Source organism: Aulostomus chinensis, chromosome 21, assembly GCF_037954235.1.
Source record: "Aulostomus chinensis isolate RoL2024-O1b breed Wild chromosome 21, RoL_Achi_v1.0, whole genome shotgun sequence".
Lineage (NCBI taxonomy): Eukaryota > Metazoa > Chordata > Actinopteri > Syngnathiformes > Aulostomidae > Aulostomus > Aulostomus chinensis.
In genome coordinates this window covers 20764625-20824624 of record NC_141340.1, presented here as the reverse complement: position 1 = coordinate 20824624, position 60000 = coordinate 20764625, and the positions used below count along the sequence as shown (strand labels likewise).

At 50.5% G+C, this 60000-nt stretch overlaps 1 protein-coding gene across 6 annotated transcripts; it reads right to left on the bottom strand.

The window, feature by feature from the left end:
• Positions 1 to 973: 973 nt before the first annotated feature.
• svila (supervillin a) lies at positions 974 to 43108 on the bottom strand. Of its 6 annotated transcripts, XM_086190859.1 has the most exons (40): positions 42752 to 43108; positions 37458 to 37521; positions 36254 to 36351; positions 33941 to 34004; positions 33723 to 33865; positions 32908 to 33625; positions 29522 to 29605; positions 27221 to 28024; positions 26009 to 26043; positions 23327 to 23391; positions 22711 to 22847; positions 21056 to 21151; positions 20394 to 20694; positions 18372 to 18861; positions 17394 to 17529; positions 15403 to 15535; positions 13578 to 13637; positions 12661 to 12729; positions 12223 to 12279; positions 11701 to 11866; positions 11131 to 11214; positions 10678 to 10764; positions 9712 to 9889; positions 9463 to 9635; positions 8797 to 8952; positions 7388 to 7524; positions 6936 to 7083; positions 6698 to 6843; positions 6428 to 6603; positions 5849 to 6002; positions 5497 to 5773; positions 5077 to 5231; positions 4869 to 4974; positions 4585 to 4792; positions 4375 to 4508; positions 4068 to 4223; positions 3566 to 3709; positions 2822 to 2943; positions 2576 to 2731; positions 974 to 1708 (listed from the first exon to the last, which is right to left on the bottom strand). In XM_086190859.1, exons 1-40 carry the CDS (start codon positions 42807 to 42809, stop codon positions 1622 to 1624), a joined length of 6762 nt encoding a protein of 2253 aa, XP_086046985.1. In that variant the 5' UTR covers positions 42810 to 43108; the 3' UTR covers positions 974 to 1621. The 6 variants fall into 6 exon arrangements, with proteins under 6 accessions (XP_086046985.1, XP_086046979.1, XP_086046981.1 ...); XM_086190853.1 differs by lacking the exons at positions 12223 to 12279; positions 21056 to 21151; XM_086190855.1 differs by lacking the exons at positions 21056 to 21151; positions 29522 to 29605.
• Between the last annotated feature and the right edge of the window lie 16892 nt (positions 43109 to 60000).

Sequence of the window (60000 nt, the reverse complement as noted above, 5' to 3'; positions counted from 1 at the left end):
GGTTTTTAAAATTCAGCAAACAGAAACCGTAAAGCTTCCGCAGCCGAGGTGATTTCTTGGTTTCCTGGACCCTCAGGAGACTCTGGTGTCCTCCCTACACTCCAGAGATTTCCAGACTTCCGTTTCTGGTACTGAAGAGGAACATCAGCTCCTCCTTCAAGCAGGTTCGAGATGAACAGCAACATCCCCCATCAGAGGCAGAACACGTGAACATGCTTGTCCCATCATACACGTTTAGCTGAACTTCTTCCTTCGTCTTCTTCACGAACCGTGACTTTACATCACAACAGGAAAATGCGACACTTGAAGCAGCTTCCGTTTCTCTGCATTGATCTTGGTAGTTTAGCGCTTGAGCTGCTCCGACTAAAACACGTCACAGTTCTTCTGAATTAGATCAATGGAACGTTTGCTCTGCTTCCTTCCTGCCGGCTACAGGAGCTGTGTGCCCCCCCGACGGTTGTCTGGAAAATAAAAGCTCCACATCCACCTGGATCACGAGATATCGGCCTTTAATTGCAGTTTAGGGTTTGTGTTTGCAGGGAGGCTGGCGCGTGGGCCGCGGAGCAACTGCTAACATTTGGGGGCAGATGTGGATATTTTTAAATTGTTAGGGAACATCACATGGAGCTGCAGGTCTGAGAGCAGCTCCACTTTGATCTTGTTCTGTTTAAATAGTAATTAGAGCTAAAAATACTGCAGTCTACATGTGGCCCACACCTGGATCCCTGTTAGTGATGAAGCTCTCAAAGGTCCTGTGACAGCACCCAGGTGGGAATTCTATTAGTAGTCAGTGCAGCCTTTACTCCTTTAATTCTATAAAATCAACATCCAGCAGTGACACATAAAGTCTACACCGTAGCCGTAGTTGGGGATTCTGCCGGAGCACCAGATCAGAGCTCGGTGCTCTACCGCCCTCTGCTGGAGGATCAGGGGAAGTGCAGAACTTTGACACTCGACATCAAACGTGTTGACATCATCTTCCAAGGTTTATTTCTCTATTAGTTCTTGATATCACAAAGAGTCTTTTAAAATGCAGACTAGGATCTGTATAGAAACTGTACACAGAAGCAAGGCACTATACACTGGAGCGTTCAGGAATCAAACACATGGCCGCCGCCGCCCGACAGTAGCAACACTCGAGGCATCACGTGGAGCAGCTGCGCCTGTACAGCAGGTTATTTCAACATATGACACAAGAACATTCATCCTACAACTCCTCACTGCGCTCAGTGATACTCTGGAACGGTCTTTTACAAAAGGCCCTACATGGATTTGATATAAATATAAATTATTTTTAATGCACAAACATACAAGAATAGCAACGTTTCTGATGTGGAGCAAGCTGGCCGGCGTGCTCCGCTCCGACCGAAAGCGGGAAGGCGTCTGCGGTTTGGTTCATGTGTACATGCACGTGTGTGGGTGTGGAGAAGCGCCGCCGCCGCACGGACCTGCACCAACACTGGCACGGAGGAGAACAGAGGACAAGAAGCTGGCCCGCCTCTCAACCCCGCCCCCTCCCTCCAGCCGCTGCCGCTGCCGCGTCAGGACATGAACACAAAAGAGGAGACTGCAGACTCCGGAGCTGCTCCCTGAAGTCCTCGGTGTCGCTCTGATCCCAACATTAGAAGAGGCCTTTGGCCTTCTTCAGGTTGACCTGCTTCCAGCCGGGCATGGCGCCGTACTCCTCTCTGCTCATCTCCAGGGCTTTCTGGGAGGTAAACAACAACAATGCCACAATTAGAACGACAACAACAACACTGCATGTGTGTGGTGGTGGGGAGAACTCTCGTGCATCAGTGAGGTTCATTCTTCAGTTCACACACTTCCTGTCTGAGGACGTGGGAGGAGTCAGTACGAGTCAGTGCGACATGCTGAGACCACGCAGACAAGTAAGACAGAGTGATAAACCGAGGGATGGTGGATGGAGGTGAAGAGTGAGACTGGAGTGCAACAGCAGCCTGGGCCGTCCATGCCAGTGAACTCACCTTCCCAGAAGCCTCAACGCTCTGTGGGGGGGGGGGCAAGACAAGAGGGACGAGGCGGGACGACAAAGGAACGCAAAAGACAGGAAGAAAAAAACAAGTGGAATTAAAGAAGGATGAATAATCAATACACACACATAAATGCACACATACACACACACACACACACACACAAACAAAACACTGGAATTGGAGTTGATGTACTTGTACTTGCTAAAACTGCAGTACTGGGCTGGCTCAGGAGTCTTCTGAGCCTCATTTAAGGTAAAATTATGTTTGTGACTCAATTTAGGTTCCAGTCTTCAGCAGGAAGCGGCCGGCTCAGGGGGGGCAAGTACAGTACTGGAGCACACTCATTTACTCCAGGTACCAGTATGAGGCCCCGCTGTCAGCACTGATACACACACACACACACACACACACACACACACACACACACACACACACACACACACACACACACACACACGTTTGTTGTTACACGTGTATTCAGGTCCTCAGTGAGTCTCAGGTGCATTTACACCTGAAAGGTCATGTGATCACGTAGTGTCTGGATTTGAATTCCAGGTGTAAAGTAGATGACAGCGTCTTACCTGGAAGTCCTCGTCTGACAGGTAGACCTCCAGGCGGAGAGGGTCGACGCCCTCGGGCAGCGGCCGCGCCACGAGCTCCTCCAGAGGGTAGGTGGTCTTACACAACCTGGCCAGCACATCCTCCACCAGGATTATCTGGTTACACACCTCTGCTTCCTGCCAACACACACACGCCCAATTGGACAGCTGATACCGGTGATCGTGGCACTGCCAGTGCTGCGGTCATGTGATGTCACGCCCACCCACCCTCTCGGTGATCTCAGCGATGTCCTCCCGGTGCTCCCAGCTGGGGAACATGTTGGTGAAGGTGAGCGGTTCCAGGCCCGCGTGGATCAGGTACGCTTTAGGAGGCTTCTTCTGGTTCTTCTCTGGAACCGAGACAGAGGCGGTCAGCAGGGCGTCAGGCCGGTGATTCTGTTCTCTAGCAGGTCGCGTTTCGTCCGTGAGCCGCGGAAACACTGAGGAATCGTTTCACTACAACACCTGAACACAAGTACTGACCCACGTCACAGTACCAGGATCACGTACTAAGTACTTTATACACGGTCAAAGGGCGGCAACGTTCAAGTTCCTTATTTCCAATCAGTTTGAAGCAAAGATTAAATACTCTCCGTTAGGGATGAGTGAGAACACCAGTATCTTATCTGTACTGGAGGGGGCGGGGTTTAATCTGGAAGTGGGTGGGGCTTGAGCCAGAATGTGGGGCTTGACATGGAAATGTGTATTATTTGCTGAATTGGTTTCACAAACTAAAAGGGATTGATCAGAAGTTGCTGCACTTCTTATTTATCAGGAAGAAAATCCTGATGCTGGTCCAGAGTCAGACTCGTGACTCTCACCGCTGGTGAGGAACACTCAGCCGCGCCTCAGCGCCGGGCCAGCTGACCTGCTGCTCCCTGCTCATTTGTTACTGTCAGACAGGAGCAGGTTGATGGAGGAACAAAACCTGAACAGTGAACCAGCAGCAACGGCAGGAGTGAAGCAGAGTACCTGAGCAGTACTGCAGTACCGTCTCCATAGCGCACTTCCTGTCTGAGTCCCAGCGGATGCGGGCCGAGCCGGTGCTCTCACTGTCCTGAGGCCACCAGCCCTGCCACAGGTACACCTCATGATGGTTGTCCACCAGGAACAGAGCTGGACACACAACCGCAGCACACTGTCATGAGTCATCACACACACGTGTGTGTGTGTGTGTCCTTGTACTTGCTTCATATTGAGGACAAGAATGAGTATTTAACCAACAGAGTGAGGACATTTTTGGAAAGGGAGGACATTTTAGCCGGTCCTCACATCTTCAGAGGGTCATTTGAAGGTCAAGTCTTGGTTTTAGGGTCAAGGTTAGGATCAGGTTCTGGTTAGGTTTAGGGTCAAGGTTAGGATCAGGCAGTCAGCTGAGATGGTTAGGGTTAGGGGGAGGGGCTAGGGAATGTAGTGCGTCAGTTGAAAGTCCTCACAAAGATTTAAGTACAAGGATGTGTGTGTGTGTGTATACCTGGTTGGGAGGCTGAATACAAGTCCTCCTGCAGGAAAGGCATGGAATTAACCCTCCTGGGGTCTCTGGCTGGGTAGAGAAACTCCACAGCGACAAACTCCCCCGAGCTGCTGCTCAGTTGGTACAGTCGAGGTGTGAAGTTGAACCTGCCAGGGTCTGAGGGTCAAAGGTCAACACAGATGACACATTAACAGGCGCTCCACAACACCCACAGCCTCCAACGGAACATGGCGGGCACTATTGCTGCTGATAAATACTCTAAGTTAGGTGTGTGTGTGTGTGTGTGTGTGTCCCCTGTTCCTCCCACCCTGCAGCATGCAGTCGTAGGCCTTCCTGTCCCTCCTGCCCAGAGCCTCCCAGAAGCTGGCAGGCTCAGCTCCTTCGTCACACTCTTGGATGGTGACGTTGCTGCTGCTGTGGAGGCCGGCCTCCAGGGGACAGCTGGACACAAACAGAAGGGTCACACTGATGATGATGAGGATGATGATGTCACTCGTGTGGGATCGGTTCCACTCACTGTTCTCGGATCTTGCTGGCGGCGGTGTGCGCGACGTTCCGTGTGTGAGTCTGAGCCTTGCAGCCGTGCCACAGGTATATGAGCGCCTGGCTGACGCTCAGCAGCACCATGGACACCCTGGAGCGCAGGCTGCTGCAGTGACACGCCACCTCCAGCAGGTGGCTCTCCACCTCCACCTCCCCGCGCACGCAGTACAGGCGCCAATCATCTGGGAGGAAGAGAAGCAGAGGTGAGTGGCAGGGACAGGAGAACCAGGTGTGTGTCAAAGCTGTCGGGAGTCCTACTCTGGGAGGTCTCCTCTTCCTCCTCCCTCTTCCCTGAGTGGATGATCATCCCTCCACGGAAGCATTGCAGGAAGCTGGGAGGCTCTTTACCCTGCTGGACCTGCACCTGGACCACCAGCAGGGGACCAGACCAAGAGATGAGAAACTTTAGAGGGGAGCTGAACATGGACACGTGAAGAGAAGAGCGTGCGCGTGTGTGACTGTGTACCTGCGCCCCTCTCTCCTCGTCCAGCTCAACTGTCATCAGTGCCGACGTTCCCTTCTCACTGACGGTGGAGTTGCGTCCCTGCCAGAAGAAGTAGCAGCACTTCTCTTTCCCGGCGCCGGCCGTCTTCAGCTGCTCCGGGTTCTGTCTCTTCCCCACTGACGGACCCGGATCAGAGGAGAGACACGTTAGTGAGATGCTCGGCGGACTGAGCGCTGGCACCCAGAGACATCGGAGTAGACTGCTTGTTTACTGTCTCCGATCCCGAGGGATTCAGAGGAGTTACACAGCATGCTAGGATCCAACCTCATCACATGATACGAGACTGTTAATACGACTTTGATGATTAGAAAGACACACTCAGGTGTGTGTGAGTGTGCTTGTGGTGTTCAGGCGATGGAGCACCTGTGTGAACACACTCACCTGCCGTGCTGACCATGTACTTCCACTTCACCACGTACGTATCGCCGTCATGGAACTGGCCGATGCTCTGCCGTGGCAGGCGGCTGTAGTCAAACTCCAGGATGTGCCACACCTCCACCACCTGTGTGCTGATGTCGTAGCTCCTCCAGTCCTCACCCTCCACCAGCCCGTAGCCTCGGCCCACGTTGAAGCCCTCCAGGACGGTGCAGACGGGCACCTGATGGAGAGGCATCATCAGGGAGGCGTCGTAGGCCCGGGGCTGGTCAGCCGACTGCTCCTGAGAGGAGAGGAGTGAAGATGTGAGCCTTCAGCGTGACACACCCACGGCGCCGGCAGCGGAGCGCCGCTCTACCTTTGGATCACTGGTGGGGTTCCTGCTGGGTCCCGTGGGGCTGGGGGTCTTCCTGGAGTCGCTCCAGTCCAAGAACTTCTCCTTGAACAGGGTGGTTTCATTGTGATGGGTCAGTCGGCCGAACACAGCCCAGTCAGGGCGGCCCTGGCCCATCCTGCAGCGGACAGGAACCACAGGGTTAAGACGGAGAGGTTTGAATCTGTTGATGAAGCTAATAAAAGCTCTACAGTCCTGCAGAGAAACCCTGAAACCCAGACTGATGACGTTTTGCCGGCAGCTGATCTAACAGCAGGATGAACTTAAAAGCTGATCGACAGAAAACATCCAAGCTGACAATTTGCTACCCAGGCTGATCCACGGCGGCACCACCGCGTCCCCTTCATTCACTCCAGCATTACTGAGCACTTCTTTCATCAGTTTCATCCGTTCTTTCCTGCTTTGACAAAGATCTGCAGGACTAACAGGTTGATGCTGCCGCCTGGTTTAATGGTGTGTGTGCTTTTGTGAAAGGCTGAGAACGTCTCCTCTGAAGGACTCAGAAAAAGACGGGACTCGTCTCTACGCGTTTGTGCCCCGTACTTAGGAATGAGCGGGTTGCACTCTCCCGGGTCCAGTGGGTTGATGTCACAGTTGGTGTAGTCGAAGGTTCCGTTCCACAGGTGCTTGGCCAGCTGGAAGGCCACCTTCCTCTGGGCCAGCGTCACCTCCTTCCCGTGCCAGATGTACATCTCACTGCCAAAGTCAAAAACCAGAACCTGCGCCGGAAACAAACACTTGTTTTCAATCCAGAACGATGAACTTCTGTGTGAAAGGTCAAAATAGTTCAGGTAGTGACTTGTGCTGTCGGACCTCCTTCGGGTTGAGGAGGCAACATCGGGGCATCTTGGCCCAAAAATCATCATCTGGGACCAACTTGTTCTCCATCAGACGGTAAATACAGTTGGTCTCCACGATGGCGCCCTCGTACAGCTCGTCCTCGTCGGGCGTTCCAGCAGCTATGAAGAGAGAGAGAGAGGGAGGAGGAGGGACAGCAGGAGTAAGAAGATGACGGCCTCCACTGTTACACTGTTTAGATATGAAGTCATACACTGGTAGGTGGTCTGGCCTCCCAGGATCTTCCAGAACTCCTTGGTGGCGTGGCTGTTTGCACCCCCCGCCTCCTCAATGATCTGGACCTGGTTAGCGCGACAGCCCAGGTCCCTCTTGCTCTGGATGAAGTTGGCCAACTCTGATGCCTGGAAGGAAATGAAAGGCTTTGTTTTGTGTTCTTTCACTCGTGCGGACAAGAAAGCTGGAAACCGACTGCTGCTTCAAATCTGCCTCCAAAAGCCACTACAGAGTCAAATCAAGAGTGTGTTCACTTTGTCAAACGAGACAGGAAACAACGAGCCGTGTGTCTGAGTCAGATGAGGTCAGCGTGGCGTCCCGCCAGGCAAACCTCAGCAGACCTGCCCAACAGTGGCCCCCCACTTCCTGAACACCCCCTTGACACACATTCTCACTTCCTGTGTCACTGCTGCTTCCAAAGGTGAGACTTACCTTGTTCTTCTCAATGATGTTGGCGAACTCTCCAGTCCAGATGAAGCAGTGATGAGGAGTGATGAGCAGGAAACAGTCGCCGCTGTTCAGGGAGGACGCTCTGGGCTCCACCAGCCTGGTCTGGACGTGCCGCCGACCTAGTCACACACACACACACACACACACACACACACACACACACACACACACACACACACCACCCCCTCATCAATTACAGGCGATGAGGGTGACTGTTAAGGCCACCAGGCCGATGGTTGTCATGGAGACAATATGCCAGCCTGTATACAAACATTCAGCTGTTCTCTTAATTCTTAAAACCACTTTAAAACACTTGTCTGGAAATAATCTCTAGGCTGTTCAGGGCCTCGGAGGCTGTGATTGACAAGTCAAAGGAGCCAATCAGAGCCCAGCAGAAGCTCCTCTGCAGCAGGTTTGACAGCAGTAACCCAGTCCGGTGGACTTGGTCTGGATTCGTCACGGTGGGGTCTGGAGGCGCGTGAGGTGACCTGGGGATGAGGATTTAGAGCCGCAGCCGTCAGCAGCAGACGTGCGGAGGAGGAGCCACCGCACCAAAAGAGAGCATCTCTTATTTTAGATATCCCCTGGAGAGAGCAACCCTGGAGCAGCCTCCTCCGGCGGGCCGCCAGACGCAGCCATCCATTTTTCCAGTGATTGAATGTGGCAGCAGCTAAAGACTCACTAGCAGAAGATATGATATGATATCCAGATATGACACGTTTTCGCCAAACCAGCTTGATTAGATAAGAAAACGGTGAGACACGTATCAGAGGGCACATCTTGATGGAGGCGTAATTGTTGACTGCTCTCGTACTGGCTCATCGGCGCCACGAGAGGAGCTTCCATCCCCACATGACCATCAGCTGCTGCTTCACTCTTTTGTTAGGCACAAAACGCGGCTGAACAACTGAAATGACCACCAAAATAAAAACACCAGTCAGGTGCCTCATTGTGTGTGTGCGTGTGTGTGATTTAAATTTGACTGACAGCTGGCAACACAAGCACCCTGGACCTCACAGCTGTCGTCACATTGTGATTTAAAGATCATCGAATCCTGACCAGCATCGCGTCGAGGTGCTAGATGTGACATCACCTTTTCCAGCTGAGTTCATGTTGACCAGCTGCCAGAATCCACAAGGACACCCTTTCAGCTCCAGGAAGCAGTGCAGTCGAGGAGCAGGGAAACAAGAGCTCACGTTGTGTCAGTTCGTCCGTGCCAACTTCAACAGTACAAAAATATACTGGGGAAAACAAAACACTATTTGCTCTTTTTAGGAATGAAATCCTTCTGTCGGCTGTTAAACTGGAAACCACGACCTTGGCAACCCTGCTGGGGGTCCGGCACCTGTCTGTGTACAGCTGGGCGACAGCGACCTGTCCGCGCTACTGACCTTTGACCTGCAGGAGCATGAGCTTCTTGTACGGCACGGCGCTGTTGTTGGACATTTGCTCTGAGATGTTGACGCTGCGCAGGTTGACGTTACTGAAGTTCTCCTTGCTGGCGAGCCCAGCTAGAGCCACCTCGGAGAACCCGGAGTTCTTACTCACTGCAGCCAACAGAAGAGAACAGAGAGGAAAATGAGGCAGAGGGCAGGGACACGCGTCATCTGAGCCTGACAGGAGACCATCTACATGATGAGGGGGCGGGCAGGAGTGCCTGTGGGCTCCCTGAGGTCTCAACATGAGCTGAAAAACACGTGAGATGCTAACAAACAAAGCTGAGCTCTGACCCGCTCAGGACAATGAGAGGAACCCGGGCTCAGATCCAGGTAGGGTGCCTGCAGGCCCCAGAGGAGCTCATCAGGGTGGATCCTCATCTGAGACTCAGAGATTGAGACGCGTGTTCTGACGGTTCCTCTTGCAGCGAATGAACACCAATACGTATTAATTCCACCAGGTATTGACAGAGGAGTCTGACATGAAGCTGACAGACTCATGAATCTGCTCCTAAACCGCCGCAACTCGCCATCTTCAGAAATTTAATGATTCTGAATACACGCTAAGCCCCCGGTCACATGATGTGTCCCCGTGTGTTGGTGCTCATCATCCTCGCTCACTCTTCTCAGCCTTCATCCTTCTGCTCTCCAGCAGGCCGATGTTGAGTCTCTGCTCTGTGTACTCGTGTCGGATGTCCTCTCTGGCGGCGAGCATCTTCAGAGGGTTCCTAGACGCCTGGACGTTACGGGTCGGCCGCACCGCTCGCTTGTGCTGCACCATCGCTGATGTCAGCCTGAGGAGAGGTCACAGGTTAAAGGTCATTGATTCCAGGAGTTCACAACAGTTGACTCCTGGCAGTGAGAACTTACTTTGGCGCCTGGGTGCCGAAGATGGCGTCAAAGTCGTCGTCTATCTCCACCTTGTTGGTGGCGGCGGGCAGCTCCTCCACCTGGCGGTAAAACTTGGTGAAGGTTTCATCCTCCAGGCTCATTACTTCCTTCACCTTCTTCTCCGTTACTGTGACGGTGACATCAGGAAGTCCAGACACTGACGGGACGAGACACAGTCACAGCACGCAACGTTTATTACTTGGCTCATGTTGCCATGGAAACAGTGAGACTGGCAAATGAAAGTGAAACATTTTATTTTTGTCTGTGATTCATGATTTTATTGATCAGGAATCAATTAATTAGCCGGGAGCCAGTTGTTCATTACGGCGACTTTCCCGGGATTCAGACAATCAATAGAAACCTGGTGTCAATCAGAACCCTGGACCGTTGCCGGGCTGTCCCGACGACGCCACAGCGCTCTGACAAGGTTTTACTGACTGTTACCGCAACACAAAGTCCTGCACGCTCACGGCTGGATGCAGACACAAAAACTGTAAAAGATGTTCATGTTCACATCCTCCAGCTCAGCCACATTCTAGTCATGTGACTGGGGATCAGCTGATCAATCATGGCTGCCCACTTATGATGAAGAGAGCCCAGGTTGATGTTTTCACAGGATCTGGTTCATGCTCTCCATTAGGATGGAGTTATGTTGTTCAAACACTCTTTGCACAGGATTCTGAAGTTATTTCTCAAGTTGTCACAGTTCCTAGCGATGACTAAAGGCATCTGGAGCTCGGGGGGTTAATCCAGACCGACGTGCTGCTGCGAGGACTTGGAGCTTAAAGATGAGAAGATGAAGGGTCTTTTCTGTTCTTTCAGACTAATTAATTCACGGAAGAAGGCAACCTTCAGAGAGCCACAGTAGCCACACCTGTGTGGGCGTCACGGAGGCGGGGCTACACTCACACGTCACTCTAGTGAACACAAGTGAATGCAACGGACCTTTACTGTTGATCTTCCCCAGGAAGGACTCCAGTTTATCCAGCTTCCTGTCTGACTCCAGGTTCAGGTCCGGTACAGCCTTGATCTCTACACACACACACACACACACACACACACACGCACACACGCATGCACGCACGCACACACACACACACCCTTGTTAGAGCCACATGTTTACGGTGTGTCTGATGGTAGCACACACATCATCTGCATCTCACACTGCTGAGCCTGCTGTTGAACCATGAAAGGGCAACAAAGTGCTGCTATTTCTTGTGAACTCTTTGAGGGCATCTGGAGCCCCGAGGACACCTCCTCTCCTGCCTTCCTTTCAAGTTTCAAGCCACTAATCATCTGAATCCTCTACAGACACGCGGTCCACTGGTCTGTGATACACACGGTTCCACACTTTCCAAACCCAGAGAACACACACCAGCGGACCGGGTCAGGACTGACCTTCGTATGGTTTGGAGATGGCCGGGCTACTGTTCTTGGGTTTGGACGCTGCTGGTGACTGCAGGGCGGCGGGGGAGGCCAAACCTGATCACACAAAAACAAGCACGACGTCATCACACCGCTGGGCGTCCGCTGGAACAGTTACAACTCCACAGACATCCACTCAGGGGATCCGTTGTTCTCTGTCTCATTATTTCACATTCTTGCGTATAAATACTTACTTCTGCGAAGAAAATGTACGCGTTATTAATCGTACAGAGTAGCGCTACCTCTGAGTGTTGAGGGCCTGCAGACCAAGACTGGGACTCGCGTGATGAGCAGCAGCACTGCTGCACGTAGACACAACAACAGGAGACAGACCATCCAGACCACACACTTGTGATGCTAGAGTGACTCATCACCGTCCTCAGACCCCTGCCACTTCTGAGACCAAATCAAGAGCTGAGCGCTAGAGAGAGGAAAAGAGTGGGGGAGAGAGGGAGCGGGGGAGAGGGAGAGGGGGAGAAGGAGTGGGGGAGAGAGGGAGAGGGAGAGGGAGTGGGGGAGAGAGGGAGACGGCTGGCCACTGACCTTTCTTGACCATGCGTGCAGCCACGGTGAACTGAGTGGAGTCGTTGGCGGCGCCGTGACCTCTGGTCTTCCAGGCCTCCTCCTGAGCTACGATCTGCTGCTTCCTCTCATGGATGGACATGTGAGCCTCCACCTTCTGGGGCTCCGTCTGGGCCTCCGTCACCCTCTGGAACAACACAGACGCTCAGCTGAACTCATCAGCAGTTACTGTTGTCAGTGGATTTTCCCAGCCGCTGATGTTACTAAACACATGGAAGCAAAGCAAAAGAGGCTGGGGTGGGGGTGGGGTGAGGCTGGGGTGGGGGGGCTGACACACAGGGAGCCTCTCTTTGAACACACACCCTTTACACGCTCCTCCTCCGGGTGCACATGCAACCGGAGGCACTAGAATGAAACAAGTGTCACTCAACAAGTGGAACCCAGCAGTTCTGTGGGGGGCCTGGTGAGGTCTGAACACACAGGCTGCTGGGGGGTGGGGGTGGGGGGCAGCCAGAGCACTGTACACAGTTTTGTCAAGGTCACCTTCCGTCTCCAGGGGTGTCTGTCATCCACCTGCAGGGGTCTGGGAGATCTGGTGGGCTTCACAGCCGGAAGGAGGGATGAAGTAAGAAAGACAGGCAGAGGATGAAGAGATGAGGATGAAATGATAAAATGACCAGACAGCAGTGAACGTCTGAACTCTCCACGTGCCAGAAGCTGCAGCGGCCGCCATGCTTCGTCTTTGCGAAGCTTTGCGAAAGTGGCGTGAAACACTCGAAGCACGACCGCCGATATTAATGAGCCGCTGCCAGCAGAGGAAGCAGAAACCCTTTCAGGGTCAAAGGTCGTTTAATGTGACAGTGTGCGGTGTCAAGTAAACGCCAGCTGAGCCGGGCCGCATCATTAACGATGGGGCTGTTGTTGTTTGCAGATGAAAAACAGAGATTAGTGGGGGGGCGGGGATGTGATGCAGCCTCCTACCTGATTGACTGACTCCTCAGGGAAAGGAGGCTCAGGAGGAGAGCAGGCAGAGGAGGCCAAGACTGGCTCCTACAGAGGCCACAGAAACAAAGATGGAGGGTGAGTGAGAGCCTCGCAGCCGCAGGCTTCTACTCCAGCAGAAGTTCTCTCATGTTTCATCAGAATGTTGACCCGAGTCACAACTCCCTTCCAGTTTTGATGTTTATCACTCCCTGATCAAACTAAAACAGAAGGGGAGCGTCTCTGCGCCCTGGCCCGGTGACCTCAGCAGACAGAGAGGCGGAGAAACCTGGTCAGAGGAGGAGGAGCAGACTGGTGCTGCTCTGTGGTCAAATGTTACTTCCACTAGGTGGCGCTGGGGGACACAAACTTCCTGTAGGTGTTGTAGCTGGAGCTCGGGTGAAGGCAACACAGTGTCATGTGATGTGTGTTCCACCAGTTTACTTCCTGTACCTGCTAGATGGCGCTATGACTCAACCGACCAACATTTAACGAACTCCTCTTTGAGCCAGGCTCCGCCCCTCCAGCCAGTTTGGTGAAACTCAGCTGCTGCCACCAGACCAATGAGCTGCCGGGTCATGGCCGCTCAACCAGGAACGCCCAGCTGGTGCACAACCACACCGGAGGCGTGGCTGAGGGTATGAGGTCACTCTGTCAATATGAGACCCTACAAAAGGCACAGCAACTGAACACTGTCATCATGTGTGTCCTGATGGTAACACACACACACGCACATGGGTGTATTCATCAGGAGAGCATGCTAACAGCCAGGAAATACTGTGAATGACATCATTTTAGATTAATCCAATTTGTATGCACTTGATGAGGGAGAGCGTGTGTGTGTGTGCGTGCGAGAGAGAGAGAGAGAGAGAGAGAGAGAGAGAGAGAGAGATTCTGTCCTCCCACACCAGCCTTACCCATATCTGGTCGGACACAGCGAACTCATCCATCATCATCATCATCAGTTCTTCGTCGCCCTACAGACAAGCAGCCGCAGAAAGAAGGGACAGGTTTGTGAGGTTGCCTGGTGGACGCGTGCATCACGGCCGCATCGTCAGGCACAACAATCACAGTCTTGATACGATTCGTTTTCTATCTGCCTGATTCTTCGGGGTCGTTGATCTCACGCAGGACACGGACCCGGTCGAGTCCACGAGCTCAGATGAGGCTGGCAGCGCCTCTGACCTCACAGAGCTCCGCTTCTTTAGTTTCCTCAGTCGAGTTTTAGAGAGAAACAGTCAGAGAGTCCAGTCTAGGCGGATCCGGCCAGTGACACTGACTACAGAGTCTCCTCTCACCGAGCGGCGCCTCAGGGAGAAGAAGGGGCCAAACCCTTACCCTTGGTGGGCCACCCCTGACCTTGGGGGGCCGCCGGCCCGAAGTTAACCCATGTTGTTCTCTTGCTTCCCTCGCATCAAACTGACGGCCTGAACCGAGTGTCATTCTGCTGCCTGACTTACATTTGAGAAATATTTAAGACAGAGAGTGACTGCCAATCGCACAGGACGGACAGCTGGGGTTTAGCACCGTGGTTAATACTCCCTGAATTCAGCTTCCTTGACCTTAGTGAGGCGCAACCTCCTAAGTGATTCTGTCTCTCTGATAGTGATGACATCACTGCACTGATGGACAAACGCACTTTTTCCAGTCGAAACCAAAATGGCGTCATAGCAAAAAAAGCAAAGAGCTGAGCTGAGCCGATGACCACAACCACGTGCTGACGTGCAGCTGAAAAAACTCTGATAGGGAGGTGAGCACATCGACAGCTGGAGCCCCCGCCCGTGCCCCCCACCCCACCCGCCGATGCCAACAGAGACACACGCCACATGCAGAGGAACAAGAGGTTTATTTTCAAAAGGATGAAGGACATGCAGACAGAGAGAAAGACAAACAGAAGAATGAACTGATACAGGAAACATGCAGCTGACAGGAAGCTGGAACACACAACACTCGGCCATAGCTGACCCTCGACCTCTGACCTCACATGTCTGCGTGTGTGTGAGTGAGTGTGTGAGAGGGTGATTCAACCACAAATGAAGTGAAATGATGAAATGAAGTGTGACTCAAATATTTATTCTCCCAGATTAAAGCAACCAACATTTTGTTTAGGCAGTATTCCAGAGACAAAAAGCTGTTACGTACGGAGGTCACGTTTCCTCACCGGGGATGAAAACACACACGAGAGAGAATGAAACCCTGCCAACCGGTAATTAGGGTTGCTTCGTGGTCGTCACACGCCACACATCTGCTCGCACCTGAGAGTCAACTGCGTTTTTGAAAAAATAATCAACTTCATATGTAGTACTACCTTTGTGGTACTCCCTCCCTCCCTCATCCCTCATTCATTCATGCCAGGTGGTCACCAGCTCATCAGGTGCTGCGTGGCAACAGACGGCAGGTTGTACATGTTCAAGACACACGTGTAGTTATTTTCTCTGAACGTGTATATTAAGACCTTGATGTACCCCAGTAGAACCAGTAGAAGCCCCAACAGCAGACTGGATCTCTTCCAGCCAAGAGTACACATCAATCAGTGATACAAACGATACAGATGTGAGAGAGAACAGAGAAAAGAGACCAAAGAACACAGAGCCTCTCTGATCGCTGCAGGACCCAAAGTCTTGGCGCTCTTCATCAATCAGATGATCAGAACGCAGCACGCAGTCGCCGACATGCACGGGCGAGTCCTAGCGAGTCAGGGGAGGCGACTGTGTCAGGTGAGTGTGCAGGTCAGGTGGTTACCTTCCTCTTGAAGCTCTGCTCCAGCTCCCACAGCTGAGCGTGCTCATCGCCCACGGCAACCTTCACCACATCCTGCTTCTTATTGATCCGGTTCCTCCAGTCCTCCTCGCCGCTCTTCTTCAGCAAAGCCACTCTGAGCAAAGACAAAGTTCGACTTAAGTTGTGCTGAATACACGAGTCACATGACCAAAACATCCTCACAGAAAAAGAGTCCACCAGCAGAATTACTCAGCACCGACGAACAGTGGCTGTAATTTCTCTGGTGAAAAAGGGATCAGCGAGATTTCAGGTCAGAGCCGATGAATGTCTGGCGAATCGGCTGCATGCCGTCATCTTCACACAATGCAGCGTTTGCGCTCAGGTGGCGACTGCGTTCTAGGCGAGCCACCATGTTGTTACTGAAGTTAACAGAGCGACATCCCAGACGTCAACTGGCTCATCCGTTCATCCGAGGAAATCAACCGCCATTTTTATGAGTTTTTCCTCTTAGTTGTTAATCACTCCAGCTGATTAAGAGCCTCGACAGCTGATGTTGCTATGGGAACAGGCAGGGTGGCTTTAGAGACCACATGTGTCACATGTTCTGACACAAACCTGCAGCAAGTATTGCTCACATGTTACTGGACTGTTGTGTCATCCATGAACACATCAAACTGTGGACAAACTAACACAGTTAGGTGACGCGTACAGAGAGGTGCGTCCTCCTCGTGTTTGTTGAGAGGTTGCCGAGCAACCAGCAGAGACTTTAGATCCTGCTGAAGCACTGGTGTGCCTCTGTGACTCCAAAGAACGTTGATTTGATGAGAAATAAACAAGCGCTCACATCGTTGAGTCAGCGCGGCATCACTGAGGAGCCACCCTATCAGAGCAGAGGTTCCCTCAACAACAAAATCAACAACTTCCACAGGTGTGGAATGTTGGTTGGTGTTACGGATGGCGCCCTGTGACGTCCATGCGCTGTCACCTCCTTCTCCCTCGCCTGCCTCCACCGGCCCCCGGAGCCAACCCTGCGCTCTGACTGGCCTCCTCCCCAGCCAATCCAGTCAGCCAGTGGCACGTGGGAGGAGTCAAAAGGAGAGCGGGGCCAGACACCGGTGGCGACTTTGCACAGTGGCGGACGTCGTCCCCCGCGTGGCTCCATTAAGCAATAAAGCAGCAGCTTAGCGTGATCCTGAGATCGGGTTCGTGTGGTGTGGCAGTGAGGCGAGGCTGGTGAGTCCCTCCCATTCGTGTTGGTTTGGTTTACACTTTTGTTTCCTTTCTGTGTTGCCCTGCGTGGCTGGTCGCTCCGGAGGAGTTGTGTGTATTTTCTTGTGGTTAGCGCCGGGTTTTGGCCCTGCGTGGCCGCAGGTCCTTTCATTTTCTTTTGCTCTGACATCACACGTGAACGCACACGACATCCGGAAGTAAAACTGCCCAGCTATAACAGCACCGGATATTGTTATGTCTCCTTGTCCCTAACCGAGCTGAGTCGTAACATTTGGTGGGATCACACTCGTGACCTGGAGCTGTTGAGGAGGAGTCAGAACCGTACGGAGGAGGAGCTCGTTTTAGCTTTGCTGCACTCAGACAGTCGGACCAGCAGGACGGAACCATCATGAGGAGTGTAGCAACAAGAACAGAGGTTCCATTATGAAGCTCTCATGTCTGAGAGGACTGGGAGCACTAGGGGAGGTCAGTGCCCTCTGACCCAGTACAACCGCCCCTCTATGACCCAGTGAGGGGACGTCCTGTTCTGCCTCGGGGCTCCGCAGCACCGCCAACAACAGGATGGAGCTTACAGTGAATAGACGCTGCCGGCTGCATCCGCCACACCGACCCAGGACGGACGCCAGAGTGCCACCAGTTCACATGTGGTTCTATTATGTCATCAGTCAATAAAGGTCGTGGTCACTGGTTTACCCGCCACACCAGCACACTGCTGCTCAAATGTGACATAACTGCACTTACGTAAGTCTTCACGTGTTGTCGTGCGTCCGGCAGTGGCTCACCTCTCTTTGATGGACATGTGTTTGGCCGTCATCACGTCGCCCAGCTTGTCCATCTCCACGGGCTGGACCGGGCCGCCCGCGGGTCCGCTCTCGTTAGTCTCCCTCCCAGATGGCACCATGGTGGCCTCCGGCAGCTCTGCAGCGACCGGGAAACACAATCAATAAGAGCAGCTCATAAAGCAGCAGGCGTTCCCGGGCCGACCCCCCGTGACCTTCTCCTGCCGTGAAACCTGCTAAGCAAGACATTTCTGTCAGGTTCCTGGTCAGGGAAAGGACAGAGGATCAAGCGTAGTCATTGTTCCCAAAGCGCAGTCTAGGCAGCACAACCAGCGTGGGAGGGAGCATCTTTCATGTCGGGGGGGGCATGTTTCACAGCTTCAACCTCGCTGCTGTAACCAAATAACCCACGCTGCTCGCTAAAAACACACTCTGGTCGCAGTGCTGCTTCCTGTTCTTTGTTCATCCGTCCAGCGCCGACGGCGACTGGTTTCAATGATCTCAGAGTCTAAGCAGAGATGATCCAGGTCCCTGCAGCTCCCACTGACGCTGCAAGAGACCTGATGGCGGTTTAGGAAACTGAAGAAACGCTTGATTACAGTCGAATCATCTGCAGCGAAGTGTGGATGAAACTCAAGAGCAGCTACATGCTAACGTAGCTGAAGTGAGAACGACGAGCGATGGTGCTGAGCAGGCATGACGTTCACGATGTCATACAGAGAGCAAAAGTTCAGCATCTCTACACTGAGAGCCAGTAACCAGTGACGGTTTCTTCCAGACTCGTTGTTCACGTAGTTTAAGATGTTGATTCCAAGCCAACATGCAGATATCAGGTTCAAATGATGGAATTTGCTACATTTTCAATAAAATTTCAAATTCAATAAAAGATGAGGGAGCTTTGAGATTGAGAAGAAGCATTAACCTCCGACACAGGGGGGAGTCCTCCGTGACATAAAGCTGCGCCCCGCCACCCCTTCTCACCTCCACTGACCGCCCGGCTCCTCAGGCTGGCGGGGGAGTGCACCTCCTCCCTCAGATGGCCCCTCTGCTCCTGTCTCTCCTGCAACGTGTGGCTCTCTGAGCTCTGCACAGCTCCATCCCCCCTCCCTCTGGGCAGCCGCTCCTCTTCCCCCTCCTCTTCCTCCCTCCTCTGTTTCCCACTCAGCGGCTGTGGCAGCAGCGCTTGTCTGACACCCCCATCAGGAGAAGGCAGCCTCCTCTTCCCTCCTCCCAGATCTGCTCCTTCCTGTCCATGGGCTACGGCCCAGGACGGCTGACTCTGGTGGACCACAGCGTCTCGGGACGTCCAGGCTGGGCCACCATCAGAGCAGACGGGGGTGGCCTCCCCCCGAGGTGCTGCTCCGGTTATGTGGATGTCTCCTGCATGGTCGCTGGACACTGTGGCTCCTGCTCTCAGAGCAGAGGAGGACGAAGACGGGAGCTCGAACCGTGAGGCTGAACCATTCTGAAGCTATTGAAGAGGCAAAGACACAGACAGACGTGGGTCAGTTGGCCACGGAGGATGAGAAACAACACACACACACACACACACACACACACACACACACACACACAGCAGAGAATCATGCTGACTAATCAGCGCCTGCCTGACTCACTGCACTTCCTGAGCATCAAAAGGACAGCATTTCTGGCTGGTCAGACTCCGCCCACATCCCAAAGCCATGCCAACTAACACACGCACACACACACACACTTCTCATGTCATTCTTGAGGGAACTAACCTGACACTTTTGTTGTGTAATGAATGACAAGCAACAGTTTCCATTCAAAGTCCCAACAAATCTCATCTCCTCTCTTTGCCTCCAGCCAGTCGATGACACGCCACCTCTCTCGTCCGTGCGGTGGCGAGCAGAGCTGAACTGCTTCTGCCTTCTGCTCCTCCACTCACACTGGCAGCTCTCGAGCGCTGAGCCGTGCTGAAGTGCAGCTGCATCATCACCAGCCCTCGCCATGACGGCGACCTCACTGACTCACCCCTCACCCAGAAGCCCAGCCATGCACTGCACATTCACAGTGAAGTCACACCACACGCGGAGGCCCCCCCCCCCAACAGCGACGCCATACACACGGCACGTGATGTTCTCAGAAACACAAGGTCATTTCTGAGAAGTGCTCCGGCCGCGTCAGCCTCGGTGTGTGATGGCGGGACGGGAAGCTTACTGGTGGGAGCACTGGTGGACTCTCACATCGCTGCAGTTCATCATGGCTGCCTACGTCTGACAGCTCCTGGAGCACAAACACGCACAGGCTACAACACGCGCTTCATGGATACTCTGCTCTAAAACTCTCCCGTTACACCTCCATTTGCTCCAAACTGCCACCCAACGCATGACGAAGCATCCTGGGGAGCTGCTGGGGTCTGAGTCAACATCTACAGGACCGTCAGTCCTGCCCCGGGAGTCTTTGGACTAAAGGAACCTGAGCTACATTCATGAATGTGAGGGTTCTAACAGCTCGCCAACACTCAGCAAACATGCCTGGCTGCTGCTGTGGTTGACTGGGCGGAGCCACAAACGCCTCCGATAAGCCCAGAATTTCTATGACAGCCAAAGTTCATTAAACCTGGTTCTGAAGCTTCAGAACTGTTCTGCCCTCACAAACGAGTAGGAGGGAGGGAGGAGAGGGAGAGGGAGGAGAGGGAGAGACAGAGACAGAGGGAGGGAGAGAGAGAGAGACAGAGGGAGAGAGAGAGAGACAGGGGGAGAGAGAGAGACAGAGAGAGAGAGAGAGAGGGAGAGACACAGAGAGAGCGAGAGAGGGAGGAGAGGGAGAGACAGAGAGAGGAAGAGAGAGAGGGAGGAGGGAGAGACAGAGACAGAGAGAGGAACAGAGAGAGAGGAGGAGAGAGACAGAGGGAGAGAGAGAGACACAGAGGGAGAGTCCATCCTTGACAGAGGCCTGGGACCAGTTCCAAGTTCCAAGTTTTATGCAGGATGAATGTTTTTATCGCACCACAACCCGAGCGATGACCTCCCCTCCTACCTGCTCCATGTCTCCCAGTGTGATTGGCTGGGTCTGGTAGCGAGTGTTGTTCCTGCGCTGGCGTGTCTCCCCTCTGGTGCGAGTCACCCTGGTGGGCGGCTGAGCCAGCCGGTTGAACAGCGCCATCTTCTCGGCCAGGCTGAGTGTGCACAGGTCCGGCTCCTCCTGAACCTGGTGCTGGTCTTTCCCCTCCATAGCGGACTCTCGCTGGGATTCCTGGACCTCCTGGATGTCCCGTGGGTGCCGGGCCTCCTGCGCCTGCTCTCGGGCAGCACCGCTGTGGTGAAGGGACGCCTGCAAACTGAGGACGACACCCAAGAAACGAAGACATGGAAGAGCTGCAGACTCGTGGGAAGCTCATGCGAGCAGCATGCTGAGGCCGAGCTGTGCTCAAATAATCATGCCACTTAAAACCAGATGTTACACATGCAAGGTGAGTCGGCCACGCACACAATTCTGACATCAGGTGAGGTCATGTGGTCCTGCCAGTGAGCAGGGCATGTAGTTTCCTACACAGCCCACAGGAGGGCACCAAAGCCTCACAGAACTGTGTACTAGGATGTCAATCGTTTGATGGAAAACCCTGTCACACATCAGCCGTGAGCAAATCACTCATGTTAGTCCCACTCTGACTGGCCGGGGCCAACGTTGGTGCAGTGTACCTGAATGGAGGGAGGGAGCTGGGAACTAGGGTGGGGCTAGAGAGGCGTGCTACAGCAGTATGAACTGTCACAGCCTGTGGCACGTGAGTGGGAACACTACAGTCATCGAGAAAGAACAGACACACACAGAGAAATGAAACAGACACAGTGAAGGATGGCTGGGCCGGCACGGCGAGGCACGACTGATGCAGCAGAGTTTGTCAATAGAAGTTCAGCCAGATTTGTAAAACCTCAGAGCGGTGCAGTTGCATTTAGAACAACATCACGAGCCGTCCATGTCCCTCCTGCTCAGGATAATCTGGATGTCGGTCTTCTAACCGGACTCGTGAACTGTAGTCTTGTGTGTGAACTGACCCTTTACAGCGCATTCAGCGTTGTTGACGACAAGAAAAACTTTGTAGAAACAATTTCAAAAAAACAACATTACGAAATCTTTTTATCCTGTAAGTAACATGTTAACACACGTGGGGGCGCTCGACAGTGTGTCAGGAGCGACTGTTGCTAGGAGGAAATACAACAGCTCCAGCTCCGTGATTGGTTGGCCAGCAATGAAATTTAATATAATTTATTGATTCATTAATTAATTGCTAACGTCCTGACAAGTTGCTCAGTACTCTTAGCAGTACCACTAACTAGCTGGTTAACAGCTGATCCGCTGGTTCACAGGGGCTCCTGCCGGCAAAACTGACTTTCCTGCCAGGTGAACGTTGTCACTTCTGTCAGCGAGGATGAACTTTGTCTTCAAACGGATTTAAATCATTCAGGAACGAGCAGCTAGTAATTCATTCCGACCCAGGGAGGAGGAGCTTGTCCAGAGGCTGTGTTGGTTTTCAGGGAGGCAGTTGCTTCTGTTTTGGTGATAACTACCCCCCCCTTAGCCAGTGTTATTGCTCCTTCAGAGCTGGAGGAGTGCAGGTGTGTTGATGGGCTGGAGGGGTCTCGCTTTACTACAGATATTTGGAAATCAGCTTCCTGACCAGCGGGAGTTCAGCCTGGAACCAGCAGCCCAGCTGGCACCTCGAACCCATGACCTCAGGTGTTCTACACACAGCAAGTCATTCAGCTCCTACAGGATAAAACTGACACATGAGCGCCATGTTGGGGTTTTGGTGCCGCATCTAACGTCTTCAGCCACAAACACTGCTGCTTTCACATCACAGCTTCCTAGACAAGAGACATTTGTCATCCTACGCTACACAGATGATACTACCCTGAAGAAGCCTGCATCTTTGTCACTCTTTCAAAGAAATCCCGTTAGAGCTTTGAGAAAGAACTCAAACACCTAAAACAAACACTTCACATCTTTGACAGGTCTGCAAACCTCAGTGCTGATGTTTCACAAGAACATTCTGCTGATGAAAACCTCTCTACCACGACTTGATTGTAAAAACTTTAATAAAATTATCTTATTTTCACTCTGTGGTAAAAGTACTTTAACTTTGACAAAAATGTTCCACCTCTGCACTGTAATCTCTTCATGGACAGTGAGTTCCACAGTCCTCCAGCTTTGCCGCTAAGCTAAGCTAAGCTAAACTAAGCTAAGCCCTCCTGGCTCCAGGTGCTATTCAGCTCCTTGTCTCACCCACTGCATCGATGCAGCTCTACTTCCAGCATCGTTGGCTTCAGTATTAAAGGAAGCAGGTTCTAAGACTCACGTGGCAGCGATGACAACCTCCTCAGTGGTGACTGGCTGAGTTCTGGACCGGTCCTGTGTCCGCCTCAACCTCCTGTCCACCGCAGCGTTCCTCGACCGTGGTTTTGGAGCCCCCGCACCAATGCTTCGCTCCAGCTCCTGGACAATCATGATAAATCACTGCAATATTTCAGCTGCACAGTAGAAGAAGAGTTGTTGGGTCAAGAGTCAGAGAGGTGAATCATTCTGGCAAACTTGTTCAAGCAAATATTTACGTTCAAAGTGGCAGTGGACTGGTGACTGAAGTAGATTGTCTCACAAATTAGCATCACAACAGACAAATGAACGAGATTGTTGAAACAATACTTCACCCAAAAAGTGTACTTTGCCTTCCAAGTACTCACTAAAAGGAGTCTGGAGCTCACAAACAACGTCTGGGGTGCATTTCACACGGAGAGGAATGTGTGAGGCTCGTTTTATCAGCAGCATCACGGTGAGCAGAGGACAGACTAGAAGAGCAGATCGAGTCCTCGACCAGCACGTTACGTCTAGAATGTTTCCAGTTGGCGGACATATGTGGAGTGTGTATGCATGCGCGTGAAAGAAAAGCATTCACAGGGACTCAGAGTGAAGCTCACCCTAAAGAGAGACCGCTTGGCTGCTACGCTCAGCTTGGCCCGTTCATCCAGCTTCTCTTCATCAGCTACAGAGAGGAAGAGGAGGAAGAACAGCGTGAATTCTGGAGCATGGAGGCATCTCTCAGGAGACATCAGAGTTCTGAAGACGTTCCAGCCAGGATGTGTTGGAGAAACAACTTGAACAGTAAATATGAGAAGTTTCTTCTCCACACTTGTGTTAAAAAGTGTGAGGGGCACATTATTAATTCAGAACATGAGCCCCACTTCATTCATTTTCCATTTGATGCGGTCATCAAATTCACCACTACTGCGCATCTCATCCCTGGACATCAGAATCAAGTAGACATCATCATCATCATCCTCATATTTGTTACTGCAGAATTTTCCATCTGCTTTGAATAACTTTTGTCCTCTGAGCAACAGTTGAAAAGTGTTGTTTAAATAGAATAAACACTGAGAATTATTATTAGTTTAGCAACATCAAACGCCTCCAGTCCTCCGTCCCTCGTTTGCCATTCACTCTATTTGATGAAATAAATTTCAATTGTGTGTCTACGCAGCTGGCGACGTTCTCTGAAACACAAAATCTAATCTTGGACAAAAGCAATAAGATGTTCCGTCACAGGCAGCAGTTGCGCCGCGACTCAACAACCTCCCTCCAGCATAACTGCTGTGGCTGAACAGGAGCGTCAACAAGCAGGCACAACCAAAATGCACTTAACTGTTCTTGTGGTTATGAAAAGTCAACTTGGTCAGTACTTTGTGATGGTGTTGTTTTGTTTTGCACATCCACTTCCTGTCTGGGTGCCGGGAGATGAACCCCGAGGCCTCAACTAGCTTCCCCGGTGAGAAGCATTTTAAAGGAAAAGTTCACCCAAAGAGGGAGCTTAAGTCACACATCTTTTCACCACCGAGCCTACAGAAGGACAGGTGAAGCTTTTGAGTCCTCAAAGCACTGCTAGAGTTCACAGGAAGGAAACGCAGCAATTTTTAAACCTGCAAAATATACAAACAAAACCACAACATTGCTCCTCGCTGCTGGTCTGAAGTCATGCTAGCGTCCTGAAGCCTCCATGTGCCAGGCTGTCCACTGCTTCCACGCTTTCAGCCAAATTCAAATGTCTGATTTTTGCCTTTATGAATAGAATTTGGGCTGCACGGTGGTGCAGTGGTCAGCACTGTGGCCTCACAGCAAGATGGTTCCGGGTTCGAGTCCCGGCTCGGGCGTGGGATCTTTCTGTGTGAGTCTCCATGTTCTCCCTGTGTCTGTGTGGGTTCTCTCTGGTACTCCAGCTTCCTCCACAGTCCAAAGACATCAAGAGGGGACCAGGCTGATTGATACTCTAAATTGACTGTAGGTGTGAATGTGAGTGTGAATGGTTGTTCGTCTCTCTATGTTGGCCCTGTGATGGACTGGTGACCTGTCCAGGGTGAACCTGCCTCTCGCCCATTGATGCTGGGATAGGCTCCACCCCCCGCGACCCTTACTAGTAAGGAATAAGCGGAAGATGACGATGGAATAAAATTTGATTGACTGATTGATTGATTGAATGCTGCAAATGATGCATGTGCTGCTTAGCTTATTAATGATGTCATCATGTAGCTACATGATGACATCATTAATAAAAAGGTCCCTCTTTGTCCAGGAACGTAATAAACAAGTCTAAAGTCACCAGTAAAAGTTCCAGTTAGACTTCAAAACCCTCTGATCCTCTTTGTGGAGTTCATGTCATTATTACCCCCCCCCCCCCCCCCCCCAAGCTCTGATCAAACCCTCCGGGAAGTCACACTACATTCATTTGTGACCAGCTGTAACAATAAAGCTCACAACCACAGCAGCTGATACATTGGTTTTTTTCCCCCTTGCAGTTAAATTGTGCTGCATATGAATTCACTGTGAGAAGGGCAGAAACAAACACAGGAACATTAATCCTCAGCTACACAACCAACCAGCTCATTACCACGGAGGGAGGGGGGAGAGAGCGAGACACACTACACAATAAACACAACAACAACACAAGCATGGAGACGGGCAGCAGAGGCTCATCTCCGGTCCCCTGCCCTTCATCTACTTCTGTTTTCACTGGCAGGCTCACCCTCAACTTGTGTTCAGCACATTCCAGCTTCAATGAGCCTCACAGACTCGCAACGATTCAGAGCTGATTCACTTCAAATGAAACTAACTCAAGTGAACATTTCTACCATCTCATTCGCTCCGTCAGCGAGGACGAGCAGCAGCGGTGAAACCGTGGCGTTCTGATCTTTTAAAGGGTCTAAATACAGATCTTTATTAGCGTGAGCTCATGAGTCACGGCGACATCACCAAACCAAAAACACGCTTGATTCTGCAGTCACACAAACTCCACAACTGCAGCGCGTTCCTGCCTGCGCAAGTACCAGCAACACTGCGAAGGTTCGGTCAGATCCATGGTGCTAATAACAGCCTGACGCTAACTGTGGTTCAACTACTGCACCACCGTGTGTGGAGAGGAAAACTTTACTTTTAGCTGCCATGCGTGTATCACAACCTGGAGAAAAAGCAGAGCCTCACATTTCTTCAACCACTTACTTTGATTCTGCCTGTTCATGTCAATAGATTCTTTTTTTTCCACCAACTGTAAAATATTTCCAACCTAAAATGTCTTTTACAAGATAAGTTGCAGTAAATTAAAACTTACTTACCTTCAGTGGAAGCAAACTCTGAACTCATGCAGGACCTTCAGAAAGTGTAAAAAGAAAAAATACATCAGTAACAAAGCCAGTACCAAATGTGCATGTAGGGGTGAATGGGTGATGACCACAGGACGGAGGTGAGGGGTGACGGGACGGCGCTCAGTCAGAAGCAGTCGCTTGTGTGTGCTGGAAATGAGACAGTGAGTGTTGGGGGGAGAAATGGAAAAAAGGCAGGAGTAAATCAGAATAAGCTGGAGAATTAGACGGCATTAGAGACGTGCCGCGGTCTCGGCGAGCAACTAGCAACAAAGAACAATTCATGCTCTTTTAGTGCGGTCACGTGACGACCACAGCCGAGGCCCAATCAGACGGACCTTTGGCCTTCAAGCTTCCGTGTTCCTTAATGTCATTAAAGTGAGCAGCATGAGTGTGTGTCCCCATATGTGTGCAGGTGTGTGTGTGCATGTGTGTGTGTGCGTGCTATGACCCGCCTCATGGTATTAATGTGATTATGGAAAAACCTGGTTAATAAATCTGAATGTGGAATGAGAGCGTTAGGAGTCCTACATGCACGGTAAGGTGTTTCACAGCGGCTCAGCCATGCCGTCTCACGGCCACACCGGTACCTAGCGGTCTCCTGGTGCTCAGCAGACGTGATGGGCTGCGTCCTAAACCTCTCTGAGGTCGTTCTACACTCCCCTGGATAGATATACTGCCGGGGCCTGCACCCCCTGTCTCTCTCCCCTCTCCACGGGGCCTTGTAGCCTGCTAGTGCCATGTCCCCCTCCACCTCACTGGAGCGGGAGCAACCAAAAACGCACCCAAGGAAAGAAAAAATACAGCGTGAGAGGGAGAGACAGAGAGGGAGAGTAGCAACAATGGAACCGTTAAAAACCCGAGGCCTGAATTTCAGGCAGACCTCTGGCTTTCATGACTGCAACACCATGCAACTGTATTAGCATGCTTAGCATTGATAGCACCAGCATGTTCACTGAGCAGCCAGACGAGACACAGCACTGACAAACAGACGTTACAGGAAGGTTAGTTGCAGCTGGTTAATGCATTAGTCACTGCAGATGAGCAACTCTGCCATAGAATCACTGCGCGTTGATGTGAGCTTAGCACTGGACCTAGGAGCTTGTTAGTCTGTCAGTAGGGGCTAACAAGCAGGTTTGTAGCAGCTAGCAGGTGAGCAGCGACCACGCATTCTTCTCCACCTACAGCTCAGCTCTGCGGCTGGTCGGAGGGGTGGCGGCGCTCTCCATGTAGGAATGTCTGAGCTGGGCCACAGACACCCGGCTGTCCTGATGGCCCTCGCTCTCCCTGACCTCCAGGGGATCCTGAATCTGGTGGTGGAGGTTCCTCTGACTGGGCCCGTGTGGATCCCCAAGATCGGATGCAGTGAGGGAGCTTCCTTGGCCTGCGTGTGCAGCTCTGGGTTGGATATGTGAGGCGGACACACCTTTGTGGACATAAATGGCATTTTCCCGTTCTCTGGGCCTGCCCTCAGCTTCTAGAGGATGTGTGGGGGGCTCCTTGTGTCTGGGGGTCTCAGATGGTTCTTCCCACCTGGATCTGCCTCTCTGTCGTCCGCTTGAAAACTCGACTGTGTCAGCCTGCACCCTGAGGGTCCCCAGCTCCTCTTCCCCCCATCCCCTCCTGGGGTCCTCTGTGCTCCTCTCCCTGCGGCGGATCTCTGAGGGGAGCACTGCCTTCCTACTCCTCAGGAGGCCCTCTGTCTTCACGCCCTCTGACTCCCCACTTTCTTCCTGCTGGAGCTGCTGCTGGGTCCCGGGTCTGGATGGAGCACCAGAGGCCAGGGAGAGATAACCGGGGTAGCTGTTGCCATCTTGCCCCCCTGGTGGCCCGGATCGAGTGAGCTGAGCGTGAGGGTGGACCTGCTGGGGAACTGGTGGGTGCTGGTGGGGAAGTGGTCTGCGGTTCAGAGGAGATTCGTTGGCGTTTCCCAGCTCCGGACTCCTCTGGTGACCTTCCTCCCTCGCAAGTCTCTCCCTAACTCGGATTCTTGAGGAGGACAAAGAGCTGGTTAGCATTTACACCATGTGACCATCATGTGACCATGACACAGCCAACTGGCACAGTAGTATTATGATACTGTCACAGTTGTAGTAGTATCATCCTGTCACAGTAGTTGTGGTATCATCCTGTCACAGTAGTAGCAGTATCATCCTATCACAGTAGTAGTAGTATCATCCAATCACCATCAAAGATGACAAACTAGCTCAACACCAATGGGCAGGAGAGGTCCAACATGCGGCTGTCGTCCCCGTGTGAGCCCCTGTTAGCATGAAGGGAAGTGGATTACTGTTTGTTAGGTGTTGGGTTTCAAACCTCATCAACGAAACCTTGTCCCTAAAACCATCTGGTCGATGTAATTCTAGCTTTAAGGAGCCCAAACGCTGCAGGAGCAAGTACTTTCAGAGGTAATCGTTGAAGTATTTTGAACCTTAACGGTAGCTTTGCTAAGTTCTACCTGTTCTTGCTGCCAGGTTGTGATGACAGTCAGTCTCATGTTTTTCACTGCAGCCCCATTTGATCACAAGTAGGCAAAAAAAGTCATGCGGAATTTTCTGTTAGCATTCATCTACAGACAGCCTCCCACAGTGGCCAGCAGGTGGTGCTGTGCTGTGAGTGAACCTGTGTGTGTTAGCAGGTGGAGTAAAATATGGGTGCAGCTGCAATGATACAGGGTAACTCCTTCAAGTGGGTGGATGTGCTGTTCATACAGGTTAGCATCAGCCCACTGTGGATTCGGAGGGGTGGGATTGCTAGGGATCAACTGTGATCTGTTGCACCACTAGTGGGCGGGGCTGACGTAACAACACGGGATACATGGAGGTCGAGACCCGGTGGACATGAGCTGCCGCTGACCGCCAATGTCTCTCAGGACAAAGACCAATGTGGAAATGCTGATACAGCAGAATAAGAACCGCGGAAGCTGAAAGGGATTTTAGTCTGAAGCAAGAAGCTCGGCTCCTTCTGTCAATGTAGTCCATCAGTTTATCATGTTGCCTGGCAGGGAACGAGGTAAACCGGCTTGGAATGAGAGTTCACCTGATGCTTGGCAGTTAAACGTTGAGTGACGGAGAAAGAAGAGAGAAGTGACTTGAAGCTGCTCGGTTCAGCTTCGTTTCCAAGTTTGTAGTCACTGACATGAAAACCTGCTACAAGCAGCCGACCTGCAGCCTGAGGTTTGACCCTGAAACATGTGGCCCTCAAACAAGGGTTAAACTCACCAAACACCAAACTACATGAAAAATGGAGTTATGACAAGAAGCAAGGGGATGATGATGATGATGATGATGATGATGATGATGAGCAGCATTTCTTAAAGATCCAATCAGCTCAGGACACCTCCAACCACAGTTTCACCACTCAAGATGAGATGGAGAGTTCTGGGTCCTGGTCTGCTGTTTAAGAGGCACTGCTCGGGGGGTTAAGTGGGCTGAATGGGAACAATGGTGGTCACTTTGGGGTGAGACACAACCAGCCTGATTGTACCTCGACGGCCAGTTGATTAGAGAGTGGGTGTCGCCCTCAGCATCAGTCTGGAGGAACCAATCAGAGCACAGTTTCGCCCTCGCACTGTACCAACGGAGTGAGTGGACAACAGTTTAGATTCAGCCTTTATTATCGTCTCTCGCTCTCTCACACACACACACACACACACACACACACACACACACACACACACAAACACACGTGACGAGTCTCGCCCGTAAAGCTTCTCGACAGCTACACCTCTGTAGTTCCATCAGTTCAAAGTCAGACACCAACGAAACAAAGACAAATAATTGTATCCAATTAACGACAAGCAAAAAACGATGCGCACAAGAAACTTAAATGCTCGACACATTCAGTCTCGTCATTGCCTTTCAGATATGCAGACCATCATAAACCCTCTTCATGGAACTTCCCTGCTGGCACACAAACCTACCGACACTCCGACTGAGCGGCCATAGAGCCGGTGCTGCTGCAGAGCTTCCTGAAAGGGAAGTCTGGGGCCACCGGGCACCAGAGAGCTCCACAACCAGGTCTGGGGAGTTCTGAGGCTGCCCCATCCCCACACCGCCCCTTACATTTTGTCAACCTTATACCTTAGTGGACACAACTGTGTGTGTCTATATGCGAGTGTCTGGATGTACACGAGAGCGTGCACTGTATACAAGATCTGATGTTCTGATCCTGAACCGTCCAGAGTCGATGTCACACGTGACCTTTACGTGATCCTGCATCAGCTGCTTGCGTCACACTGCAGCATTTTTGTGAATTGTGAATGACAGGAGTCATCGTTCTGTTCGAGGACAGTTCACGTGTACCACACTTTAACTGACCCTTTGTTAAGCCACGCCCCTGAAACACAGACTGGCCAACACAGCACAACCAAAGTCCTTCAAGCATGTTGACTGCTGACTCTGATGCAAAAGCTTCAGATTTTCCTCCTTTTCAAGCTGGTTTTGTGGACTTACAGCAAGTTCTGGCTGAACTTTGGCTTAATAAAGGTGAAACTGTTGCAGAAAAAACTGGGAGATACTTATTTTGTAACGTGTAAATCAAGTAGCGTCTGTGATAAGGAGAAGAGCTTATAATAAACGTAAACATTACGAGTAAATAATCCATAATGAGAGACAAAAAGACATAAAATGACAACAAGCGTTTCTCTAAAAGTCAGTCTCCCTGACGAGGATGCGCTCAGCAGGCAAACCCTGAGAACCGTCATCATCATAAGTGCTGCCCTGCAGCCACAAACAGAAAATTAGAGATTAACAGCTCGGAGAGCTTCAGCAGCTTTGGAGAGGTCAAAGTGCTTCTCATCCTTAATAGGCTAAGCTGGCTAACTAGCATTAGCACGGGATTCATTTGATAGCCTAGCCGCTGGTGGACCTAGCACCACCTGTGGAGGTAGAGGGGTGTGGCTATTTCAGGGGAACTGCTGTTGTAGAGCAGCTTGTAGCTCAGCTCATCAGTGTACAGTGTTCATTCATTGTCATGCATTCATCACTCACTTCCCCATTGTTTGTTGGATCTTATGATATAAAAATAAACCACCAGCACTTCCCACCACCTCTGCCTGGCTAAAGTGCTCCTAAGTCGGCTCTTTGCTCACTTGTTTTTGGACCTGGAGGAGCAGCGTTTCTTCACAAGGTGTGCAAGGGCGCCCTCTACTGTATTGAAGCAATAACAGAAAAACACCAGAAAATCTCGTCAGTGTTTAGGAAAGAGTTCACGAGGGCCAGCAGCAGCGTTAAGGTGCTGCATCACGTGAAATGAATACATGATAGTTTGATATTACAGCTGCAGCTCCAGGTGACGCAGCAGGACCAACACAAACACTGGAGAAAATAATGCAGAACGACCTGAGAATATTCTCGCTAAATAAACACATTTGGTATCTCGGAAACAAAAGACGGAGACAAAGAGGGCAGACTGTGCAGAGCCCTCACCTCTCTCTCTCAGCAGCCACGCTTGGTTAACAGCAGCTTCAACTTCGGACACACGGAACAAAAAAACTGCGTTGTAGGAGACTGTACAAGACTGCTCGGCCCTGAGCTGTGAGCATCAGTGTCTTGGTGGGGATGGAACTCAGGGAGCTTCCTTGCATGTTGTGTTGCTGTTTAATTACAGTTGTGTTAATATAAGCGTGTCAGACAGTCAGGCTCAGACGGGGCAACTCCCCTCGGCCTCCCGGCCTCCATCATGACCAGCTGTGGGTCAGAGATGTGACCCGGGAGACACACTGATCCCAGTAAAACAACACTGACACACACCAGCTAAGTTTTGCAATCCGAGAGGTTTAGGGAAGGTGTGGGGTGGCGGGCGAGGGGGTGACATGGACGGGCAGGAAACAGCCTGGTCGGGATGAAACTGCAGCTCTCAGTAATGGAGCAAAAACCTCCACCTCCTGTTAGATAACTTAAGACACAGGGTGAAAAAGCCTGTCTCCCCACACAGAGGATAAAAGTGTATCATGCACAAACTGAAGGACAGTTAGCTTCTGTCTGCTGCAGCTGAGCTGGGACACTGGGTCACAGCCCACTGAGGACACGCCTGGTGTTGGTTCCAGCAGAATCAGAACCTGGTTTCTCTCTGGCTACAGTCTATTTGTGTAGCCCTGCACATACCAACTGGACACGACAAAAAAAACTCACCCAGACTCTTTAGAGGACGCGGCCTCTGCTGGGTTGCAGACAACTTTCGGAGAGGTTAATTTGAGGTAAGAATGTTGTCCAACTTCAACCTGACCCGACGACAATATCTACTCTGGGAGCTCAACGGCTCCAGGACCAGAGAACCACGTGTGTTGAACTAATATGTGACGGCTCTGAGGCTGTTCTACCAATCACAGATGAGCAAGTCAAGGTTCCACCTGAGCTGGAAACATTTCCTTGATATCATGTGACTTTAATAGATAGATGCTCCACCAAACCAGACCAAAGGGGAGCAGTTCTGTAACTGAGAGCCCAGCACCTCGGGTACAGATCCTAACACAATTGAAGCCACAGGGCCAAGAGGTCCTTCCACTCGAGCCCAAACGTAGGTGCCAGCATGACTTGGTCGGACTCAAATATAGTCTCAGAACCGGCTCAGGTTGCCTGACCTGACCTGGTACGAAACAGTAGCCCTGCCAACGGGACGACCTTGGACATGAGCGAGAGCTGGGAGGGTTGATGCTGTCCTAGCAATCAGACCCTGCTCTGTATACACTGTATGGATGAGAGGGGAGGCAGGGTCATGACCCTGGAGCAGAGGGTCCGTGTCCAGAACAGACAACAGGACCGACTGTTCTCCTCGAGAGACAGACAGTTCCTGCAGAGAGAGGGACGACCAGAGGGGAGGTGAAGGATTAAAACACCAATCAACAAGTACAAAAGCTTGAATCCACTCACCCCTGTCTGCTGAGGATGTGGTGGGCCTGCTGCTCAATGAAAAGATCCCCAGGAGACACTCCGTGTTTAGGGGAGGAGAGGGAAGTGTGCCGGCTCATCTTGGGCGAGCTGGGTGGCACCCCTGACACCGGGTTGTCCCGAGCAGGCGCCATGGCGGTGGCGGACAATGATGTCACATCCATGTATGAGGAAGACGGCTCAGGAGCAGCCGCCCTGCGTTGATTCTCCAGATTCATCAGCCTCTCCCTCTCTGAGAATGAGTCCACTCTGGTTCGACCCATATCGTAGCCTGGGTCCGGATGGCTGTGCTGGGGCACAGTGCGCCCTGCTCGTGGACTAGTGGCAGAGGTGTACAAATTCCCGGTGATGTCTCTCCCTTCATCCGGCGCCATCTCCCCTCTCTTATGCCGCTCTGAGCCCTCTGAATCTTTACGGCTGCAAGTGTAGCGGGAGGGATAGTCCAAGTCTGGTTCCTGATCCAAAGAGATACCGTAACGCTCAGCCAGCTGCCGGCGCCGCTCCGCTTTGTAGCGGGCGATGCGGTCGGCTTTGGACTCCAGCTCTGGGGCGTTGGTGGTGGAACCTGAACTGTAGCCTGGCTCTGTGTTGATGGGGGGCTGAGGGTCGGGCCTGCAACGGGTTCTAGACAGTCGCTCCGGAGCCGTCAGCTGCATCTCTGGGCTCTCATACCCGTCCATGCCATACCGCTGGACTGTGACTATGAGACCAAGGCAAAGCACAAGCATTTCACTTTGATACAAGGAGACATGGGACACAAAACCTCAAAACCTGCCTCAGTGTGGCACCAGCCTCACCCCCGCAGGGCTCACCGGGGTCCGAGGCCCTCGTGTATCGTGGGGTATCTTCCTCCAGAAGCCGGTTGGCCACCAGGCTGGGCAGCAGGGACGGATGCACCTCCGCCTCTATGCCCTCCAATCGCCGGGCGATCCGCTCCTTCCTGCACCCGTGGATGGGAAAGAAAGTCAGGATTGTCACCACAATTACGGCGGCAACGCCAATGTCACCTTCTCACCTGTTCATATCCCAGTCACTCGCACTCGTGGTGATGCCTTCAAATCGTTTCCTCAATTCAGAGACTAAAAGGAGAACAACAACAGTGGTGAAAAGATTATTTAAAGAAAAATATCCATCAGAGAAACATCATGTCGACAGCATTTGGGACGTGATTTTGGTGTAGAGGCCACTGTGGGCTAGGCTGCACCAGCAAGGCCCTCGTAAGTCACCCACGACGGACTGAAGAGCTGCATAATGAAGAGCTGTGTCACGTGTTCCCGGGTTAAACCCTAACCCTGTCTTCAGGCGCTCAGATGAGAGCTGCTACGAAACAGCACCTCAGAGCTACTACTACTAATACGACCACTACTACGACTTGGACGACTGCAAATACTCACAGGCGTCTCTGAAATACTGCAGTAAGTAATTCAACTGCAGCTCAGACCTGTTGAGTACCAGCCCTTTAATGAGGCTCAGTTACTTCACTTGTACACGTGTACATGTTTGTTACTGCCACTTTGTGAGTATGTTTCTAATTAAAAGCTGTCAGCATTTCAATAGAATTCCTTCATTTTTATTGTGGAACATCTGCAGGATCATGTGACATCATGGATCAGGCTACTTCAAATGTAGAAAGTGTCAATGTGGGAATACTATTTAATGAGAAAATACTGTTTGGTTGGGATTTTTTCACACGGGGCCCACAGTCTGAAGGCAGACGGCCGCCCACAAACAGTCTGGTTGAGGTTTGTTTTTGCTTCATTAGAGGTGACCTGTCAAATCAAGCATCTGGTTCTGCACAGTAGCAGCCAAACAGAGCAGACCAGAGCAAGGGAGAAGCAGCTCCCCGCGCCTGAGATGCCCCAGGGAGGTCACGCAGTACACAACCCCAAACAACAGTCACTCAGGACAAGCGGAGTACAAAGTTGTACTGAATACAAAGTAAAATATACTCTCATCCGAAGTAATAATCCACGATACGGGGAGAAAGTCGATTTGCCTGCAGCATGGCATCAAGTCTTGTGATGAGCTACTACATCACATATTCCTGCGAACGTAGTTGAGTACTGGAATACCAGGAACTCCCATCACGGCCACTACAAGCCACAACCAGTGACACACCAGGGGTTGAACTGGTCTTGTTGGTATTGCGAGTCACTTGATGGATGTTGGCCCAAAATAAAACCAACCAACAGAGAAGAAACAGCTGTCAAACAGTCGGTATTCCATCTGCAGTATCTTGAATACTGTGAAAGACTCCCGGCCTTCAACCAACTATTTCACTGAGGCGTACAGGAACTCACAGGAAGTCAGCCTGACCAAGACTCCCAGGGACTCCCGCACACTTTCCCTGTTACTAACCAAATAAGGTTTGAGGACACAGAAACTTTGGAAATTAGACATAAAAACCCTCAATGTCCCAAACTAGAGAATCAAGAGGAAGTCCCGCCAGAGTTTTTGCAGCATTTCTGCGATACAAATATCATTCAAACGTGTTTCCGGAAGCAGCGCCAGTCCAGCTTCCAGACTAGCCTGATGGCTCAGGCTGAGTTCTGCATTATCAGCAAGAGAACACTCAAAATGTACCAACCTGACAGCAATGGTTTCAGGTCAAGTTCCAGAGGGGAACTAGAACATCGAACATAGTGATGTAATGTTGAGGTAGGGTTGGCGTGTCTTCGTCTGAGTTTGCTCCGAAGCATATGAAAAGGAATAAAAGTTGAATATTTGAGAAGAAACTCATCCAAACACAGTACTTGAAGTATTGTCTACTTTAGACTGAGGTATAATTATTGTAGTCCATGTAAACGCAGTCATTTTCACTTATGTGGACATTTGGTATCATAGCAACCAAAACATCCCAGATGAACACCGCCGGCCACGAGGCCGAGAGGGACTGTCTGCTGCTCTGACTCCATTATTTCTGTCTCTTTCATAAACTCACTGTTTCTCTTTTCTGGACTCACAATATGGCTTTAATAAACAAGAGCTGTCAAACAAATTCAATCCCCTAACATCCCGCGGGGCAATCGGCAGCTCATTAAACCATTATGTTCACCATCCAGTGGGACTTGGCAGCCCAGAGCAGGGACACGGCTCTTTCTCGGGTCTACACGGTGGATTAGATGGAGCCTGTTAGGACTGCAGGATTCATAATGTATAATATGAGCGCGCTGCGGTTGCAGAAAAACTGGTTCCTGACAAATCTTGACATGAATCCACCTGGCCAGGAGGCTGCTGTTGCACAACACCAATGTTCAGAAAAGCCTGGGAAATTTGACAAAGTCGGGGTCATTTGCAAGCGAGCGAGACCATAAATGGAGTTACTCACCTTTAGGGAGGTTTGCCAAGACGCTAACATCTATATCCTTGGCTGCTCTGACTGGGTCGTCGTCGTCTTCGTCATCAAAGGAGAATTCTTTCTGGAAGCTGAGGGTCACAGAAGAAACACCAGGAATTCAGCACATCCAGCAGTAAATTATAATATATGAGGCAACAACAACACATCCCTCCGTAAATCCAACCTGTGCCTTTCACCACGTGACAAGCAGCGAGCGGTTATAACCTCGCTACAATCTCCCCGCCACACAAACACACAACAGTTCTCCTTCTCAGGAACTTAAGTCACTTGTGGATTTGACTCAAAAGAATTGGCAGGCGTGGAGAAACAATCAAGTATTGAGAAAACAGGACTTTATGGTTTCGTCCATTCCAGCAACCGCAGAGTTGGGAGCACTTTGATACACACAAACACTGTAAATCCTGCTCTATCATATCTGCTCCTCTGACCGATTGTTTTTCCGACCAACTCCTCCGTGCAGCGTTTGAGTCAAAGCCACCTCTGCAGTGTTCGTCACCGCGCCTGACATCACTGCTGTGGATAAATCTCGATGGTGGACGCTGATGTGTTGGCCTGCTGGAGTCTTTGACAGTCGTCCAACGTCTAACGTCTCTCTGAGGCTGCGGCGGGACGGTTTCGCCCTGGCGAGCAGCAGCGCCAGCTTATCTTTGAGTGTGATGTCTGAAGCTGTCTGAGCTCCGTCTCTACAAAACTGCAGTTCTACCTCTACCTTGGACCTGAACCGCCGAGGACTCGCAGTAACATTTAGAGGTCAATTCTTGGGGAGACTGGAAGCTAAAGAAGTGATTTCAGAATTAATGGTAAATGCCATAAATCAACTCATGACATGAAACTTGGCGTGTTGAAGGTTTCATGATGCGACACGGGAAGATGACAGCCAGGATGCTGGAGATCTAAGCAGTCAGAGAGCAAAGATCACGGACCACGCAGGGGCTTTAACATCTTGTGATGTCTCTCAATCCATCACCCCTCAAATAACGGGCGCAGCATGGAGGCACGAGATATTTCTGTTATTCAAATATTACACTCTTTTCTGCAAAAAAGGAGAATCTGGGGATTCGACGTGGACGTCGTCCCACGTCGTCTCTTGCATTTTACTGTCCTACAATCTCCTCAAACTGGGAGGAAAACCTTTGAATGTTTTCTTACCAACACACATCGCTGCATATCTCACCTAAGAGCTCGCTTCTGCAGCAGCCGCGGGTTGCCAAGTTTGATGGGCGTGTCGCTCCCGAGTCCTGAGGACAGAAGAAGAGTGCAACACTGAAGTTACATCACAACGCTGAGCAGCAGTTCAACGCAGAGGCACACCAGCATGTGAAGGGGGCCAGAGCCCCAGAACCACATGAATTGAACCGTGTATATTTGGTGTCTTGAACAGGATATAGTATTTTGTACAGATGTCACTTTGTCTATAATGTTCTTCTTCTCTTTTCTTGATATATTTTAAGTGCTGTTTCTTCTTCTTCCTGGAATTGAGCTGTGGTAACACACAAATTCCCCCGTTGTGGGATCAATAAATTTCTATCTAATCTCTTATCTTAGGTGAACTTCCACAGAGACGTGAAATGAACTGGAGACAAAAGTCTGCCTGCCTGAATCACCTCAGGCTATAAGTCATCTGCCCCCCCACTTCTGCAGACACTGACTGTCTCTGTGCGACAGAACTGAGCATGAGGTCGTGGCTCGATGGTGTTGAGGCCGTGAATAGTGGTGTGCCGCAGCCACTGCAGAGTCTGATCACACATCAAGGTTGCTGTGCAGCTGGGACGCAGCCAGCGGGAGGCGAGCGCATCAATGTCCCCTGGCGGAACCTCTGCACCCGCCATGAATACAGATGGAGGTCAGCGTGGAGACGCAGAGCAGCTGACACTATTAGACTGCTGTCCCTGAGCACACTGGAGCACTGACACCTGCCTACAGAGAAATGCAGTCTAGTTCGTTGGAGAAATGGACCTTGTGGCTATCAAGCGCCATTAACGCACCAGGAACAGCGGTTCGGGGAGCAACCCTTTAGAGAACGCCTGCTCCTGCTCCTCTTACTGACTCCAAACCTCAAACGTGCGGTTTTGGCTGCAGTGGACCAGAGCAGTTTCAGGCAAAACATGCAATCCCGCTTCCCCTCCGAGTTCACCTCAGGGCTGAGTGACTCCCCGGCTCCCCCGCCGCTCCACCCAAACCCCCCCCTCCAACCTCTTCCAGATCTGTGAGCCCTGATTAAGGATGTTTGGGTTGGTGCTTTAAATCCCTCCTACTGAAGCAAAACATCATTTGGGAAGAAACATGGCTTGTTTGGAGAGGGCAGTGTGGCTGGATGTGTTTCTGTTGTTTCAGCTGGGTGAAGTATGGCCGCTCCACTCCTCCTGAGTCCCGAGTCTTAGTCCTGGTTATCTGAGCTGATCAGGTTTTCTTCTGGCTGGGATCCAAACAATAGGTTGACACCTCGACCTAAAAACCAGTCATACAAATCCCCAGCTCACGCTGAGGACCGTCTCTTTCACGCCGCCGCGGGTGAACGTTTCCTCATCCACCCACTCAAAGCTGCTCCCTTTTGCTATGTTTTTAATTCTCTTAGCCTCCACCACATGAAGCTGAATCGTGTTTCACTGTACACGGCGCGTGAAAGCGATGTTATTAGAAACGCTCCCACAGTTTCTGGCACCAGTTGTGTCAAAGAACGAGGTTGAAGCTACACCTGGTACTCTGTTCTCAGCCTGTATTACAATACTGGCAGGTACTACAAATACCTGTGTAGTTCATATTGCCAGAATCACGCACATACACTGTTTAAGCTACTGAGGAGGACTTGATGTTTAGAGCATGCCAGAATCCCACCGTGCCTCTACGCTACCAATGGGATTGGCAGTATTGTCTTCTTGTCTCTAACGGATATCTTGGGCCTAAACTACAACAGTACTACCAGAAAAAACAAAGCCACAACGATCCTGGCAGCACGACTCTTCAGCTTCGACTTTGAACAGAGGCGGAACCTTCTGATTCACACAGCATCCGGTTCCAAAAGCAGCACAAAACGGATTAGTCAGGAGTTAGCACTATGCAGTACTTTTACTTCATTTTCATCTTCCTTGTTGATTTAACCTTCTGTTACCTGCTAGCGTGTAACCACTCGTTTAGCTGCAAGTGACAGAAGTAATAGAACACAACAAGGAACACAAAATCAACTAAGACAGAAGAGGTGCACATTTCAGTAAACGCCACTGCGAGAGAATTTGAGGCTACAAGAATAAAGTTTGTCAGTTTTTTTTTCTTGTTTAGCTCTTAAAGCGTTTGTGCAGATTTTGGTGGGATCCTGGATGGAGGAGTGAGATCTTGGGTTGAGTAGACCTCTGCCAGGGGAAAGCTGTTGTCATAACAACAGTCATAAGTTTAAAACTATAAGAAACACCTAAGTTAATAAAAAAACAAAAAAATCCCCGTTAAGTAACAGTGTGAAACAAAACCAGATGCCCAAGTAAAGGTTAATAAGCTGCTGGCGTGAAAATAATGAAGGCATTTGTCCCTCGGGGGGCAGCATCTGATGCCTTTGTCAGGTCGAACGTATAGAATTATCCAAAAGCCGCCTTGCATTCCTTTTACATATCATCCAGCCTATAGTTAGTGGCATGTGGGCCGTCACATGCAGCCTCCTCATAAAAAGTGCCACAATGAAGTCATCATTCCAGACGCCAGCGTAAAATCTTTCAGAGACGATCGCAGATGTGGCTGTCGCCGGCAGGGGCAGCACCAGGAGCCCCAGGGGTATATGAATAATCGGACTATAACCCCCCTGGTTTTCAAAAGATACTGTAACACTCATCCTGGCACTAACCCTCATCATCAATGAACAGGGCCCATTCACAAGGAGCTGGAGGTCCTCCACTATAACCTCATCTAAAAGAGCCAGTGTGGGAAGCAGAGAGGGGCGGAGCCTTTGTCCGAGGATTAACTGATGCTTGGGATTACAGCGAGCCCAAAAGGAAATGTGTCACGCTGTAACGGTCTGCATTACATCAGACTACCTGCATGTGTGTTGGTGAAGACTTGTCACCCTGCTGCACTCTGGGGCTGTAACTAAAGCCTCACCAGGGCTTAAGAGGCAAAGCATTACAAAACAGATGGAGAGTCAGAAATTAGGAGACGGCAAACAGAGCACTTAACAAAAGGGAGGCACAATCAGCTAATTATGTCTTTGACACTAATAATAGTGAGTAAACAAGCAGCTCAGACTCAGGAGGAAGCGGAGAGCAGCTACGCTGGGCTTCAGGGCTCTTTCCCCCCCAAACCCAGTCCCCCCAATCAGAGAGGCCTGACCGGCCGACCACCTGTTGTGGATTCCCAGCCACTCGAGCACGGAGGTCTCAACACTCAGCCACGCTTGGGAAATATTACAGGGAAGGTTGGGAGGAGAAGCAGACCCGGACCTGTGGCCTGTCAGCAGGACACGCAGGTCACGCCCACTCAGGCTGGGCTGAGCGGCACGGAGCTGCCAATGAACGTAAACTGGACATTTTCATTCAAAATAATCCATAAACGTCTTCAGTAATCCCAGCTGGTCCCCGGGGACTGTCCAGTCCTGAGGGAGCCGGTACTTCACACAGCTACGTTCAGACGAAGGACTGCCAGCTTGATTACCTTATCAAAATAAACACAGATTGTCACGTTTGGTCGGCCTGCGCATGTTTCAGGTACTGCTACTTTGTTCAACCAGGAAGTCGAACAGCTAACAGCCAAGGAAGTAGCATCATGGTGAGCACTAGGATGAACATCTTTGACCTTAAGTCTGCTGCTGGGCAGGTAGGACACCTGCAGACTCGCCTGGTGTTGGGAGCATACGATCACCTGCTGATTCAGAAGCAGACGTACGGAATCCCTCCTCTTCAATACTCCTGCCAAGGGCCTTCAAGTCCCAGTTCCTTCTGACTGCAGGAAGCTAACTGAACTAGCACACTGAGTCAAAGTCACCTACCAAGTTTGTTAGCTTGGTCGCTAACGGTTGAATAAGTTCTCACAGGTTGTTCAAGTCAATTATAGTATAAACACATGTTTCCCTACAGCCTGGAAACCAAGTTACAGTTCTGCCCTCAAAGGAGCAAAGGTAGAGAAAACGACCCAGTTCAATCAGTCTCCACTCCAGGTAGGACACTACAGTAGTAGACTACAGTACACTACAGTAATATACTACAGTGGTGTACTGTAGTACACTACTGTAGTAGTAGTAGTGTACTATACAGTAGTAGTAGACTACAGTAGTACACTACTGTAGTAGACTACAGTAGTGTAGTAGTGTAGTAGTTCAAGTCTAGTGTACTACAGTAGTACACTACTGTAGTAGACTACAGTAGTACACTACAGTAGTAGACTACAGTAGTACACTACAGTAGTAGACTACAGTAGTACACTACAGTAGTAGACTACTGTAGTAGACTACAGTAGTAGACTACAGTAGTACACTACAGTAGTATGTGAACGTCAGCAGGTCGGGATGAAAACCCCGGAGGCTTCTAGCCACCAACAGTACAGGTGTACTCAGTGGTACAGAAGTACATGTTAGACGTGTTTCCACCGGCTGCATCGGCCGCCATTTTCCCAGTATGACAACAGGTTGTGGGCCCTCCCCTCCAGCCAAGTGGCCACGATGGCAACCATGTAGGGTGACGTGTAAGTGAATCATGGTTACACCACCAGGGTTCTCACCGTGAGCTACGTCCATCCAATCAAACGTATTAAGCTCTGGCGTGTCCCTCATGTCAGCACTGCTGTGACCCGTCATGCAGAACCTGAGCTGTCAGGTCGGTTGTTTGTATGTGGTCAACATTTCATCAGGGCGAGCGGGTGACATTGATCCCCAGGATGCTGCGATGGAGGCCCAAAATTTCAGCACTGGTAGTTGAAATCCATGTTTCTGATGATGATTTGTTTCTTTTGTTTCCCAAGGAAACAAATACGGATTTACAGACAACAGCAGACAAAAGCATCGACTCTCAGCCGAGTTCCTATCTTAACATCCGGATCAGCCCTGGATTCTACAGCCGATTCAAGTCTCATAACTATTGAACCCTGTGATGAGATAACACCTAGGCTGTAGGAGATCAATAATCCAGCCAATCCATGAAATTAGCTGATCATCCAGATCCAGTAGAGGAGGACAACTATCAGAAGAATACCCATCTTTCCCATCTGAGCAGTAACTCAGCTACCCTGGACCCTGACAGCCCCCTGCAGCCCCCCCAGTCTTCAGAGTCTCTTATCTCTGCTTGGTTGTGTCCTTGGAGGCTCTGGCTGTAGCACTAGGACAGCTGGCCAGAGGACAGGACACTCAGCAGAGAGGACAGGAGTCCGCAGTCTGCTGCCTGCCAGCTCCTGAGAGCTGGATGCCCGGATCCAGAACCAGAGAACCAGTGCAACCTCTCCCCTGTACCAAGTTCAGCAAGAAATCTTAGCTGCAGACCCCCAAGGTCCTGCTCTTACCTTGGCTGCAAAACTTGACATGGCTCAGGTAATTGGAGATCGAGGGGTTCCGGTACATGTTGGCGACAGAGTCGGGGAGTTTGAAGGAGAAAAGAGGAGAGAGTGATGGAAATACAGGGCAGCAGAGAGGCAGCTGCTGCGTAAGAGGTGATGCAGCTACAAAAGCAGTTTGGGACAGAGAGAAAGAGGGAGGGGGGGTCAGGTAGCGTTAGCAGAGCAGTGAGGGAGGGAGGAGAGAGTCAAGCATCTGAGCTGCAGTGCTGGTGCAAGTAGAGGTGGTCCTGCGAGGCAAAGAGACGAGCGGGGAAGCTGGACCCTGCAGTGGCGCCTCTTCAGAGATCCTCTCCTCCACTTCGGTTCCTCTCGCCAGCCGTTGAGAGCGAGCAGCGCCACTCCTGCGACAGCCAGCTGGGCTGCAAGCTGCTCAGCACCAGCTAAGCTCATTAAGTAACAAATGCAAATTAGGTCCCATTCCCACTCCACTGCCGGGCTGGAGCGCCCTGCGGAGGGAGCCTCGCAGGCCAGAGAAGAAGGAGAAGAGGAAAAAAGTGTGCGTGAGAGAGGCAGAGACAGTGAGGAGTGTCCCAGGAGAGCGCCGCTTTCCCCTGGCTCGCACACACCGGAGGGATGCCAGAGAAACCGGTGCAGAGCGTCAAGCAGGGGGAGGGAGAGAGCAGGCTGGGTGGATACGAGCCGCTGAAATCAAGTGAGCAGGGGAAGAGGAGAAAGTTGAAATGACCCTCTCAGCCAGATGAGAAATTCCAGTCATCTTCTGTCAGCGGGGACAAAATAAAAAGGAGGGGAGAGCAGGGAGGGAGGGAAGGAGGGAGGGAGAATGTGCAAACCCTAATGAGGACAAAAGAATGCAAGTCTTACGACGGTCTCTTGAGACTAATGCTATCATTACGCTAAACACTTCCCTGGAAGGGCCAGAACGAGCTGGACGGGGAGGAAAATAGGTTGACTTATTGACAAGAACACAACTCTCCCGTTCACGCACTCATCAAGAGCCCTCGTCCACCCAAAGCTCACACAAGCCGATACTCCCTGGGAGTCACGGCGTGGAGAAACCCATTTGCTAATGTGATTTTGTTGCAGATGTTGCCAAAAACCAGACAACAGCCCAGAGTCACTCTCGCCTCAGCTATGCATCAATGTGACGATGACACGCTTATCGCTGACCTGGGAGGGTCCCGCAGGGACGCTGGCGTGGAGCCCAACGCTGTTTTTCAAACGGCGTTGGGAAAACAGTGAGCGCTATCTTATCTTCCTGCAGCATACAGAGAGAAAGCTGTCGACACGCAGCCATCAACATTACACAGGTCCAGAAGAAGGATGCCGCAAATCTCCGTTCGCCGTTCAGAGACGGCAGGAGGAGGAACTCGTAAATGTCACACAACGCACATCACAACATTTGTTGCCCCGTAAAACTGCCTCACATCAGAGGTTGCAGGTGTGGAGATGCAGGCGGACGCGGCTGAGTAGAGTTTAAAGGGTGGCAGGTTTGGATCCTTCACTGAGATGAGCTCATCTGGCCCAACACACACACACACAACACACACGCACACACAACACACACATTTTTTCTCATTAACTGAGGAGATTTCATCTCTGCCTCTCCAATCAACCGTGTCACTTTTTCAACTGACGTCTCACTTAGCTTCCTCCACATTAGCCAGCATGCTGTTAGCCATCTTCCCTACTTGTCAGCCCCCCCCCCCCCCCCAACTGTTAGAAGTAACTCAGTACTACACACAAAAGCTACTTCAAACCCTGACAAAGACGCACACGCGGGGCTCTGAGGTAGAGCTCGCTGGGAGCGTCCAGTTCTCCCTCTTCCACAGACACGTCTCTGGAGCGAAAAGCAGACCGGGACACTTCCTCCTCGTCCAGTTCAACCAACTGGCATCCATCTGACGACTTGAGAGGCAGAACACTTTTCTGGTGCAGAGCCACGTAAGAAAGTTCAAATGTTTTCAGCATCTGAACAGATGAGTCAGCTGTACTACTTCAGCTGACACCTCGGCTCCTCTCCGTCATCTCACCTCACACGTGCGACCTCACACGTCTCCAGTCAGACGTGTGACTTACAATATTTCACACGCAGGAATTTAATTTCTGATTTTCAGTCTTCAGACTTTTCTCAGTAAAAGTCATTTTCTATGTTCCAGAATCACCTTTGACGGCACAAATCCCGATGATTGTGACACAACCCTGACCAGATGACGCCACCCGAACCGTCATCACGTCTCAGCATACCGCCATCCAACATCTGGCCGTCTGACATGTAGGTGATGTTTCTTTCTTTGACTCATCAGATGAGATCAGGCCTGTAACACCCCCCACCCCCCGCTGCCACTACCCTGTTATTAGCCATGACGAGACTTTACTGCAGAGGATGGCGAGACCTCCTGGCCGCTGCAGTGATGCAACGCCGCGCTCAAGCTCTGCCAGTGAAACGTGTTTATTCAGGCTCTGCATGCACGATGGCATTTCCTGTCTTCATCTTTGTGCTGGTGTGATGAGTGATAACGCTGGTGCTGCGTCAGCCTGGCTACCTTTGAGCACACACACACACACACACACACACACACACACACACACACACACACACACACAGCAACTCACTCATGAACGTGTCAGCTGCTTCTCTGAGGCTGTGAGGAGCACCCGGCTCGTCAAGCTCCTGGGATCAACCTGCAGGGCTGCGTCACATCGTCCTCCTCATCCATTCATCCCTCCATCATTCCAAGCAACCATCCATCCATTCCATCCATCATTCCAAGCAACAATCCATCCATTCCAACCATCCATCCATTCCATCCATCATTCCAAGCAACCATCCATCCATTCCAACCATCCATCCATTCCAACCATCATTCCAACCAACAGTCCATTCCATCCATCATTCCAAGCAACCATCCATCCATCATCATTCCAAGCAACCATCCATCCATTCCATCCATCCATTCCAAGCAACCATCCTTCCATCCATCATTCCAACCATCCATCCATCCTCATTCCAACCAACCATCCATCCATCCTCATTCCAACCAACCATCCATCCATCCTCATTCCAACCAACCATCCATCCATCCTCATTCCAACCAACCAACCATCCATCCATCCTCATTCCAACCAACCATCCATCCATCCTCATTCCAACCAACCATCCATCACATCAATCCATCATTCCAACCAACCATCCATCCATCCTCATTCCAACCATCCATCCATATTCCAACCAACCACCCATCATCCTCATTCCAACCAACCAACCATCCATCCATCCTCATTCCAACCAACCAACCATCCATCCATCCTCATTCCAACCAACCATCCATCCATCCTCATTCCAACCAACCATCCATCCTCATTCCAACCATCCATACATCCATCAATCCATCATTCCAACCAACCATCCATCCATCAATCCATCATTCCAACCAAACATCCATCCATCCTCATTCCAACCATCCATCCATCCTCATTCCAACCAACCATCCATCCATCCATCATTCCAACCAACCATCCATCCATCCTCATTCCAACCAACCATCCATCCATCCATCATTCCAACCAACCATCCATCCATCCATCATTCCAACCAACCATCCATCCATTCCATCCATCATTCCAACCATCCATCCTCATTCCAACCATCCATCCTCATTCCAACCAACCATCCATCCATCCTCATTCCAACCGACCATCCATCCATCCTCTTTCCAACCATCCATCCATCATCATTACAACCAACCATCCATCCCTCCATCATTCCAACCATCCATCCATCCTCATTCCAACCAACCAACCATCCATCCATCCATCATTCCAACCAACCATCCATCCATCCATCATTCCAACCAACCATCAATCCATCCATTATTCCAACCATCCATCCATCCATCCCTCCATCTTCTCCCTCTTCTCCTGTTCAGGGTGGTGGGGGTGGAGCCTTCCCCCTTTCATTCCAACCGAGCAAAAGCAACACCTGATCCAACCAATCAACTGTGTGGACACAGCATAGTTGATTGATTTAAGTAGATTCAGGTGATGCTTTTGCGCAGTTGGAATGAAAACCTGCAGTCACACGGCGCTTACTGGATCACTTTGACACCCCTGATTTAAAGTTTACCACCACTGCAAAGTTTTCTGCTGCGATCATCAAGGATTCAGATGAGGACGTGGGATCTGGGTGGATCTAGTGGATCTAACAGGTTCATGTTGTGTCTGAAAGTCATTCACCGATTCTCCCACCGACTGCCATGGACAGCTGGTTTGTCGTACGTCATTCTGAGGCCCGACGGTGATGAAGCTCCCGTGAACACAAGGGGACTGGGATGTGCTGAGCTTCACTGCTCGGTTTAGCAAGATGGTTGCTGGCCGATGGAGGACATTCACTCTGCCTACCTGGACGCAGGACGGGATCTGCTGGAACCGACTGAACGGCTCCCTATACACGGACCCTACAAGCCTGCAGTGACAACACAGACACACCGAACTGGATGAAAGGTTGATGGAGATGAAAGCTGAGGCACCTCAGCCTGAAACAGGTATCTGCCTGGAAAACTATGTCCAACTCAGAAGAGCTTTCCAAGAAACAGGAGTGAAGCTCCACCATTAAAGGCCCAGCAGCAGCAGCAGAAATACCAGCGCCGCGGCTGCATCAGGAGCATTCATACGCACATGAGATCATCCACATTCCATACGCACCAATTGTTTTCCGTCTCCAGGGGGCAGGATTACGTGTTGACATGCGATGTGCAGCAGATGTCAATCTCAACACGACTGACCAGGTTCCCCATTCCCCAACAAGTAAAAACAGGTGACAGCAGGTCTGGGATGCAGCGCTGCAGCAGGGACACTCAGCAGTTCTGGGCTGAGACTGCCTCTGACAATAATTCCTGCTGATGTTCAAAGGATCTTGTGGGAACATTTTCATGCCAGAACATAAAAAGAACTGCATGTTTGGTCTTCTCAGTCCCTGAAACAACGTTTAGACCACATGACATTAAAAAGCAACAGTGAAACCAGGATCAGAGCGATCTGCTCCCAATGCTTGGACCTTCCACAACACAGCTCACACTCCCTGTGTGTAACCGTGGTTAGGCTGGTGGAGGAGGAGGAGCAAACCGTTCCACATCAGACGTCCCAGCTGCAATCGCTCCAACCGCCGGGTGACTTCAGCGAGATGACGATCGACTGATATCCCAGCTGGCTGAACCTACCGCCGCCAGAAAAAGGTGAAGTCCCTGAAGGGTTCTGTGTCAAACGCAACATACGAAGGTGCTACATCTGTTAGCTGTGAGTCCAGATTCAATTTCACATCAAAGATGGTGCTGCTGCTGACACGTCACAGCCTCCAGATTTAAGAAGACATCTTGGATTAAAATCCCACCATCACAACCACACTACTGACACTTTAACAGTTAAGTAAAAACTTATCATCCTGCTAACACTGCCATCACAATATCAGGCAAAATGATCTCCTTCACATCACTTGAAATGTTAATCAACTTTTTAATAACCATTAATAACCAAATGTGTGAGATATTACATCCTAGTGAGTGGAGATGCAACGTCATGAGAGGAGCCCCACCTCCCACCCCCCGCCCCCCATGTTCAGGCGGCTCCCCTGATGAGGTGGATGCTATGTCAGCCTGGACAAGCTCACACGTGCGGCCAGTCAGTTGCTCAATATTAGATAAACACTCACAGACATTTCAGATTTGCCCTAGAAATGACCTCTGCACCAGAACGGCATGGAGCAGGTCTGCTAGGACGCACCTCTCTGCTCAGAACAGGACCCAATCAGCAGCACTTTCTCCTGCTCTCTTAGAAATAAAGTCCAGATTTACGGCGTCCCTCTGGCAAAATATTGGTGTGCTCATGGCGAGAGAGCGGTGGAGGGATCCAGCACGCACAGCCACGCTGCCTCAGCAGGCACGAAACAGAGGCTGAACCTCGGCTGCAAGGCCATAAATCCAGATGGGAGGTCCAGAATATGAAGGTGCAGACGCTCATCTGCAGACATAAAGGGAGCTGGAGAACTAAACTCCATGTGCAGTGTTGTTTGATGTCTTTTACTGGGCATGATGGGATTTCAGTGCGAGGTGACAACAACCCTCGTCTTCCTCTGACCCTTCAGGAGTCAGCATGTGGACTCAGGAGAAGTGGAACGATGCAGCGGTTTGATTAAGGATGTCTGTCCTGGGCCAGGACTACTTCCTCACAGCAGAGGTTCGTTTATTCTCCTAGATGAAAGTTAGGAACTAATTAAAGATTTTATTTTGGGAGAAGTGGGAACGATTGAGTGTCCAACTGTGTGTCCACGAACAGGAGAACTCACGGTGCTCATTGTGAAACCCATCTGTGTTTGTTCAACTTTCTCCTTCTTCTCACCATCCGTGACGAGAAAACAAGTCAGTTTATGGGTTATTTCCCAGAAAACCTTCAAACTCAAACTGTTTACTTGTGTTTCCACTGAAAAAGTCCATGTCATATCAACTTGTGCTTCCACAAATAGTTTGGACATTGATAAAAAACAGTAATAAATACAGGGGTGTCCATCCCTCGATAGTCCAAGACTGGAGGAGGTCCATGAGCACAGCAATGTACTACTGCATGCAGATTGAACTACACCGCAGGCCTCGGTCTGAGCCTGACCCCAGGCAGGCTTGTGCCGTTGTGTCCTGAGCTCGCAACATTCAAGACGGATCAGAAGTATTGCACGGCTTAAGAAGCAGCAAACCAAAAGTGCAAAGAAGTTCAAAACCTCAATAAATTTAAAACAGGAGCGCCATCTTGGAGTCATGTGATCCGTCTAATCCTTCAACATTGTTGAGAATATTGTTTGTATCTCTCCTGCCCCCCCCCCCCCCCACACACACACACTAACAGCAGGGTCTCTGGGGTCCGATACAACAGGCCTCAGGCTTCAAGCTTCAAACCTCATTATCAACTCCCTTTCATGACTGCCTGCAGGCTTTGAAACTTTACAGTCACACTGCAAATAGAAACACCAAGACAATGCTCCCCCCCCCCCCCCCACACACACACACCTCAACATGACTTTCCCAAAATAAAACAGATAAGAGGTTTCAAGCTGGGACCTCAGCAACCCCCCCCCCCCCCCCGGACTCAACGGACCTGGTACAGATGTTACTGTCATAATCCCAAATCCAGCACCGCCACAAAGATCGAGGCTCCCTGTTTGTTTGCTCTGACATCACAACTTTGACATCCGCCATCACCTCTGACTGCCTGCTATTGACCTTTGACCTCCATGTTTCCCACCATCAAGGGGAGGAAAGACGTCACACACAACAAAACACACAAAACACCGACCAAACACTGAAGTACGACATCAAAACCTTTTCCTCTCAGTTATGATTATGAGTTTTCCTTCTGAGGAAACACACACACACACACACACACACACACACACACACACACACACTTCTGCTGTTAAATAAGCGTGTGTGTGTGTGTGTGTGTGTGTGCGTGTGTGTGTGTGTGTGTTCATGATGGAGGCAGACCATCTGGTCAGGAGAGAGCTCCTCAGCACCAGAAGTCTTTGATTGCAGTTGCCAGAAATTTAGTTTCCATCCTCGAGTGCCACAGACACCTTCCCAACTGGAATCCTGCAGGACGGGAGAGTAAAGGGGGGAGGAGGAGAACTCTGGCTTGCCCCCCACCCCTCCTAAGAGGTGACAGAGAGGGGTGAGCCAACAGAGGGAGGGGACCCCTCACGCAGACCCGGCCTGGCAGGACACTCCTTTCCAGACTAAGACCTGAGAACTGGCTGAACCAGGAGCGTCAGCTCTGCTCTGCTGAAGCAAACGTGTCATCAACAGGTCAGAACACGCTGGAACGCTGAACCAGACGGTTCCGCTCCTCATATTTACTATAATTCTCTAATTACAAAGGACCCGATCATTTCCAGGCCTGTAGGAGCTGCACGTGACAGACGTCTCACCGTTCTCTCCGTTTACAGCTGCTTCTCATCCACTACAGCTGAGACAGAACGTCGGGAGGAAGTCTGGGCCTGCACAGAACCGCAGCCAGCAGGACGGTACGGCTTCAGGACGGCGTTACCAAGCAGAACCATGTACTGCCACGTTTTCATAAGACAGGATTCTGGTGCATGGACAGTAAACAGAGAGGTGGTTCTACCACACGTGGAAGCTGATCCACAGTCCCAGGAGACTCCTGACGGCTGAGGTCAAAGCCAAGGGCAGAGACCCCCCGCCCCCACCGTCCTTTGTCCTACTAGAGGCTCTTAGTCACCACTAATTCGATTTTAAACTGGGTCTGGTGGGTTTTAAATAAAAGAAAATCCGTCATGGAGAGGTAAATATGTGCTTAAGACCCACCACGTGAGACCCCCGGGACTAAGCCTCCGGCTGCACAGAGGCAGGAGAGGGTCCATGTGGACTAACAGGATCCAGTCCTGAGGACAGGGCTCGACTTCATCCTGGCCCACCCCAGTCTCTCAATAATCCCCTGATCATTCAGGTGGTTTCAGACATCCAGCACTCACTGGTCCACTGCTGCGGCAAAAACCTGCTGCTGCTGTGTTTTACTCTCAAATAATTACACCAATGTGGCCGTGAATGACCCAGCAACAACCAGTGACCCTCTTCAGACCCCCATCCCTCTGGTCCAGAGTTCTGCACCCTGTTGACTCACAGAGACCCTCACAAACAGCACCCCCTGCAGAACAGAGAGGTACATGACATCTAATCTCTTGATCCTGACTAACACACCAACAACTGGAATAAGAAAATTCCAGTGAAGAGACAGACCAGCACTGGCAGGATTCACTGGTTCCAGATCAGTAATCCAGCCTCCCTGAAAGGCGAGGGGGGGGGGGGCAGTAGAACCCGTGTCCTGTTCACTGCCATCTGTCAGCTTCCAGGAGGAGAAACAACAGTAAACGCTGGACAACAAGGGGTTAAATTAACAGGAAGGGAAGTGGATATCCGTCGATGGTGAGAGAACAGAGCCAGAAACTACGACTGAGGTCAGCCGGAGCCCCAGTTATGCTGTCAGGCCTGTGTTTGGTCAACGCCGCGCGCTGACAGGACAACGTCCCGGCTAAAATAAGACCCTGAGCAGCAGCCGCAGACGTCCCCATGCTGCTGGGACTCCACATGTATGCGAGTCTTTCCTCTGTTCAGTGATGACAAAGACTCGCCTCGAGTTGGGACTCCTAACGGCTGATCTCAGCTCTGTGACTCATCTTCCTCTCATCCCTGGGAGGAGATTAGTAGCTGCTGATCTGAGCCAGTCAGGCAGGACGGGGCCACAGAGACAGACAAGACAGTCACAACACAGAGCTGCACCTCCTCCCACGCAGGAAACCAGAGCAGCCAACTAAATACGAGAACTAGGGCTTGTGTATATTTGGAGCGGCGGTAAAAATAAACCTGCCGCCGCTCAGGGCATCATGATTAGATGATGGATACTGGAGCATCTCCTGATTGGACGAAACGGCCTGAAGTCTGTTACTTTATCAATACAACTCAGAGGTCACAAAGGTCCCTGCAGTCACTTTATGGATCAGGCATGTGTTTATAACGCTGGCACAGCAATCGAGTGAGGACGGAGTGTTAAAGTTGACAGAAAAAGTTGTGAAAGGTTTTGTGTGTGTGTGTGTATGTGTGTGTGTGTGTGTGTGGCCAGCGAGGCAGCCATCTATTTCTGTCTGTGTTCTGACAGTGTGAGCAGGTGCAGCACAATGAACAACTGCAGCAGTTCAATCAGTCAGCAGAGTCACTAGATCATTCACTCAGCGAGGGGGTTAGCTGCTGCGCCTCACACACACGCCCGTGTCTCTGACGTCCTCCACACAACCCTCCACACACACTTCCATTGTCCACAAACAGACAGACACACACACACACACACACACACACACACACACACACACACACACACACACTTAATCCAGAGAATAAAACAATCTCTGGACATTTATACGTAATCACTGAACACAAAGTTTGCTCAGCATGCAGAATCCAAAATGGCTCCGGAACTCCAGCACTGAACCAGACTGGCCCCTCCACCACCAGGGGTGTGATTTGACCCCGTTGGGATTCTTGGGGTCACAATAAGATTCAAAAACAGGTCCTGGTTCAACAGGTGATCAAGAGGATGTTCTGCCTCGAGCTAGACTCTGATGGGTGTGAGAGCCAGACACCGACACCTCCATGGTTAAAAGTTAGCCAATGACTTTGAGTCAGAATCAACAGAATCTCAACCCTAACGTAAAGGAGAGGTTTGCAACTCCCAAGGTAAAGGACATTTGCTAGAAGACTTTTACAGAGCCTGAAACACTGAGAAACTCCTAGAACGGAGCAGACGGCCACCACACATACCAGCCACATACCTTCTCACTGACTATGATGTCATCAGAAGGCCACCGAGCTTCATTAGCGTGAAGCCTTTCGGGGAGAAACTGTCAGAAATCAGAGAGAAGTTCACCCTGTCAGCCTGCTGGGTCCTGGAGGAGGTCAGAGCTCTTGTGGGACAGGACCTCTCGGACATAAAGAGGGACTGACAGATCCACCAGCCCTGCCAGCAGACCCCCCCCCCCACCACACACACACACACCCCTTCTATCTACAACCCTTTAGGGGCGCATGTGCTGTGGCTGGATCTGTAGCAGGCTTGAAGTCCAGGGGTGATAAATTTAGAACGGTGCTTTCCCACTCCATCCACCTCAGGCCAGATCAATCAAATGAAGAATGTGATGAGAGAATGCAGGTGGATGGAGGAGGACACAGCACCACCTGAGCAGAGCTGAGGTCAGAAACAACCATGGAACCCTGGGGGAGTCATCGGGTGGGATGTGTTCAGGAGAGCAGCGAGGAGATGCTCAAGTTCATGACTGGCAGAATCCGCTTTCCTGTGACTGCTGATATCAGACTAGGAGACTAGAACCTGCTGACATTTACACTCAGGTAAAATGTACAAAACACACACACATATTTTTTTATATATATATATGTATATATAAACGTACATACGTGAATATATACATATGTTTACATATATACATATATACACACACATATATACATATATATACACACATATATACACACACATACATACACACATATATATAGACGTACGTACGTGTATATATACATATATATACATATATACACACATATATATACATATATACACACATATACATATATATACACACATATACATATATATACACACATATACATATATATACACACATATACATATATATACACATATACACATATATATACACATATACACACATATACATATATATACACATATATACTTACATATATGTATGTATATATATGTGTATATATGTATATATATATGTGTGTGTATATATATATATGTGTATATATATGTATATATGTGTGTGTGTATATATATGTATATATAGGTAGGTGTATATATGTGTATATATATATGTGTGTATATATGTATATGTGTGTATATATATATGTATATGTGTGTATATATATGTTTATGTGTATATATATGTTTATGTGTATATATATGTATATGTGTATATATATATATATGTATATGTATATATATATATATATATATATATATATATATATATATATATATATATATATATATATATATATATATATATGTGTGTGTGTGTGTGTGTGTGTGTGTGTGTGTGTGTGTGTGTGTGTGTGTGTGTGTGTGTGTGTGTATGTATGTATGTATGTATGTATGCATGTATGGTCAGCAGGGGAAATGCTGCTCTATCAGCTGATCCTGACCCTTGAGAGAGTTTTGGGCGTTTGTGTCACAGAGCTGCTACATGGTGATGTCCTGTCTGGAATGCTAATGTGACGTCATGTGTAATGTCTGCCATGCTCTCATTGGTGGCCACTTAGGAGTCTTGCAGTGCTGGTGGCTGCTTGAAAGAAGCAGAAGTGGTTGAGCTAATATAGAGGCAACTACGTGTCCCATAATGCAAAGCAGCATCATCTTTGGGCTCCCTGTGAATCAGTTTAACCCCAGAGAGCCCAAAGTCATCACTCTGGTAGCTTCCCAGCACAACAGCTGGGCACCATGTAAGGAGCCGGGCAGCTTCTGATCGCACTCAATCTCTCAAAATAGACCTCCGCAGCTCTGTTGGATCAAATCAGCTGTCAGCCTAATTACCCCCCCACCACCACCCCAACACACTCACAAAGAGATTCTCTGGTTTCTCTTCAACCACTTTAATCTCGTAAATGTCTCTGAGTTGGGGACAAATATGTTTGATGACATCTGATCGCTTCATGGAGAAAACGATCAACAGACACTCCCAGTGTCTCCTGGCTGCAGTTGGCGCTACCTCTCCGTCGGGGGAAGTTATCTTCTTCACGGAGATGGCTCTGATTCCAGAATCATCTCAATCTGAAAACTAAATCCTTCTGGAGTCTCTGCTATCAAGTTCATGATGGAAATTTTAATTACCTTTGTAATGAACCCAATCAGCCACAGATGCTCAGGCTTGAGCTCATGAGGGCTTTTCCTCCACGGTGGTTCACTCCAGCAACCACTGACACGAGCTCTGAACCAAAGGTCACGTGGCCCGTGAGCAGCTGGGGCTCCGAGCTGCGTGAGTTCCTGCTGCTCCTCCCAGATGGGATTGGCCCCATAAACAGCTCAAGAGATGCTCAAACTATCAGTCACCACCAAAAGATCAAAAATGAGTGGAACATGAAGAGCGTCTCACATTAGTGGGTGCTTCGGTCCTCCCGGTACTTCTGAGGTGGACCAGAGAGATGTGAGGCTTCTGCCGGTGAACACCTACAGGCTGGCTCCTCGCTGCTGCTGCAGGCTCAATCCACACATCCAGACTTTACAATGATCTCATGAGCTGTTTGTCTTTCAAGTCTTGTAGGGTGTTTATGGGTTTTTTTCACCTCAGGGTTTTACTGGTGGGGAGAAGATTAGATAATACCCAGAAAGTTATGATGTCAGACTTTTGACAACAAATTTCATCAGCTCATGGTATTAAATATTTGTGGGAATTGTTGTTCCAACTGGTGTGTGAATTATATATGATATGTGCAGTTACACCGACCTTTGACCCCAAAATCTAATCAGCAACTGGTTTAGTTCAAGTGAAGGTTCTGAAATCTGAAATAATTCCTGGTTGCTGACATTCAGTGCAGAGGCATTAGAAATAGAAGCTTGACAAAGACACCACACTGAACAACCTGCAGACCTTTGAGGTTCAAGCAGAGTTCAGAGGGAGGGACGGAAGGAGAGGAAGGAAGAGAATCTCTCTCTCACACACACACACACACACACACGCACGCACACGCACACACACAAAGATGCAGACAGGGCTCCATTTCAGCTGGAAACTGAACAAAGGACTCCCTGGCAGAGAGGACGCCAGGATGTTCCCCGTCAGATGGACCCGAGGACACACATTTGTCCTCCAACGTTGCTTCATGGAGAGCAAACTGTTAACGTGAGGCCTGCAGCATTGGAAGGTACCAGCCGTCACTGGAGACAGCAACAGCACCATCTAGTGGTAACAAAAAGGCACCATCACAACCACAGCCGCCCTCAGCTCTGCTTCCCTTTGTTCCCCAAGATATCACACCAACTAGTTTGTTTATGGGCGTGAGAGAAGGAAAACTCTAGAAAAGACCCAGGTTCTTCCACAGGTGGTGGGACAGAGGGTCTGGCCTCCACTGGAGGGGCGCCGGGGTTCAGCCACCTCCAGCCAATTAGCGCCACAGAAACGTTCATTTGTCCAAAACCAGCACAAATGTTTCAGAAAATGTGAGTTCAATTTGGCCTCGTTTGGAGAGAGGAGAGAATGTTGATTGCTAACATGCTGCGGCTGCACTGTACTGTCAGCACAACAGGGAAGACTGAGGGCCAATGAACTCCACTCCTGTTTTTCCATAAACATTTGCACACAGACCACAACAAAGTCCTGCGATGCAGAAAAGCTGGAAGTATTTGCACTAGTCAAGCTCTCCCCTCCTCCACCGGCCAGCAGGATCACTCACGCTCAGCAGTTTTAGTTTGAAAGGATCGTTCTGTGTAACATGCAGAGCCTTCACACCCATGAAGACGTGCTCCGACTGTTCAAGCCTGGAACCAGCTGGCAGCTCGGGACGCCATTCACACGGAGCGCTGAGCATGAACTGCCAGCACCAATTAAACTGAGACACAATGAAGGTCTGTGAGTCAGAAACAACAGATGAAAGACGCAGCAACTGGTGACACAGAGAAAAAAAATTTGCTTTGTACAAATGAATCAATCTTTTTATTGCAGTTTTAGATGACATCGGCAACCCCAGCAGGCTGGATGGTCTCACTCAGGTTGTTCTTTCAGGTGTCACTCCACTGTAAATGTTCCAGAGGTTTGTTGTCTAAACTGATGGGATTGATATCTGAGCAAAACTGAATTAAACACAATTAAAGCAACAGAGAGAGTCAACAAACCCATGAACTGAAACAGATGTTCACATCTGCAAGAGCTGCGTGAGTGAATTCACACATCAGAGCCCGAGTCTCCTAACTCAGGCAGCAACCCAGACATTTGCTTGAGAAAAAGAAAGACAAAGAAGGAACGCACGTCATTGAATGTCTTTGATGCATCAATGGGGTCTGATAAGGAACACTCTTTTCATAGACGTGTTCGGATCATGGAACCTTCTCCATAACAGCGAGGTAAGAAGCAACCAGCTTCGAAAAAAGGTCAAAAGTTGCCTCTCTCATCCCACTAGCAGCCCAGCAACACTGAATCAACCATGCTGGGCCCTGACTGCACAGCAGGCAGCCAGATGTGCCAGAGGTTTTCAAAGACACACAGCCTTGAGGGTAAAGTTCCCCCTTCAGCACCTTCTGTCAATGCACACTGGTGAGGCGATAGCCTGCAGTAGCCACCCAGCATCCACACGGGGTTCAAGCCAGCATCAAGCCAGGACCCAGCCAGCAATCACCCAGGACCCAGCCAGCTATCACCCAGGATCCAGCCAGGATCCAGCCAGCTATCACCCAGGATCCTGCCAGCTATCACCCAGGATCCAGTCAGCTATCACCCAGGACCCAGCCAGCTATCACCCAGGACCCAGCCAGCTATCACCCAGGATCCTGCCAGCTATCACCCAGGATCCAGCCAGGATCCAGCCAGCTATCACCCAGGACCCAGCCAGCTATCACCCAGGAGCCAGCCAGGATCCAGCCAACTATCACCCAGGACCCAGCCAGCTATCACCCAGGATCCAGCCAGGATCCAGCCAGCTATCACCCAGGATCCTGCCAGCTATCACCCAGGATCCAGCCAGCTATCACCCAGGATCCAGCCAGCTATCACCCAGGACCCAGCCAGCTATCACCCAGTATCCAGCCAGCTATCACCCAGGACCCAGCCAGCTATCACCCAGGACCCAGCCAGGATCCAGCCAGCTACCACCCAGGACCCAGCCCAGATCCAGCCAGCTATCACCCAGGACCCAGCCAGCAATCACCTATGACCCAGCCAGCTTCAGTGAGGTTTTTGTTAATGGTAACTTGGTTGCTAGAACACCTACTGATAGTGACGCTGACACTCATGGCTGACAGCTTTGTCCATGTGACTGACAGTTCAGACTGCCTGCAGGTCACAGAATGTTCTGATGAGGTGTGACTGATACCAGTACGACTGAATACGAGTGAAGGAGGTCAGATGTTCTGGGGAGCTGAGCCCATCCTCATCTCACAACCGACCTGCTACATCTGTACTGGAGATCCAGGAAAGTGTCCAGTGGAAGCGTCTCTGAGTCTCTGGCCTGGTTCTGGTGTCTTGGTGTCTGACGAATTCCTTCATCACACAACCTTCCTCTACAGGCAAAACAGAGTTTTAGGTGTCAGCTGACTTGAGTTAATCTAATCAACTCTGAGAAGGTTCTATTCGAGTTGAGCGCCAGCACCCTGTTGATCAAAAACCAGCATTACTGGAGCCCCGGTACTACGATTAGCAACAGCTAACAAGTGGGCCGCACACTTCGGCCGTGTGGAAGTAGAAATCCTTGCGCCAACATTTCAGGAAACAAGTTAAATTGCTGCTCGAGTCGACATGTAAGTTTGAATGTGTCTATTCCTTTAATACCCAACCACACTTGTAAATTACAAGTGAAAACCAGCTGAAACATTTTCGTAGCTAAAATTCATTTTCGTTTCGGGGAAATCCTACAGGTAAAACCTGACCTATAAAGAACATTTAATATATTGGCTTCGATGTTGAGGAGCACAGATGAGGTTACGCAGCTTTATAATAGACCAGCAAACAACGCTGAAGCCCTCTGGGAATGACCGCACGTCTAGTTGTGACCTAAAGAATCTCCCCAGCGTCTATGGACCCCCCCCCCCCCCCCCCCTGAGTCTCTGCAGCTAGACGTTCCTCCACAACCTGACGTGCCATGTTTGACAGACAGTAAAACTCTGCTACTTGATTGGACTGAATGAAGGGATGAGGAGAGGGAACAGCGGTTCTGGTTCAGTTAGAGGGTGGAGACCAGGTAAGCGTCACAGACTCAGTTACCATGGTAACTGAGTCAAGCTTGAGTTTCCTGTCTATCTGTTAAGAGCTGGAGTTTCTCCTCTTTTTCAAGTTCCTCTCTGAAACGGAACTAACCCTGCTCCCGGGTCACCCTGCTGGCGCCGGCAGCTGATGGGAAGGTGCCTACCAGACCACACAACTCCTGAATCCTAGTACACAACTCTGCACCTCCTCCATCACCAACTACACACCCAATGGGTTGGGTTAGATGGGAATACAGAGAGACGGAAAATCAACTTACCTTTCATGCTCCCACTTACGGGAAGATATGATCTTCCTCACAAAGAGTCAATATCCACAGTCAGAACAAAGGAACCCAAGGACAGAGCAAGAACATAGTAATGACGCAGAAGGAGACGGAGCCTCTGACAAAAAGGGTTGAAATGGAGTCACATGACCAGACACCCACCCCAGCACTGGAACCACAGGGTGGGTCCTGCGGTGACATGAGCGTCGGCCTGCTTCGGCAGAGTGACATCGGTAGCCGTTTGTCACCGAGTGACAGATGCACACCTGGAGAGTCTCTAGCGGCGCTAACGGAGCCAGCAGAAGGAATGGGAACCGTCATTTGGCCTAATGAGCTCCAAAGAGGAATGAGAGGAGGGGTGGGAGGGGCTTGGACCCAGTCACCCAGCAGAGATACGAGGAATGCTTTTAT

Bases quoted from the DNA above. Each gene is read 5' to 3' on its own strand.
- svila (XM_086190859.1), bottom strand. From the start codon at position 42,809: ATGTACCGGAACCCCTCGATCTCCAATTACCTGAGCCATGTCAAGTTT. The intron at 22,848-23,326 runs GTGAGCTTCACT...ATGATTGTCCAG, and splicing joins CCAAGCGGTCTCTCTTTAGG to GAGCTGGAGCGAAGCATTGG. The intron at 2,944-3,565 runs GTACTCTGCTTC...TCTCGGTTCCAG, and splicing joins GGTACTGCAGTACTGCTCAG to AGAAGAACCAGAAGAAGCCT.